The sequence below is a fragment of the Mixophyes fleayi genome, chromosome 8 (genome assembly GCF_038048845.1).
Source record: "Mixophyes fleayi isolate aMixFle1 chromosome 8, aMixFle1.hap1, whole genome shotgun sequence".
Classification (NCBI taxonomy): Eukaryota; Metazoa; Chordata; class Amphibia; order Anura; family Limnodynastidae; genus Mixophyes; species Mixophyes fleayi.
In genome coordinates, this window is record NC_134409.1 from 83,225,754 (window position 1) to 83,297,842 (window position 72,089).

At 37.0% G+C, this 72,089-nt stretch overlaps 1 long non-coding RNA gene and 2 pseudogenes across 1 annotated transcript; all 3 read right to left on the reverse strand.

Annotated features, from left to right (window-relative positions):
* Positions 1–17,031: 17,031 nt before the first annotated feature.
* LOC142100385 (5S ribosomal RNA) lies at positions 17,032–17,150 on the reverse strand (annotated as a pseudogene).
* Positions 17,151–22,330: 5,180 nt separating this feature from the next.
* Positions 22,331–22,449, reverse strand: LOC142100442 (5S ribosomal RNA; annotated as a pseudogene).
* Positions 22,450–26,826: 4,377 nt separating this feature from the next.
* LOC142100120 (uncharacterized) lies at positions 26,827–36,330 on the reverse strand. Its single transcript, XR_012678715.1, has 2 exons — positions 36,092–36,330; positions 26,827–27,100 (listed from the first exon to the last, which is right to left on the reverse strand). It is a non-coding gene; the product is annotated as an uncharacterized LOC142100120 (long non-coding RNA).
* Between the last annotated feature and the right edge of the window lie 35,759 nt (positions 36,331–72,089).

A 72,089-nucleotide genomic window follows, 5' to 3' on the forward strand; every position in this document is an offset into this window, starting at 1 on the left:
TTGTCCAATTTTTGACTGACTCTACTTTGACTAGCTGGGGTTTTACATGCCCTCGACTAACAATGTACCCCAAATATTTGGCTTCTAAGACCGCCTCAACTTTGGCTAAATGTGATCCCCAGTCTGGGGTATAAATCACTATATCGTCCAAGTAAGCAGCTTCATAAGCTGTGTGAGGTCGTAGCAATTTATTCAAAGCCCTTTGGAAGGTGGCAGGTGCCCCATGCAACCGAAAGGGTAGGACTTTATATTGATAGAGACCATCAGGGGTGGAAAATGCAGTCTTTGGCTTGGCCGTGGAAGTCAGGGGATCTTGCCAATAACCCTTTGTTAGATCAAGGGTTGTTAAATAATTGCTACCAGCAAGATTTTCCACGAGTTCATCCACACGTGGCATCGGATAGGCATCAAACTGCGACATACTGTTTAGGCGCCTCAAGTCATTGCAGAACCTAATTGTCCCATTGGGTTTCGGGACAAGCACAATGGGACTATTCCATTCACTAGTGGACTCTTCAATTACATCTAACTGGAGCATCTTCTCGACCTCCTTTCTCACGTCCACCCGTCTGGCTTCTGGAATACGATATGGCTTCTGCTTGACAATGACTCCTGGCGCAGTGACAATGTCGTGTTCGATTAAGGTAATGCGCCCAGGAATGGAAGAGAAGACATCCCTGTTCCGGCGAATCATTTCTTGAGTCTGTTGTCTCTGCTGAATGGACAAGGCTGGCTCTATGGGCACTTCAGACTTTTCAATGGCAGTACTCACTACCTGAGGAGAGGTTTCCTCATCATGCCAGAGTTTAAGGAGGTTCACATGATATATTTGCTCCTCCCTTCTCCTACCTAACTGGTGGACTCTGTTATTGACAGGACCAACAGCCTCTAGAACTTCATATGGACCCTGCCAATGGGCGAAAAGTTTGCTTTCCTGGGTAGGAACCAGGACTAGGACCTTGTCCCCAGGCTTGAAAGATCGAACAACAGCAATTTTGTCATAACTTTTCTTCTGTCGTTCCTGAGCCTCTTTTACATGTTGCTGCACAATGGGCCCTATCTTTCCTAGCCCCTCATACATTTGGGACACAAATTGTACCAGATTTGGCTCCCTGGGACCTTGCTGCTCCCACCCTTCTTTTAACATATCCAAGATACCTCTGGGCTGTCTCCCAAACAATAACTCAAAGGGACTAAACCCTGTTGAAGCTTGAGGTACCTCACGGATGGCAAACATCAAATAGGGAATAAGAGTGTCCCAATCTTTTTTCTCTTGAGCCACTGCTTTCCTGAGCATATGCTTTAATGTGCGGTTAAAGCGTTCCACCAAGCCATCTGTTTGTGGATGGTATACAGAGGTGTAAAGCGCCATAACCCCTAGCAACTGGCACATGTCCTTCATCAGTTTAGACATGAAAGGAGTACCCTGGTCTGTGAGAATTTCTTTGGGTATTCCCAAGCATGTAAACATCAATACAAGTTCTTTAGCTATGGTGCTGGACTTTATGTTTCATAGGGGAATTGCCTCTGGATACCTGGTTGCATAGTCAAGCACCACTAGTATATATTGGTGCCCACGTGCGGATTTTTCCAGGGGCCCCACAAGGTCCATAGCTATCCGTTCAAAGGGAACTTGTACTATTGGTATTGGAATGAGAGGTGCCCTGTACATGGGTTTGGGACAGGTTCTCTGACAAATGGGACAGGACCGGCAATACTTTTTTACTGCCATGTGTACAGCGGGCCAGTAAAACCTATGCAGAACTCGTTCCCGTGTTTTATCCTCCCCTAAGTGTCCCCCACAGACATGTGTATGTGCTGCTTTTAACACTAGGGTTACATGGACCTGAGGAACCATTAATTGTTCTACTTTTTCCCCCTGTACATTAGCAACTCTATACAGGAAATTATTTTTAACAATAAAATATGGTATACCTTCTGCAGGCTGGGAGGCTTTCACTACCCCATTTACCTCAGTCACACTTTTAAAGGCATGTTCCAAAGTGGCATCATTAAGTTGGTCTCGAGCAAAGTCCTGCAGCGGAAACAAAATTGGTATTGCGGACCAGTCCGTATCCTCACTGACAGGCGGGGTGGGCTCATCTGCGACATCACCGACCAATGCTAGTTTGGACTGCCAATGTTTCCCCACAGTTGGATGCTTTTGTGGAACTCCTGCTGTGACTCCCAGGATGGCATTCCGGTTTGGCGGTTCCCAAAGATCGATGTCCAGATGTTGTGTATTCTTAGGCGGTTCCTTTAAAACCGGGCTTCCGACCGTTGCATCAGTTGCCAGCATGTCCGGCCGGATCCGCTCACTGAGGACATCATTAAACAGGGGGAAGTCTCGCCCCAAAATGAGTGGATATGGGAGTTTAGGTGCTATGGCAGCTACCACCATAACAGTTTTGTCTTTGAGTGTGACTGGTAGTATTGTTCTTTCATACTCCTCTGTTGTGCCATGTACGCAAAGAACTTTCACTTTGGGCAACCGAGAAGTTATGGTTTCGGGTAAAGCAGAGCTGGAAACCAATGAGAGTTCACTCCCCGAGTCAACCAAGGCCAGAACAAGGTTTTGGTTGATTAGCACAGTCACCCGGAACAAACAAGGACTTCCTGATGTGGGACTCATGGTAAAACAGCTTGGAAATGCAGGTCCAATATGTGCTACAGAACAGTCCATGGGTTCCTGTAGTTTAGGACACTCTGCCTTAAAGTGGCCTGGCTCACCACATTCAAAACACTTTAGATTAGACAGCTTTGCACCTGGCCCTCTGTCCGTAGCAGTTTTGCCATTGGGCCCTGTGGCAAGGATTGTCAAACCTGGCTTTTGGCGTGGCAGCGGCTTTGGCACAAATGCAGGTTCTTTAGTGATTTGCTGTAGCGCACAAAACCTTTCTACCACGGTGGCAAGCTCTTCATAAGTTTGTGGGTCTGATTGCAGAACCCACCTTTGCAAATCGCGGTTCAGCCCCCGGATTCAGTGATCTATCGCCAGAACTTCAATAATCCGAGAAGGCGAATTCTCCTTAGGCTGCAGCCATTTCTTTAAAATTTTAGAAAGCTCAGCCACTTACGCTCTGACCGGTTTTTCTTTATCATAGCGCCATTGGTGATAGCGCTGGGCTCGGCCTGGCCCGGAAACTCCAATGCGAGCCAATATCTCAGACTTTAGGCACAAATAATCAGAGGCCCGTTCCTCATCTAGTTCCATATACGCTCGCTGAGCTTCACCAGTCAGATATGGCGACAGCCTCTCAGCCCAATCTTTAAGAGGCCATTTTGCCCTTTTTGCAAGTCATCATATATAACATATATACATACACACACACACAACATTTAATAATTGAAAGTTATTAATAACTTATGTTAAGAGATATAAGGAAGAGTGACTATAAATAAGTTAATAAATGGGGGAGGTAAGGGGGAATAATGAAGGGGGGTGGGGGGGGGGGGTGAGACCTAATCTGGGAATCCCAGCAGACTGATATTTTGGAATATGATTCTGTGTTCTTTCGTGTTCAATATTATTTATTGGAAAAGGGAGGATATTTTTTGAATTTGGTTAGGCAATGGTTCTGGACCAGAGGAATTAGTATGAATGAACCCATCACTCCAAATATGGGAGAATTTATGAGTTTTTTTATTTAAATATGCTGAAATGTTTTTCATATATGCCAAATACCAAATTTTATATAGGAGTTGTTGTCTAGAAGGGGGATCTGGGTTTTACCAATATTTTGCAACAAGGCATCTGGCTGCATTAAGAATCTGAACAGATATTTTGTTTAAGGATTTATTTAGGATATTGATAGGAGATCAAAGGAGAAAGGACCATGGGCATTTAGATATATGGACATTAGTAATGTCACTAATCAAGGAAGCAACATCATCCCAGAAAGAACCTATTTTTGGCAAGACCACCAGATATGAATGAAGAATCCCTGTTCTCCACATCCTCTCCAACATAGATCAGAAGTAGATCCATATATTTTTTTCAGTCTGGAAGGAACTAAATACCCATGTTAATTTATTTATATATATATTTATATATATTTGCTTTTGACATTATTACATGAGTGCATTAATCCATCTTTCCAACATCTTAATTGCCCACTCACCTTATTTGTTTAAACTTTTACATATATGTGTCTTTTTATTATTTAATTCTGTTTCTGTTGAACATTACTACATACAACATGCACTACATTTCCTATATGCAACCTCTTATCATTATCTCGGCCTAGGCAGTAGTAATGATCCCATTTGCATTGTGCAGCAGCAAAAGAACACATACATACATTTTTTTAGTTAAATTCAATGATTAATGTTCATGACCACCATATGTAAGAGTAGGTCTGTGCCACTAATGAACAGCCTTCAACAAAACAGCATTGACTGCCTAAAAATTGGATACTAATATTCACAACAGTGTTTAAAAATACCACTTGTGTAAAGATGGCCACATAGAGATAATGTCAGACAATCTGGTTTACCTCAAATTAGGCTGGTATTTTATATGATTTTTAAGTCTGTCATATATCTGATCCAAATGATTTGGAGTGATTCAGATATGATGGGGACTTCGATGACACTGGCAATCTGGAAAAAGTTCCACGTGACTAGGTCAGATCTAACCATTCAGCCCAATTGCAGGAAACCATATCATATCAGTTATATACATTTGTATGGTAACTAGGTCAAAAGACCAGATCTTACAGTATATGGGCTCCTTAAATCACTATATTGTCTATATCTTAAAATCATCATTATTTTATTTGCAATTTAAAGCTTTTATAGGAAATTCACAAGGAGCAGATAAAATTTTGCCAGTGATAAAGCAACGTTGCCTTGTTCCCTGTGTGTAGGTGAATCCCTCAAAAGTGGCCCTATAGATCAAACTATATTGTGTACAGTAGAGTTGTACAGCAAATATTCTTTTGCCATCCAATTCAAAATTGTCAAAATGTGCCCCCAGCAGTGCAGTAATTTCCCTTAACCACCCTACTGCCCTCCCACCTATTTACTCTTCTAACACTATACCTGTGACTGGATCACATATAAATAACTTATGGCGGAGGTTCCCAAACTGTGCGCCGCGGCACCCAGGGGTGCCGCGGCGCTGTCACTGGGGTGCCGCGGGCCAGACCTATAAAGAAGAAAGAAACCAGGAACTTACCAATCTGCCGGGCGCCGGGACCCAGCAGCCTCCTCTCTCCCGCAGCTGTCACTGAATATCAACGTCAGTGACAGCTGCGGGAGAGAGGAGGCTGCTGGGTCCCGGCGGATTGGTAAGTTCCTGTTTTCTTTCTTCTTTCTGTGGCTGGTGCCTGGCGCGGGGAGGAGTGTGAGAGGGATCGTAGCAGAGGAGGGGGGCAGTATGATGGCAGAGGAGGAGGGGGACAGAATGATGGCAGAGGAGGAGGGGGACAGAATGATGGCAAAGGAGTAGGGGGACAGAATGATGTCAAAGGAGGAGGGGGACAGAATGATGGCAGCGGAGGAGGGGGACAGAATGATGGCAGAGGAGGAGGGGGACAGAATGATGGCAGAGGAGGAGGGGGACAGAATGATGGCAAAGGAGGGGGACAGATGGCAGAGGAGGGGGTCAGATGGCAGAGGAGGGGGACAGAATGACGGCAGAGGAGGGGGACAGAATGATGGCAGAGGATGGGGAACAGAATGATGGCAGAGGAGGGGGACAGAATGATGGCAGAGGAGGGGGACAGAATGACGGCAGAGGAGGGGGACAGAATGACGGCAGAGGAGGGGGGCAGAATGACGGCAGAGGAGGGGGACAGAATGATGGCAGAGGAGGGGGGACAGAATGATGGCAGAGGAGGGGGAACAGAATGATGGCAGAGGAGGGGGACAGAATGATGGCAGAGGAGGGGGACAGAGGGCAGAGGAGGAGGACAGAGGAGGGGGACAGAGGGCAGAGGAGGGGGACAGCGTGAGAGAGGGCATAGGAGGGGGACAGCGTGAGAGAGGGCAGAGGGGGCAATGTGAGAGAGGGCAGTGTGCCTGGATGCAGAGGGGCATTTTTGCATACAACTAAATAAGTATTTCTGTCGTGACCTAAATACTTATTACAATTTTTTGACCCAACTACTTCTAAAACAGTACTGCTCAGTAATTATTTTGGAGGGGTGCCTTGAAAAAATTTGGAGACTCTAAGGGTGCCGCGAACTGAAAAAGTTTGGAAACCACTGACTTATGGTATGAATTTATTTAAAGGAAATAGCGTGGGGCGCTTATTTATATAAATTGGCAATGCACTTATTTTTAATATTTTGTATATTGTGAGATAGGAAATCGTTATTTCTGAGACCAGGGTAGAAAATGTGTTTTTTCTGTTTAGCCTCTCTAGAGGAAATGCATTATGTCTGAAGTATATATCTGATGCAATGAGCCTTTGTTTACAAAGCCTTTGGTGTATTGTGATGTAGGGAAGTGGCTTGTTTTTGGCTTTGTTGTTTTGTGGGAATGTGTATTCGGTGACTGTCTGAAGAAGGTATTCATATCGGATAGACCTTTTGACTTGCCAGTATATATCCTACCTCTGAAATAAGACACAGGATATCACAGCAAGGATTTTAAGTATTTCATAGCGAAGTGTAAATATTATTGGCTTTGCTTTGTAAACAGGTTATATCCTGATGCTAAAAATAGCCTGTGTCTGAACTGTATAAAAGGCACCAGCTTGTATTGGAAACTTGTTCTTCTGATTTCAACATCTGCCCTGATCACTGGTACCTCCAACCAGTGTGATAGCAAATAAACATCTTGCTTCAAAGACCTGCTCGGAAACATCTTCAATATTGCTGTATTCCTGTGGCCTGCAGAGTAGACCTTAAATCTAATCCGTTCTCCATCTGTCTCTGAGGTTTGGACCCAAGTTTTCCAGTACCAACGCTCTGTCTGCTACTCATGCAGCCCTGGCTAGTGTGATAGGCCAGGCGGGATCCATCCACAGCTTCCCTGATCCATAGTAAGAGGCCAGGAGTACCAGCCCAGGTACACCAGCAACGGGATACGCTAGCAGCGTCAGTTACCCAGAAGAAACCTGGTTCTGGATGCCGGTATAGGAGTCCAGTGATGGCAGCCTTTGTAAGCCCCTCCTACTGCAGCAAGAGGGCGCATTTGGGATAACAAAAGGGAACGGTGGCAAAGTAAGCCCAGCCGGTTCCCAGCAACAACAGACAGGGTAGCATAGGCGGTCCATCCTGTCACAATACCCTATTATGACCATACATTAAGCTCAAAAACAATAAGATTCTATTTAACAGCTAGTATACAATACAGAGCCCATTCCTGGGTCTAGTGTGGTACACAGCAGTGTTTCTTAAACCTGGTCCTCAAGACCCCTAACAGTGCTTGTTTTCCATATCTCCTTGCATTAGCACAGGTGTATTCAATACTGACTCCAACATTGTAACAGATCCACAGGTGGTATAATTATTTCCCTTGTCACCTGGAAAACATGCATTATTAGGGTTCCTGAGGATTGGGTTTGAGAAACACTGTTATACAGCACCCACTGGCTAGTGAACCATGCACTCAGTTATAATACAATGTTTTTTCAAGCTTTACTTTGCTATTATTGACTTAGCATCTTTGCTTCCTGTTCTCAATTGAACTCTGCCTTGGTCTGGTGTGACATAAAGATGTGTTATGCCTCAGTTAATGATAAATTATATAACAAATCTCAATCATTTACACCAATTAAAGCAATTAAAAAATATTAAAGAGGAGCCAAATAGGTCACCAAATTAGAAAGTAAATCTGGGACATAAATTAGTATTTTAAACACAACCCCTTTTAATCCACCTAGCCACTATGAGGGCCATAGAAAATATGCATTTTTTTTTAACCTAAAAGTTAAATATTTTACCCCACCTCCCTGTCATGAACTTACCTGTTCCCCGCTCCGCTGCTCCGTCGGCGATGTCTGCAGCCGTCTTCTCCGGTGGGTCTGCACTTCTTCTGTTCGCGTCCCCACACTTCCGGGTCCTCTCAGGGGCAGGTCAGGTGACTCCTGGGCGGGGAATTCAACCTATATCTTCCATGCTCTGACACACTATCTGTGTCAGAGCAATGTGTTTCCTGTTTCTGGCTCCCTCTCCCTGTGTACCTGATTCCTGTGTTCCTGCTTCCTGTGTGTTCCTGCATTCACCCAGACTCCTGTGTACCGACCTGGCTGCATCCTGACTATCCTTTGGCTTATCCCTGTCACCGTGTATTGGACTGATTCCTGTGTACCGACTCAGCAGTGTTTCTGGCTATTCTCTGGACTCCTCCCTGGCACCGCATATTGGATCATCTCCTGTGTACCGACCCGGCTGTGTACCTGACTACCCTTGGACTCATCTCCAAATGCTACGCATACGACAGATACCGTGCACCGAACCAGCTTCCGTTCCAGACCACCAGACCCTGGATTTCACGGTTAGTGTGCTTAATTACTAGCACCACCCTGTCATATTTTCTGCTGTCTATCCATCACTTAGTACCTTTTCCTTACATCAGTAGGTTAACCTGGGGGCCGCGACCTGCGGTTCTTCGGCAGCAAAACCCATCCTACCTTGTGGTGGTTCTTGGTGAAGACCGGGAGGCCGTTAGACTCCGCGCCCTAGGTAAGCCTGCGAAAATACTGACTAAGGTACCTGAACCGTAACACTCCCATTTGCTGGAATCTAGTCAATCTGTTGACAATGAACATGTTGACATTCACACTGTGTTAAAATGTCGACATTGGAGCTATCAATGGGTTGTAAAGTCAACAGTCAGATAAAACGGCAATGCCACCTGCTGGCACAATACACCCACCAAACTCTTCGGCAATATATTACATAATACAGTAAAAAACAAAAAACAGAACACAATGTAAAAAAAAAAATAACGTTCCACCCCCTTATTCCACCCTCCCAAAAAGCATGGGGGATCCACAATTTTATAAGTACCAGCACTCGGCTTTGCCAGCCTGGGACAACCGACTCAACGCAAAATAATAATAATACAAAAAGAGCACACCTTCCCAGGAGTAGTCAGCCCTGTGTTGAAAGCACCAGGGTTCTTCCCACACCCCTGGGCAGTGGGGCAATAAAAAATATTTTATAGTAAAAAAAAAGCCTAGGCTGCCATTACCAATTTGAGCATGTTGGTGTTTGTAGTACTACAAACACCAGCATACTTATGGCTGCCAGTGTAATGTGCCGGCAAACCCAGCAGGTGTTTTGCTGGCGAGTGACAATAGCAGGGATGTGAAATAAAGGTAATATATGTATTCCTATTTGGTAGATGGAATGCCCATGGTTAATCACAAATGTATAATGTCTCATGAGGATCCTGCAGTTTTGGATAGACGTGAATAATCGCGTTCTAATGGTGAAGTGGTATAACGATAACGGGATGTGAAATAAAGGTAATATACCTAATGGAGAAGTTGTACTTAGTCCATAAGTATCCCACACATTGGTGGGACTAATACTTGCGATTTATGTGAAGCTTGAATAATGGTGTCAGTCACTCGTACGGGTCCCGCTGAGGGACTGCGGCGTACAGAATGGAGTGTCCAGATGATACAAACAGCAGCGGGTGATCAATCCCGCTACTGTAAGGATAGATTAGCGGTCCACATGAGGCGTGCGACACGCTTCCGGTCCTGACTTCCGCGTCTGAGGTCACGTTCTGTAAATTGCTATTGGCCAATAGATGGATGGGGGCGGAGGGCCAACGCGTTTCGTCTTAGCAGACTTTCTCAAGGGAGATAGTTCCAATATTGGTGGGTGTTCATTTATAGAGCTCCCAGTTGTATAATTGTCTCTGATTGGGTGATCGCGCTGTTAGCCTATCTTTGGTCCGTGGTGTGCCTTAATCGTTCAAGTGTTTATACACTCAAACTTTATGAGCCCTGGGAGCCATGATGCAGAATTAGAGCTGTAATATAATGGTATTAAACTGGAATACATGTCAAAACCTTCTGGTTACATACATATAGCATATATCTCGGGATAACTCATATGATAGCCCAATTATATGCATAAAGCAAATATGTGTATGTTTGGCAAATAAATATACGGTATAAATATGAAGGTTCCTATATACATATATATGCACAATATACAATCACGCAAAACGTATATAATGTAATATACTTGTCTTAAATTGACACCTTGGCATGCCTAATGTCACTCACCAGACTGTGAGTGCTTTTTCCCGTGTGTTTAGGAACCGTGGCCGTCCACCATCCTGAGGGTCTGCGCATGCGCAGCCCTTTCAAACCTTCAGTACCTGTTCCTTTTAGTTAATTGGCTGATCAGGCAACACTCCCTATTTAAAGCACCTGCTGTCTATACCTTGTTGCCTGATCTTGGAGTCTCATTCCCCATGAGCCTCTGAAGGTGTTCCTGTGTTTCCTCGTGTATTCAGCTCAGCTGATTCCTGTGGTTTCCAGACCACTTCAACTCTCCTGTGGTTTCCAGACTACTTCAACTCTCCTGTGGTTTCCAGACTACTTCAACTCTCCTGTGTTTCATCGTTACTGTATTAGCTGATTCCTATCCGCTGCCTCCCTGCACTACAGTTATTAACTCACTTCAAACTCTCCTGTGTTTCATCGTGACTGTATTAGCTGATTCCTATCCGCTGCCTCCGTGCACTACAGTTATCCGCTCACTTCAACTCTCCTGTGTTTCATCGTGACTACATTAGCTGATTCCTATCCGCTGCCTCCGTGCACTCCAGTTATCAGCTCACTTCAACTCTCCTGTGTTTCATCGAGACTGCACCAGCTGATTCCTATCCGCTGCCGCCATGCTCAACAGTTCCAGCTCATCTCAACTCTCCCATGTTTCCTCGTGACTGCACCTGCTGATTCCTATCCGCTACCTCCGTGTACCTGCGGTGTCCTGCTTGCCGATACCCTTCAGTTCTACTCGTGTCTGCAGCCAGCTGATCCGCTCTCCGTGCTTCTACAGTGTTCCTGCCTGTGTCAACTCGCCTGTCTGCATTGGATCAACGCTCCACTGCTGTCCTCTACTTGGATACCGCTTCTACTCTTCAGTGATCTCTCGGTGACCAGTCCTATATACTACGGCTTCCTGAGTATTGTTCCATCGTTGCTGGTCTACCTACCTGTGCGCTGCACCTACTTGGATACCGCTTCCATTTTCCTGGGACTTCGCATCCTGCCGGCCTCCTGCCACTCAGGTATCTCTGCACTCCCTTCTGACAGCCTGCTCTTCTGAACCACGGTATGCATACTTATCATTGACTGTGCTCGTGTATTGCATACCTTGCTGGACTGAGTTGTTCTTCTCTGAAGTTGCCTATCCACTGAGACTATTGCCATTATTTGACTGTGTTACCTTTTAGTCTGGATAGTTCCTGAGACTTTGTATATTTGTGCAGTGCTGCTCTGTTATTGCTACATTGTGCATATCATTGTGGGATCAAGTTCAGTGTGCCCGTGTATACTCTGCATTACATTTATCTCCCCATGCTCCTCCTCACATATATATTTCAGTGGTACAACTTGCTAGAGCCAGACCACTGATTCCTGTTTCAGTATCCTTCCATATAGCAGTGGTACAACTTGCTAACGCAGACCACTGACTTCCCGGATACCTTCACCTGGATTCCATTCCCTCACCTAGACAGCGGTACAACTTGCTAAACGCAGACCGCTGACTTCCATCACCTCCTCGTTGCTTCTGGACATTCCTCCTCACTATAGCAGTGGTACAACTTGCTACCGCAGACCACTGACTACCCTCACGTTTCCTTTGTCCATTCAGTTCCTCGTGTACTACTACCTATATATTACCAGTGCTGCTAGTCATAGACTTTCCACGAGCATTCTCTACCATCTGCTGTCTCCTGTTCCGTGATCACCCCGCTACCAGAGTACCATATTACCATCTATACTGCTCTGGTAAGTCCATCACCTGGTGATCCCTGGGTAAAGACTCCTAGTGCCCGTGACAGTAAGATCAGGCCATGACAGACCCAGATTCGGAACCTACAGCTAAAGAGATGCTGCAGCATCTGGTTACCCGTGTGGAGCAACAGGATGCTCGCCAACAGCTGTTACTACAATGTTACCAGGCGTTAGCCTCCCAAGGAACATCTGGACAGAATGTTACAGCTAATGTTGAAGCTCCTGTGCTTTCCTCCGTTTCCCCAGTGCCATCCCAGGTGTCTACGGCTTCCACGCCTTACCTGCCTACTCCGTCAAAGTATGATGGAGACCCCAAAACTTGTAGGGGTTTTCTCAACCAATGCTCAGTTCATTTTGAGCTCCAACCTCAAAATTTTTCTACCCATCGTTCCAGAGTGGCCTATCTTATTTCATTGTTTTCTGGACAAGCTCTGGCTTGGGCTTCCCCTCTGTGGGAGAGGAACGATCCCGTATTACAAGATAGTGCCAAATTTATTTCTATGTTCCGAAGTGTATTCGATGAACCAGGTCGTGTAATCTCCTCTGCTTTCAGCATTCTCCGTTTACGTCAGGGTTCTCGTACAGTAGGCCAGTACGTCATTCAATTTAGGATATTAGCCTCTGAACTTCAGTGGAACACTGAAGCATTAATTGCCGCCTTCTGGCAGGGGCTCTCCGATAAAATTAAAGATGCACTGACTACCCAAGAGCTACCTACGTCATTAGAAGATTTGATTTCCCTCTGCTATCGTGTAGACATGAGGTTTCGTGAAAGGGAATCTGAAAAAACAACTTCAGTTAAAGCATCTCTTCGCTCAACCCCTCAACTTCGTCCAGCTTCATCTCCTGTGATCCCCATGGAGATAGGACGTTCCAAATTAACTTCTGAGGAGAGGAACCGAAGAGTAAAGAATAGACTTTGTATCTATTGTGCTGATTCCACACATATGCTCAATTCTTGCCCTAAGAAATCGGGAAATGCCAGGCCCTAACTAGTTCTGGAGAGATGAAGTTAGGGTCCCTGGAGTCCTCTCCATGTTCTACGAAATTAAAAGTCTGCGCTTTTGATGTTACGATTTCCTTTGCTACCAAATCCTTTGAGTCCCAAGCTCTGATTGATTCTGGAGCAGCAGGAAATTTCATTTCTAAATCCCTAGTGAATCAATGGTCCCTACCAGTGATTACTTTGAAAACACCGATTACTGTGACTGCTATAGATGGATCACATCTCATCAATGGTCTCATCACCCAGAGTACGTCCCCAGTAACGCTTCAGATTGGTGTGCTACACCATGAAAAGATTTTGTTTTTAATTCTTCCTGTTACTACAAGTCCGATTGTTTTAGGCCTTCCATGGCTTCAATGTCATTCTCCCCAGATTGACTGGCGCACTCCTCAAGTTACGTCTTGGGGAGCTGAATGTCATCATCGTTGTCTTTCCCAAGTCACTCCTCTTAAAATACAGCAATCTTCCATCTCATCTTCCTCACCGGGACTTCCTCCTCAGTATGCTTCATTTGCCGATGTTTTTGATAAAGCTCAGTCTGAACGTCTTCCTCCTCATCGTTCATGGGATTGTCCGATCGATCTTCTACCTGGCAAGACTCCTCCTAGGGGTCGGGTGTATCCACTTTCGTTACCTGAAACTAAAGCTACATCTGAATACATCCAAGAGAACCTCCAGCGAGGGTTTATTCGACCTTCCACCTCTCCCGCTGGAGCCGGGTTCTTCTTCGTAAAAAAGAAGGATGGATCACAAAGCCCTGCATAAATTTTCGTGGACTTAACGCCATTACTATTAAAAATCGGTATCCCATTCCTCTGATTACTGAGTTATTTGATGGCATTAAGGGAGCTCGGATCTTTACCAAGTTGGATCTTCGTGGTGCCTATAATTTAATTAGAATCCGGTCCGGTGACGAATGGAAGACAGCTTTCAACAGCAGAGATGGCATTATGAATATTTAGTAATGCCTTTCGGGTTATGTAATGCCCCCGCTGTTTTCCAGGGCTTCATTAATGAGATCTTTCGGGACTTGTTATATGTATGTGTCGTTGTCTACCTGGACGACATATTGATCTTTTCACAGGACCTGCCTTCTCATCACCAACATGTGGCAGAGGTTCTTTCCAGACTCCGGAAAAATTCATTATTCTGCAAACTAGAAAAATGTTCATTCGAGTTACCCCAGATTCCATTTTTGGGTTTTATTGTCTCCGGAGTTGGTCTACAAATGGATCCAGAAAAGGTGAATGCTGTGTTACATTGGCCTCAGCCAACTACTCTTCGTGCCATTCAGCGTTTTTTAGGTTTTGCCAATTACTATAGACGCTTCATTCAAGACTTCTCGTCCATTGCATCTCCTATTGTGGCCCTGACTCGTAAAGAGGCCAATACTAAGCAATGGTCATCTGAGGCTCTCCAAGCCTTTCAATTTCTTAAAGAGTCCTTCTCCTCTGCTCCCATTCTTCGACAGCCTGATGTGACACTTCCCTTCTTCCTAGAGGTAGATGCCTCTAATGTTGGCTTAGGAGCCATTCTCTCCCAACGATCGGAGCAACAAAAATTCCATCCTTGTGCCTTTTACTCTCGGGGTCTCCTGCCTGCGGAGAAGAATTACACTATCGGGGACAAGGAGTTGCTGGCTATCAAAGTAGCATTAAAAGAGGGGAGATACTTGTTGGAGGGAGCTCGTCACCCTGTGACGATTTTCATCAACCGTTTCTCGGCCCCTCCTTCAGCACCTCAGCCAGTTCAAGTTCATCAGGAGGAAGATTTCGAGATTACTCATATATAGGACGCAAAAATTTCGCGAGGAGTTCTTCCTTTCCTTGTTCATTGAAAGGGCTTTGGTCCTGAGGAGCGTTCATGGATCAAAGCTGAAGATCTCAATGCTCCAGCTCTTCTTAAGAAGTTTCATTCCAAATATCCGGACAAGCCCGGTTCCAGGTGTTCTGTGCCCACCTTTAAAAGGGGGGGTACTGTCACTCACCAGTCTGTGAGTGCTTCTTCCCGTGTGTTTAGGAACCGTGGCCGTCCACCATCCTGAGGGTCTGCGCATGCGCAGCCCTTTCAAACCTTCAGTACCTGTTCCTTTTAGTTAATTGGCTGATCAGGCAACACTCCCTATTTAAAGCACCTGCTGTCTATACCTCGTTGCCTGATCTTGGAGTCTCATTCCCCATGAGCCTCTGAAGGTGTTCCTGTGTTTCCTCATGTATTCAGCTCAGCTGATTCCTGTGGTTTCCAGACCACTTCAACTCTCCTGTGGTTTCCAGACTACTTCAACTCTCCTGTGGTTTCCAGACTACTTCAACTCTCCTGTGTTTCATCGTGACTGTATTAGCTGATTCCTATCCGCTGCCTCCGTGCACTAGTTATCAACTCACTTCAAACTCTCCTGTGTTTCATCGTGACTGTATTAGCTGATTCCTATCCGCTGCCTCCGTGCACTCCAGTTATCAGCTCACTTCAACTCTCCTGTGTTTCATCGAGACTGCACCTGCTGATTCCTATGCGCTACCTCCGTGTACCTGCGGTGTCCTGCTTGCCGCTACCCTTCAGTTCTACTCGTGTCTGCAGCCAGCTGATCCGCTCTCCGTGCTTCTACAGTGTTCCTGCCTGTGTCAACTCGCCTGTCTGCATTGGATCAACGCTCCGCTGCTGTCCTCTACTTGGATACCGCTTCTACTCTTCAGTGATCTCCCGGTGACCAGTCCTATATACTACGACTTCCTGAGTATTGTTCCATCGTTGCTGGTCTACCTACCTGTGCGCTGCACCTACTTGGATACCGCTTCCATTTTCCTGGGACTTCGCATCCTGCCGACCTCCTGCCGCTCAGGTATCTCTGCACTCCCTTCTGACAGCCTGCTCTTCTGAACCACGGTATGCATACTTATCATTGACTGTGCTCGTGTATTGCATAGCTTGCTGGACTGAGTTGTTCTTCTCTGAAGTTGCCTATCCACTGAGACTATTGCCATCATTTGACTGTGTTACCTTTTAGTCTGGATAGTTCCTGAGACTTTGTATATTTGTGCAGTGCTGCTCTGTTATTGCTACATTGTGCATATCATCGTGGGATCAAGTTCAGTGTGCCCGTGTATACTCTGCATTACATTTATCTCCCCATGCTCCTCCTCACATATATATTTCAGTGGTACAACTTGCTAGAGGCAGACCACTGATTCCTGTTTCAGTATCCTTCCATATAGCAGTGGTACAACTTGCTAACGCAGACCACTGACTTCCCGGATACCTTCACCTGGATTCCATTCCCTCACCTAGACAGCGGTACAACTTGCTAAACGCAGACCGCTGACTTCCATCACCTCCTCGTTGCTTCTGGACATTCCTCCTCACTAATAGTGGTACAACTTGCTACCGCAGACCACTGACTACCCTCACGTTTCCTTTGTCCATTCAGTTCCTCGTGTACTACTACCTATATATTACCAGTGCTGCTAGTCATAGACTTTCCACGAGCATTCTCTACCATCTGCTGTCTCCTGTTTCGTGATCACCCCACTACCAGAGTACCATATTACCATCTATACTGCTCTGGTAAGTCCATCACCTGGTGATCCCTGGGTAAAGACTCCTAGTGCCCATGACACCTAAGCAGTTTTGTTTATAGGGATATTTATAAGAATGGTCTTCGTGTTTTACATATAGATTTATACATATACTGACTGGTTCATGTACTGGATTAAATGCACAAAGATGTGTACAAATAATTATAAATTTGTGCGTGGTTAGGAGCATAATAATAATAATCAAATACATTCCCTACATATAGCGACACCTGATGAACTGAATGTTTGTAGTATACCCTCATTCAGTCATATATGTGATGTGACTGATGTCACTGATGTGAATGAGTTCTCTGTACAGCGCTGTGGAATTAGTGGCGCTATATAAATAAATGATGATGATGATGATGATATATGTATATTGTCACGATATATTCGATGTATAGTGTTATGATGACAACATAAACAATTATAATGTTGGTACCAGTAGGCTTCCTTGCACAGCCACCTGCCCATATATACCAGTGTTGACACGGTCTAAATGGAGAGGCGAGTTCCTACTGCACTAGGTGTTCTCGAGTAGTCTCCTATCCCATTACTTACCTAGCTCCGCCTTGCTTGGCTTCCAAGTTCGGGTGGGTTTGGGCATGGCCAAGGTGGTATGGCTGTAGGACTCGCGCCTCTCCCATGGACAAATGGAACAATGCCTGGTTTGGCAAGGTGTTGTGCAGATGGCACTACCGTGAAAAGGAAAACTCTATACATCAATGCAAGGTGAGGTCTAATTCTATGTTCAGTCCATTTGGAGTAAGGGTTTTGACAAAATAAATGGCTTTGGATTCCTCCCTATTCAGTTTGGGTATTATGTTGCCCCCTCTCCAATTCTGAGTCACTTGTTTGATACCAAAAAAGGTTGTGCCTTGATGGCTGCAGTTGTGGGTGTCCTTATAGTGTCTGGATAGGTGGTGGTTTTCAAAACCTATCCTAATATTTCTTAGATGTTCCCTGATCCTGGTTTTGAGGGTCCTAATAGTTCTACCGATGTACTGTTTGCCGCATTGGCATTGTAGTAAATAAACCACATTTGTACTATTACAAGTGATGAACTCTTGAATTTTGAAGGTTTTCCCATTGGAGGTCGATATGTATTCTATAACAGGTTTGGTACTCCTGCATTGTAACGTTTTACAGTTGGAGCATGTCCCACAATAGAAAAAACCTTTTGTGGGTATCTGTTGACTAAGCCAGTTTGAATCTGTGCGTTGAATATTGGCAGGAATGTAACTGGATGTGATCGATTTTTTGATATCAGGGGCCTTTTTGAAAACCAATTGCGGATACTCGGGAAGTGTCGAGCCTAATACTGAATCTTGTTTAAGGATGTTCCAATGCTTGTTCAGAATTATCTTAATGTGGATTGCATCTCCTGAATAGTTGGATACAAAGTAAATAGGTTCTGATGAGTTTGTTTTGGGAGGTCTAGTGCCATCTACCTCTGGTGTGTTTTTATATTTCAAAAGGTTGTTTCTACTTGTATCCTTCACTTTCTGATAAGCCTCATCTACAAGTTTGTCGTTGTACTGTTTTCCTAAAAACTGTTGTCTCATGATATCGCTCTGTGCAATGTAATCATTCATATTTGTGCAGTTGCGGCGTATCCGTGTGAACTGGCTAAAGGGAATACTCCTTAGCCAATTAGGATGGTGGTTGCTGTTGGATAGGATAAAACTGTTCACATCTACTTGCTTTCTAAATGTACGAGTGGCTAGTTGGTCATTCTGAATGAATATCTCGAGATCTAAAAATTCAATCGATAGACGACTGTAATTGGCTGTAAATTGGAGACCATATTGGTTGTCATTTATCTGTCTTAAAAACTGGGATAAGTCATTCTCGGATCCATTCCAAATAATCAGCACATCATCAATATATCTTTTCCAGAGCACCAGTTTTGCTGCCCAGCCATTGTTGGCCCAGATGTAGCGATCTTCCCAGTAGCTCATATATAGATTAGCATAGCTGGGCGCAAACCTGGTGCCCATGGCTGTCCCTTCTATCTGAAGATAAAACTGATCATGGTACCAAAAATAGTTATGGGTTAAAATGAAATTAATATTGGTGAGGAGAAATTCGATTTGATTGCTATCTAGAGAGGGGTCACTTTCTAGAAAGTGTCTAACACTTTGTAGTCCTAGCTCATGTTTAATTACTGTATACAATGATGACACATCGCACGTCACTAGCCAATACTCTGGTGTCCAAGTGATTTCTTCTAAGAGCTGCAATACATGGGTGGTGTCTTTCAGATATGTTTTCTGTTCTGTGACATAGGGTTGGAGAAATGTATCAATATAATGTGATAAATTGGCTGTAATTGACCCTATACCCAAAATGATCGGTCTGCCAGGTGGGTTAGTGAGATGTTTATGGATTTTGGGGAGGTAGTATACTACTGGAATTACTGGGTGTGGATTGTGTATATATTGATATTCGCGTAAATTTATGATGCCTAGTTCTTGTCCATGTTTAAGGATGGAAACAAGTTCTTTTGAGAACGAATCTGTTGGAATATGGTCCAGTTTCTGGTAGGTGTTACAATCGGAAAGAAGTCGGTTAGTTTCATTGACATAATCCTCTTTGTTTAGAAGAACGATGCCCCCCCTTTGTCAGCTGGTTTATTTATGATCTGTTCTAATTTTTGTAGCTGACTGAGAGCTGACATTTCTTTTTTATTTAGATTAACCTGTAAACGATGTTTTCGTGTATCTAGTTTCTCCAGATCTGCTAACACCATTGTTTCGTATGTGATGTTTTCATTACTTTTAGTCTGCTTAGGATAGAATAAAGAAGATGGTTTGAGATTTGTATGCTTATACACTCCCGGAGTGAAAGCATGCTGTGCTAATTTTTCTAGAGGGGTCTTCTGAAAAAACCTTTTAAGTGTCAGTTTTCTGATGAAGTTATGGACATCAATATAAGTCTCAAATTTATTCAATCTGTTGGTGGGAGCAAACTTAAGCCCTTTATTTGAAACACTAATCTCATCTGTAGACAATGTGTGGTTACTGAGGTTAAAAATTCCTATTGGTTCAATTGTGTTCTTAATGACCGAGGATGGGTGGAGGATGCGCCCTCCCCTGCATCCTCTTCGAGTTCTTTTACCTTTCTTTTGAGGGGATGAGGTTTTGTTTGTAGATATTTCTCTGTGAATCTCGGTCCCAGGCCTAAAAAATTACTCAGTTGTGAAATTGGGTTTTGTGGTTCTACGTCAATGGTAGAGGAATCATGTGGAGTGGTATGAAACAATGTAGGTTTACTCAGTGGGGTAGAGTATAATGTCATACTCGTATTTGTTGTGGGAGAGTGGGATTGAGGATCTGCGTACATACATTTAGGTGTCATTAGTGAATCTTGTATAGTTGTAGGGGATTCTAAATGTATGGTAAGATTATGTTGCCAACCACTTCCAAATGATTTGATAGCGAGTCTTTGATATTCCAAACTCGGTTCACTGCATGATGAATGTGAGGTATCTTCTGTGGTGTCAATAGTATTATTTCGTTGGTCAGCATTGGTCTGTATAATTGGTTTTTGGTGAATCAATTTCATGTACTGCTGGTACGTTAGTCCTAATTTATGATATATTTTCCGATTGTTGGATTGGAGTTTCTTGGGTGATTCATGTATTGTTTTACCAATACATTGGGAGTAATGATCTATAGCTGATGGACCATCTATTTTAAAAGAGGGTTTCTTATTCACTGCTTGAGATTTTTTTGTGGATTTATGTTTGAATCCAAATTTGTCTCGAGTGTACTTAGATTTCTTAGTGTGTATGATCTCTTTTTCTTTATGTTCTAATCTACTTTTCATCAGTTTCAGGAGATCATCAAATACTGGTTCTTCCTTGAGAGGGCTTAATTCTAGATCTATAGAGTTAATTCTATTTTCTAATACACTTAAATGTTGTTTGTGTTGAGAGATGAGTAAAGAAATGAGACGGGAAGAGCAATCATTGAGAATGGCCTGCCACTCACTCAAAAAAGTGGAATTGTCATTATAACAGGAGGGAATTTTCTTAAGTTTCAGACCTCTAGGTATAATGTTTTCAGATGAGTATTTTTCTAAACTGTGAATATCCCACCAGGTGCGTATCTCCTTATATATTAGTTTCTCAAATTCAAGTAGCTGGAGACAGTAATTCTTCCCTTGGATGTCAGGCACATTGGGTTGAAGTGTAGTGGGAAAAATGACACTAGATGTGAACTTGCGTGTGGTTCTCAGGCCTAATGGATCTCTATACTGATTAGACATCCTATTATAATATGATTAATATCTTGCAGTTCAGGGGAGAGCAGCAAATCTAATGGATATATATACACAATTGGCAAAAAGAGGTGCAGATTATGCGCTCACCTCCTGGTGGTTGCAGGAGCTGCAAGCAGGACCAGGGATCCCTCCCTAGTAATACACTAGCAAGCAAAAATTATCCTGTGCGCTCACTGGCTAAATGATTGTAATAATAATATGTATTGTATGGTGTACCAGATGTATGGTAGTGGGTTACCTCTACTAATTGGACAATACTCTATGGCATAAAAGATCTTATTTATTAATCCCTATACATTGTAAGTTGAAATAAGATAAAAGACAATTGAATAAAATTCTAAAACATATGAATACATGTACTTATGCTGCGCTGGATAGTCCAATGTCAGAGTAAAACAAGACAATAAAATAGTTCTAAAGCTTATGAATACATATACTTGGATGAGCTGAAAAAGTCCAATGCCAAGATTAATGTTTTATGGTGCAACCGAAATGGATACAATTTTCGTAATTATAGATGCAGACTATAATTCCAATGGGTGGATCTTCGGATGTTAAAATGTATTCCTATTTGGTAGATGGAATGCCCATGGTTAAATCACAAATGTATAATGTCTCATGAGGATCCTGCAGTTTTGGATAGACGTGAATAATCGCGTTCTAATGGTGAAGTAGTATAACGATAACGGGATGTGAAATAAAGGTAATATACCTAATGGAGAAGTTGTACTTAGCCCATAAGTATCCCACACATTGGTGGGACTAATACTTGCGATTTATGTGAAGCTTGAATAATGGTGTCAGTCACTCGTAGGGGTCCCGCTGAGGGACTGCGGCGTACAGAATGGAGTGTCCAGATGATACAAACAGCAGCGGGTGATCAATCCCGCTACTGTAAGGATAGATTAGTGGTCCACATGAGGCGTGCGACACGCTTCCGGTCCTGACTTCCACGTTACATACATATAGCATATATCTCGGGATAACTCATATGATAGCCCAATTATATGCATAAAGCAAATATGTGTATGTTTGGCAAATAAATATACGGTATAAATATGAAGGTTCCTATATACATATATATGCACAATATACAATCACGCAAAATGTATATAATGTAATATACTTGTCTTAAATTGACACCTTGGCATGCCTAAGCAGTTTTGTTTATAGGGATATTTATAAGAATGGTCTTCGTGTTTTACATATAGATTTATACATATACTGACTGGTTCATGTACTGGATTAAATGCACAAAGATGTGTAAAAATAATTATAAATTTGTGCGTGGTTAGGAGCATAATAATAATAATCAAATACATTCCCTACATATAGCGACACCTGATTAACTGAATGTTTGTAGTATACCCTCATTCAGTCATATATGTATATTGTCACAATATATTCGATGTATAGTGTTATTATGACAACGTAAACAATTATAATGTTGGTACCAGTAGGTTTCCTTGCACAGCCACCTGCCCATATATACCAGTGTTGACACGGTCTAAATGGAGAGGCGAGTTCCTACTGCACTAGGTGTTCTCGAATAGTCACCTATCCCGTTACTTACCTAGCTCCGCCTTGCTTGGCTTCCAAGTTCGGGTGGGTTTGGGCATGGCCAAGGTGGTATGGCCATAGGACTCGCGCCTCTCCCATGGACTTATCCCAGTTTTTAAGACCGACAAATGACAACCAATATGGTCTCCAATTTACAGCCAATTACAGTCGTCTATCGATTGAATTTTTAGATCTCGAGATATTCATTCAGAATGACCAACTAGCCACTCGTACATTTAGAAAGCAAGTAGATGTGAACAGTTTCATCCTATCCAACAGCAACCACCATCCTAATTGGCTAAGGAGTATTCCCTTTAGCCAGTTCACACGGATACGCCGCAACTACACAAATATGAATGATTACATTGCACAGAGCGATATCATGAGACAACAGTTTTTAGGAAAACAGTACAACGACAAACTTGTAGATGAGGCTTATCAGAAAGTGAAGGATACAAGTAGGAACAACCTTTTGAAATATAAAAACACACCAGAGGTAGATGGCACTAGACCTCCCAAAACAAACTCATCAGAACCTATTTACTTTGTATCCAACTATTCAGGAGATGCAATCCACATTAAGAGAATTCTGAACAAGCATTGGAACATCCTTAAACAAGATTCAGTATTAGGCTCGACACTTCCCGAGTATCCGCAATTGGTTTTCAAAAAGGCCCCTGATATCAAAAAATCGATCACATCCAGTTACATTCCTGCCAATATTCAACGCACAGATTCAAACTGGCTTAGTCAACAGATACCCACAAAAGGTTTTTTCTATTGTGGGACATGCTCCAACTGTAAAACGTTACAATGCAGGAGTACCAAACCTGTTATAGAATACATATTGACCTCCAATGGGAAAACCTTCAAAATTCAAGAGTTCATCACTTGTAATAGTACAAATGTAGTTTATTTACTACAATGCCAATGCGGCAAACAGTACATCGGTAGAACGATTAGGACCCTCAAAACCAGGATCAGGGAACATCTAAGAAATATTAGGATAGGTTTTGAAAACCACCACCTATCCAGACACTATAAGGACACCCACAACTGCAGCCATCAAGGCACAACCTTTTTTGGTATCAAACAAGTGACTCAGAATTGGAGAAGGGGCAACATAATACCCAAACTGAATAGGGAGGAATCCAAAGCCATTTATTTTGTCAAAACCCTTACTCCAAATGGACTGAACATAGAATTAGACCTCACCTTGCATTGATGTATAGAGTTATCCTTTTCACGGTAGTGCCATCTGCACAACACCTTGCCAAACCAGGCGTTGTTCCATTTGTCCATGGGAGAGGCGCGAGTCCTATGGCCATACCACCTTGGCCATGCCCAAACCCACCCAAACTTGGAAGCCAAGCAGGGCAGAGCTAGGTAAGTAATGGGATAGGAGACTACTCGAGAACACCTTGTACAGTAGGAACTCGACTCTCCATTTAGACTGTGTCAACACTGGTATATATGGGCAGGTGGCTGTGCAAGGAAGCCTACTGGTACCAACATTATAATTGTTTACGTTGTCATCATAACACTATACATCGAATATATTGTGACAATATACATATATGACTGAATGAGGGTATACTACAAACATTCAGTTCATCAGGTGTCGCTATATGTAGGGAATGTATTTGATTATTATTATTATGCTCCTAACCACGCACAAATTTATAATTATTTGTACACATCTTTGTGCATTTAATCCAGTACATGAACCAGTCAGTATATGTATAAATCTATATGTAAAACACGAAGACCATTCTTATAAATATCCCTATAAACAAAACTGCTTAGGCATGCCAAGGTGTCAATTTAAGACAAGTATATTACATTATATACGTTTTGCGTGATTGTATATTGTGCATATATATGTATATAGGAACCTTCATATTTATACCGTATATTTATTTGCCAAACATACACATATTTGCTTTATGCATATAATTGGGCTATCATATGAGTTATCCCGAGATATATGCTATATGTATGTAACCAGAAGGTTTTGACATGTATTCCAGTTTAATACCATTATATTACAGCTCTAATTCTGCATCATGGCTCCCAGGGCTCATAAAGTTTGAGTGTATAAACACTTGAACGATTAAGGCACACCACGGACCAAAGATAGGCTAACAGCGCGATCACCCAATCAGAGACAATTATACAACTGGGAGCTCTATAAATGAACACCCACCAATATTGGAACTATCTCCCTTGAGAAAGTCTGCTAAGAGGAAACGCGTTGGGACTCCGCCCCCAACCATCTATTGGCCAATAGCAACTTACCGGAAGTGACCTCAGACGCGGAAGTCAGGACCGGAAGCGTGTCGCACGCCTCATGTGGACCGCTAATCTATCCTTACAGTAGCGGGATTGATCACCCGCTGCTGTTTGTATCATCTGGACACTCCATTCTGTACGCCGCAGTCCCTCAGCGGGACCCCTACGAGTGACTGACACCATTATTCAAGCTTCACATAAATCGCAAGTATTAGTCCCACCAATGTGTGGGATACTTATGGACTAAGTACAACTTCTCCATTAGGTATATTACCTTTATTTCACATCCCGTTATCGTTATACTACTTCACCATTAGAACGCGATTATTCACGTCTATCCAAAACTGCAGGATCCTCATGAGACATTATACATTTGTGATTTAACCATGGGCATTCCATCTACCAAATAGGAATACATTTTAACATCCGAAGATCCACCCATTGGAATTATAGACTGCGTCTATAATTACGAAAATTGTATCCATTTTGGTTGCACCATAAAACATTAATCTTGGCATTGGACTTTTTCAGCTCATCCAAGTATATGTATTCATAAGCTGTAGAACTATTTTATTGTCTTGTTTTACTCTGACATTGGACTATCCAGCGCAGCATAAGTACATATATTCATATGTTTTAGAATTTTATTCAATTGTCTTTTATCTTATTTCATCTTACAATGTATAGGGATTAATAAATAAGATATTATATGCCATAGAGTATTGTCCAATTAGTAGAGGTAACCCACTACCATACATCTGGTACACCATACAATACATATTATTATTACAATCATTTAGCCAGTGAGCGCACAGGATAATTTTTGCTTGCCAGTGTATTACTAGGGAGGAATCCCTGGTCCTGCTTGCAGCTCCTGCAACCACCAGGAGGTGAGCTCATAATCTTCACCCCTTTTTGCCTATTATCTTTTATGTATCTTTATTTTTTGGGCACAGCGTAGTTCTTGTTTTTGGGGACTCACCTTTCCACAGAGGATAGCATGGCATCCATGAAAATCCTGCATTGTCTTCCCATTCTACTTTTGAATATGTAATCAGGTTCAGACTTGTGTAAAAATTAAAATAGACCCAGGCCTAAAGCTAAATACTGAAGCTGGGTACAAACCTATGCAATTATCGTGCAGATCACACATTCACAACCATTTGGTCAGATATTGATAGAATGTGTATGCTCCCAGCATTATGTTTTATTGTTCCAAAACATATTGCATCTGTTGATTTGGTTTTCCAAACGAACTAAAAAACACGATCAACGATGAAATGATGTTCATTCATTATCTATTCAGCAGATGGTTATAAAAGAGAAAGATCACAGATCTGAAGGTAAATTGTGTAGGTGTGTACACACGAATCAGCATGCTCATCAGGACTTTCAATTGTTAGCGAAATCGTTAGAGACAGTACATCCAAAGTATGATTGCATAAGCGTGTATCCAGCTTAACAGGAGTGGCACTCTGCTCACTTTGTATACAATTGTTTTTAGTTTTGTTTTAATTTTGAATATTTTATTATTTGCAAATTATAAACATTTAAATATTGCCTCAATGAAGGCTAAATTAATTTATGTTTTTATTACCCCTGATTTGTTTATGTATGTTCCTAGGATGGACACAAATAAAATAGTGGGTTAGGCAAGTGGTACAACCAAATCACGTTTGTAAGTATTAGCAGTATGCCCTTTTTCTGCTGCCTACTAGTAACCTAGGGCCTGATTCATTAAGGATCTTAACTTGAGAAACTTCTTATTTCAGTCTCCTGGACAAAACCATGATACAATGCAAGGGGTGCAAATTAGTATTCTGTTTTGCACATAGGTTAAATACTGTCTGTTTTTTCATGTAGCACACAAATATCAACTTTGAATTTCAGTGTACAAATAAGTTATCAAGTATTTGTGTGCTATATGAAAAAACAGACAGTATTTAACTTGTGTGCAAAACAGAATACTAATTTGCACCCCTTGCATTGTATCATGGTTTTGTCCAGGAGACTGAAGTAAGAAGTTTCTCAAGTTAAGATCCTTAATGAATCAGGCCCCTAGTCTCTATTATACATTTCTTAGTGTGCAACTATCTATCAGGGTAGAGCTGACTGCAAATTATTTTCCCTCTGTAAGCTGAATAGGCACAAACTTCAAAGCAATTCGGTAAACTTGCACAATTATGTAATTTGTTCTGTGCTCAGTAATTTACCATCATATATATCTCCTTACAGCCTCACAAACAATTACATATTTTTTTCTATTTCCCAAGTTTTCTTTGTTTAATAGAGATGGCTGAGTTCTTTCGCTTGTTCCTGATTGTTTTGCTAGATTCCCATCCAGGGCAAGTAGAAAAGGGGGCATTTCTGAGCTTCTGATTCTTCATGATTTTGGGACCTGCACAAGTAGCTCCTACCTTTATATTTAGACTTTTGATCCATCTGTAAAATAATTTGAAACCAATTACAATTCCAGAAGTACATAATCAACTACTAAATTATTATTATCATGATACAAATAAAAAACATACAATGACATGAAACAGAAGGTAATGGCCCTGAAAAAAATTAGTTTATAATTTAAGAGGTAGCTTAAGATAGGAGAATAACAATTGTAGCTGGTGGTGGAGAAAGTATCTCTGGCTACTGCAAGAGGGACTATACAAACTAGAAAGAAAAGAGTGGCCTTGTAAAAAGACAGGAAGCTGGCAGGCATAAATTGGTAGAAAGACATAAACACCACCACTGCTGGTCAGGGCAACATTTCAGATATACAGAGTGGGTAACATATGCCCCAAAACAGTACAATCCCCCATTAGTTAAGAAAATCCCATACAAGATGGGACCCCATCCTATTTACGAACCCCTCAATCCACCAAGAACTGTTCACAGAAAAAATCTATTACAACACTAAAGGGACTTTGCAGACATATCAAAGAATAGCTTAAGAAAAGGGTCAACTGTAGCAGAATGTTATGTAAAAAATGGGGGGGGGGGGGAAATCACATTCCTTGATAAACTTTCTATTGAATGTCATACAAATTCCCACCAAGGGTTTGAGAGACGCATTCATGACCCATTTTTTAGAATTAGTCAGACAGGAACAGCAACCGCAAGAATTCATAACACCACTAGAAGGAAAGTTTCAGATGAGCCCAGTAAGTCTAAAAAGGTCAATGCCAGAAAAAGAAGGGAAAAAGAGGAGACACAAACTCACCAAACTAAGCAAAGGTTTAAAACTCACCACAGCTATCCATTAGACATATTCAATATATTTACTAATATACAAATATTAGGAAACTCACTCAAAAAAAATTCTTGCATGAGAGGGGGACTACTATAATCACCTTCCCAAAGATAGATGATTTTATAAACACTGATCTTAAAACTAGGTTTAGTTACCAGTCATTTAAAGGGGCCCTATATAGAACTTGAGAATGGTTGAGGAACAGTTGGATAAATTGAACCAACATAAAAAAAACATTATCCATCTAACTTAAATCAGGTTGAGAAGCAGGCTCTGTGTTAGCTAATTCAACACAAGAGTGAAGCAGGAGATAAGTTCAAACTGTGAAATTATTTGAATATGTTGAAAAACATGCAGAGTAACCGATGATCAGATACTGATAAAACACAGCTTGCAACTGATTAATGCGCCCCGAACAAAGTCTTTAGTAATAGTAGTCTCAGACAGCTGTATTAATTAAAGTTCTGCAGCGACACTGGCATTCTGTAGTACTTCAAACAGTAGAATAAAAGTTATAGTAGACAATAGTACTCACAAATGCAATCTTGATAATGGAGGATATCAAATATTCCTGATTACCTGAAGGTAGAAAAAGCTCAAGTACAACTGAGACAAGCCCAGAGCTCCTCAGTGCCGTGTCAGCAGGCAGAGTGATGTAGTAAGAGTTCTTTGCTAGCCTGCAGAGTATTGACTTATATAGAGATGTTTACTGACCCCTGTGTTCTGGTTTTGGTTTTGGATCTGGATTAACTTTGTGTTTTGGTTTTGGCAAAACCGCCCTTGCTTGCTTTGGTTTTGGATCCCTATTTTTTTCTAAAATACCAATTTTTGTTGTTGCTAAAATCACATAATTTTGCTTCCCCCCTACATTATTATTAACCTCATAAATACTAATTTCAAGTCATTTGCAGTCAATTTTGATCAACTCACAGGTCACAATATTATTTTCATACACTTTCAAACAAAGACTGCAGCGACCTGGCTGGATGCTAAATGACAGAGCAATGACTCAAACACACGGCAGTTCATAGCACATCTAGGAAACATTTCCACACAGCAGTGACAGAAAAGAAAAGTGGTGCAAAATGGAATTATCCAGTTATGATTCATATGATCGCTCCACCCGTTCCTTGGTTAACTGTGGTAATTCTACAGCTAATACATGACGATGAGTGCTGACCGCCCCCCCCCCCTCCTCCACTCCCCGGGATGCGTGGTTTTATTGAACCCAGAGCAATCCAGGGTGCCAGACAATGCACTAAAAAGAGCCATTGTAATTCACAGAAAAAAGCAAGTTCATCACTGAGCTTCGCATCAGCCCCAATTTCCCAAAATTTATAATATCGTTAGGTACCTTTGACGTATAGTGCAAATTACAAACACTCTGTGCAATACTGATGAAACAGCAGCAAAGTGGAAGGTAATACATATACACGTCTATTTAGACATCCATGTTTACATTACTTCTGCCAGCAATGTTGTTCTTTGTTAATAAAACTGTTCTCTTTATACCATTCAAAAAAATTAAAAATAATCCTCCACCATTCTTTGGATCTTGATAGTTGATAGTAGGATCAGGTGGAGTTACAGCAGAGGTGTCACAATTCTGGTCAATTCTTTTACAGTAGACAAGACCAGATATCAAAACGTTGTCCTGAGTAATCTGCATCATCAATGTGTGTCTAAGATTTTTGCAAAGCACACAACAGTATATAGCACATGTAGGTAACATTGGCACACAGCGGTAGCTGAAAGGAAAAGTGGTGCAAGATGGAATTGTCCTTGGGCCCTCTCACCCACCCTTATGTTGGATCTTAAAAAGGACATGCACACTTTAACAAACCAAGTAGTTCAGCGACAAGGAGTGCCACTTTTGAGGCTGATGTGCTTGGTTTGTTTGGGCCCACACAAAACAAGCTAACAATGGGCTTAAGGCACCTAAAGTAACAGTGCTATTAATGAACTATTATTTCTATTTCAGCAATGACAATTAGCATTGGAGCAATGGAGCAATGGAGCTCTCCGGAATGTTACTGGAGACTTTGCAGAACACTGCTACCCCTCCTCTTTCTTTTCTACCTATGACGTTGCCCAACTGCACTAGAGACTGCCAAGAACTGTGTCTCTCTGTGAAATGGAGCTGGATCGCCGTGGAGGGTGGTACTTTTAGAACCTAAAACTCTTTTTTAATTCCGAGGGCGCGCAAAAGTACAGAGCCGGCTCAGCTCGGCTTGGTACATGGATCTGCTAAGTTCTGATCTCGGGGAACCGAGCCTAAGCATTTCTAGATTTATATAAGCAGTTCTATGTTCGAGTTTCAGTACTCACAGAATTAGCAGACATAGTGATGTACAAATATTTCTTTCCTAGCCAGCAGACAATTGTTTTATATAAGCAGTTATATGTTCATGGTGCAGAAGAATTCAAAGTTAGCTGGATGCCAAAAAACTGAGTTGGAATATTAAAGCTGTTTGCCAAGGCACAGAGTCAGAATTGAAGCACAAATCAGTAACTCATCATCATCATCATCATTAGCTATTTATATAGCACCACTAATTCCGCAGAACTCACTCACATTAGTCCCTGCCCCATTGGAACTCACAGTCTAAATTCCCTAACCTTACACACATACACAGCCAGAGAGATTAGGGTCAATTTGATAGCAGTCTTTAACCTACCAGTATGTTTTTGGAGTGTGGGAGGAAACTGGAGCACCTGGAGGAAACCCACGCAAACACAGGGAGAACATACAAATTCAACACAGATAAGGCCATGGTCGGGAATTGAACTCATGACCCCAGTGCTAACCATTATGCCACTGTGCTGCCCAGTAACTGAAGAATCTCAGAGAGCAGGTTGTTCAGGAGTCCAGAGTAACTTCTTTCACTGATAAAGATTGCATAGAACAGGAGGGGGCTTTGATCTTCAAAGGTCCAATCAGGTCAGGAGAAAAACACACCCTAAATTAAAGAGATGGGTGTGCAATGATTCATGCTTACCAGTTCAATATCCTAACACTCTGTAACAACTGAAGGAAAATTACATAATTGTTATACAACCCTCACATAAGGCACAGTCATCATGGGCAAGACAGACTATTCTGAAGAGACTTTCAGACTTTTGGGAGACCATGACACATACCTACTACTGAAAGAAGACCTCACTACTTTCTTTAATAAGGAAATTGGAGCCCTAGATTTGGGCATCCTTAGTAAAAAAAAGACTATTTCCATCATAAGAACTTTAGCATGCCTGTTTTCTACTTTCTACTCAGGATCCATAAAGGACTATACAACCCCCCAGGGAAACCCATTGTGTCTGGCATAGAGTCTCATTTAAAATCTCTCTGAATACATTGATGTGTTCCTACAGCCACCAGTGGAGAAACAAAGAAATATCTCAAAGACACTACGTAAGTCCTTAATCGGTCATGCAAAAAATATGTGAACAAAAGTTTAAAAAACAAACAAAATAAATTTAAAAAAGGAAACAATGTTTTATTGTAATAATAAAGCATCTTCTCTTGTCCCCAGCATCTATCGCCATGCTGAAATGAAAACGGAGGATAGCCGTGGTACTTGTACTACTGCTGTACTTGTTAAAAAGTGTTCCCCATGCTTTACATGGGAAATATGGAGATGCCTTAAATCCTGCGAAAAATCCATTTTCTGACAGATTTAGGACTTTTCACCCATTTATAAGTAGACCTAACAAAATGGAACAAAGGATATCCCTTGATGACCTGTGATATCACATCATTGTACACGGTGATTGACTATAAATGTTGTGAGTTTATAGAAAAAGTATTGAGGACAGAATCCATTCTCTCTCCACCCCCATTTGCCTTTATCACAGAGGTCATTATATTCATCCTGCAACATAATTACTTCTGGTCTGAGGGTAAGTGCTACAAACAGCTGCGATGGACACCAAATTTACGTTGAGTTACGCAGACCTGTTTGTGGCATAGCGGGAAAACCTTAAAATTTGGAACAACAATCCCACCTCAGACCACATTTTAAAATGGCATGGGTATTGATGATGTCATCTGTGTATGGACAGATAGCAAGGAAGATAGTAACATAGTAACATAGTTGATGAGGTTGAAAAAAGACACCAGTCCATCAAGTTTAACCTATTGTGGATCTCTTGCGATCCTGCACTTATATTTGAAATTGATCCAGAGTAAGCAACCGCCAATCTGTTTCAATTGTGAAAATCCCCCCAGACTAAATATTGCAGTCCTATTTTTACCCTATATCCACTACTATCCTTCATTTTAATTAACAGTCGTATCCCTGGATACACTTTTCGCTAAATGTCTAACCCTTTCTTAAATATATCTATTGAATCTGCCATCACAACCTTCCCTGGCAATGAATTCCAAGATCTAGATGATTTTATTATATACATCAATAATAATGACCTAAACCTAATATTCAGCACCAAAACCAGTACAGAGACAGTAGAATTACTGGATTTAGAGTTCTACATCGATTAAAAACCAAAACCTTCTCGAAGGACATAGATTTCAACAACTACACAACCACAAACAGTGGCTATGTAATATTCCAAGTGGGCAATTTAAGAGTCTTAGGAGAAATTGCTCTAAGGTGCAGGATTTTAAGAACCAAACCAACACCCTCAAGATGAGGTTTACAGAAAGAGAATATGACAGTGATTTGATTAATAGGCATTTTGAGGAAATGAAAAACCTCATTATGCCTGTAGACCATGAGTTGCCTAAAAGTCAGATTGGGAGAACACAGAAACAATAGGAAAAAGATAGAAACTCATAGCCTTTCTGACCACTATGCTAAGTTCCACAACAGTGATCCCTCCTACCTCAGATTCATGGGCATTTGGAAGGTTAGCAACAACATATAGACCATAACTAAAGAGGAGACAAGGAGATTCTTCAACTTAGGTACACTTTTGTGAGGCTTCACGACACTAGCTCCGGATGACAACTGCCAGAGAACAATTACTGTGAAAAGTATGCCTTTCAAATTTGAAACTGCATACACTATGCACATTCTATGTTACATAGTTGTTATCACAACTCCTTGCAGTTAAATAATTTGGCAATCCAACTTTGAGGTTCTTTTTGTGACATAATTCAACATATATATATATGTATCCAGTCGTGTAACCTGTTTGACCAACTGTGGATATCTACATAAACAAGCTGAAAAGTGCTGTTATCTGGGTGCCTATGTACTAGATACAGCTGCCTACAAGGAAACATCTTCTAGCTATTATGCTCATATTTATGGTACGCATATGATTTATTGCTCACACATAAAAGTGGTGTGTGGTTTTTCTGGGCTAGGTTTATATATATACCCTGGTGAATTTTGAACTCTACACCCTTTGAATATCCTATGGTGTTTCACGTGGTGCATTATCCTTTGCATTACCATATTATGCTATGTTTGCCTTTTTCCACATTCCTCGATTGTTCCCGAGTTGAGATCCAGTGTTACAGTTCTCAAAGAGGATCCACTCGAGTCTAGATCATACATCTTTACCTGACGGTACGCATATATATACATATTCTGTCCTTTGTTGTCCTGGTATTACACTATGAGGCGCCCTGCCTGTGCTTTGTTCTAGTGACTATTTTCTTCTGGATTGACCATCTGGATACAGGCTTATACGTGGCTGCCACTCACACATGAGTGAATTGTTTGTGGACTATCGAATACTATATCTGATACTATACAGTGTTGTGAATCTTTATATATAATTTTTTTTAATACTTACCGATGTGGTAGATAGCGCCAGAGTATATCAATTGTTGTGGTTATATATATATATATATATATATATATATATATATATATATATATAGTACTTGTTTTGCTTTACGAGATTTTTACCTTGGTTTGAGTATTCTTGGGGACACCAGTCTGTCCCATTCTTTTCATGTTTACCTCTTCCATTGAGGAATTCAATTGGAAAATGCGCTTACATGAACTACCTTTCCCTTTCTTTGACTATGCATGAAGTGGGAGGTATTTAAAGTAAGTCCACTTATCATCACAGTATGTACTCTATCCCCAATGACACCTGATTATTTGGGTGATACGCATAGAAAAGTTGAAAGACTATTAGGTACAAGAACCCTGATTGTATTTATCTGTTTGGATCTGTGCTTACATGGACTGACAAATAAAGGTTCTTCTGTGCATCTGTACTGCGGGATCTGTATGATTGACACATTCCCCAAAAGGAGAAGAGAATATGTTTGGACTTATCTCAAATTTATACTATATAATGACAAACTGAGCCTTTTATGATAAGACTGCAACAATATTGCTTCTATGTCAGCTTTATGAGTATCACTGAAATCCGCTTCTGACTATCATTGTTGATGGTTGTTGACTTGTATACTACTAAGCCTGAGTGATGAGTATAAGGATCCCCAGAGGTAGAAAACTGAGTGAATGAATCTACACCATCATTTAATTATGTTTTTCTTCTAATAACCATGATTAAAATAATATACTAATAACTGCTTCTACCAATACTTACAGCTAAGGCACTTATACCATTCAATTCCAGCACTTAAAACCATTCATCATCGGACACCCTTAGAATCCTTCTGTAGAAGCAAATCCCTCCCTACTGGCTTAATCTCGACATTTTACAGCATCCTGGTGACATTTCGTCAACCCGACAAAGATTGGTATGAACTTAAGTGGGAGGAAGACTTGGGAGAGGTAATAGAGGTGGAGGAATGGGCTAGGATCAGAGCACGTGTCGCCAAGAGCTCTATATGTGTGAAGACCAAGGAGAATGCCTATAAGTTGCTGTATAGGTGGTATTTGGTCCCCACGTGCCTAAAAGCCATTTATCCCGACTCCTCTAACTTATGTTGGAGGAACTGCGGGCAAGAGGGCTCGTTCCATCACATATGGTGGTCATGCCCTAAGATGATGGGATTCTGGCAAAAAGTTCATAATCTAATTCACAGAGTCACCACGCTGCAATTACCCCCCTGTCCTTCTTACACACTCCTACACAGAACTGTCCCAGACACTGGTAAGCAGACAGCAGCACTTGTGGGCCATATCCTTAACGCAGCTAAAACTGCAGTGGCAGCAAACTGGAAAAAAGCAGAACCTCCCACTTTAACTGAAATCATAAATAGAATATGGCAGACTTATCATTGTGAGCATATAACTAGTATAATAAATGATAAACCCATTCAATTTCAAAATACCTGGCAGGCTATCTATGGAACGGATCAAACAGGGACCGTCCAAACTCAAAATCTAAGTTAAATGAAAAGAAAGATACCATGACCTCGATTGCAAAAGGACGTATTGAGCGCTTAGCTGACTACAAGATGCCGGGCTGAGTCTCCCTCCCCCTTTCCCCCTCTCCCCCCCCCCCCCCCGTCTTTTCATTCTCTTTTTGTCTTCTTTTTTTCTTTTCCATCTTCAATTCATTTGATATTTCACATTATAACAATGTTCTTGTTAGTTTACTTTTATTAACAAACTGTTTGTTTTACAGTCTAACCTGTATGCTGTTGAAACTGTAAAATTGTCAATAAAATATACTTTAAAAAAAAAATATATATATATAAGGTGACAAAAAAAAAGTAAAAAAAATAATATACTAATGAAAATCATAACCCTGTTCATGGCCAATCTATGGATATGACTGACGGGCTTGGGCCACTAGCAATTGCCCCACATCCCAAGAGTTGTCACGCCTCCCCTAGCCAGCTCCTAATGATTTAGCCAAGCCAGATTATTGTTAAAACACTTTGAATTCAGAATTAGAAAAGTGGTGCGTAATTAAAATTAAAATGTTCTTCTTTGCTTATGTTCATCATCATCATCATCATCATCATCATTTATATAGCGACAACATATTCCGTAGCGCTTTACGTTTTAGTGAAAATATGGGAATATTATTCCACAGTACATAGACAGGCTTGGCAGCAAGGATAGGTAGACAGATGAAATATTCAGAAACATAAAATCCTAATTTTGATTGATTAATTGATGGATATTTACCATGCAATCATAGTGCATCTATGTAAAATATGTAAATAAGCCCTCTGCATTAGAACTACCATGAAGTTGAAGAATGAAAATGCTAGAGGAATATGATTTAATGCTTAACAAGGTTTGGTGGTGGTTTTGATGCTATCTGGCAGAGGAACATACCTGTGTAGATGGAGCAGATAACAGTCACAATGGAAGGGATTGTTAGCCAAGTTTATTACTTCCAGTCCAATGAAGTTCTTCATGTTGGGAAGGCTCTGCAACCTGTTGCTCTCCAGATAAAGGTTTTTAATACTCTGTCCAAGGCCAACAAATGTTCCACTGGAAATCTAACATGAGCAGAAAAAAATACAAGGCATAAATCCTATCTTCTATAATTACATTATTAATAATAATTGTTTGTTATAGTGATTGTAAATAATGTAGAGTTGTAGAAGTAATAATTGGATATTGGTTAAATGCCACAAATCAAATATACTAAAACTTACAGTATTTCCCACATACAATCTAAAAAGAAGTAAATATATGCCCTATAGTTAAATATAGCTGATTACTGCATGGAGGAGTTATGGTCATTAGGCAGTTTGTGTATATGTATTAACTGTAACACTGTGTTTTTTCCCTGTTTCTGTGTTATGCTCTGTGTTGTTCCTCTTTGTGAATCTGTTTTAGACAAGTAGTGCTGTTATGTTTAACATGTATATTTAATTCATCTGAGTTATTGTTAGCCAAGTGTGTCCATACTTATTTACAAAGTACCAAATTTATAGTAGGGATGTGCACCGGCGACTTTTGGTGTCTCGTGTTTTGGATTCGGATTTTCTTGAGGTTTTGGGTTCGGATTTGTTTTGCAAAACACCTGCCGAAAGGTTTTGGTTCGGATTTAATGTTTTGGATTCGGATTTTTTTTGAAAAAAGCATAAAAAGTTCAAAAATCAAGTTTTTGGGCTTATTTTCACTCCTACGCTATTATTAACCTCAATAACATTCAATAACAATCATTTCCACTAATTTACAGTGTATTCTGAACACCTCACAATATTGTTATTAGTCCAAAACGTTGCAACGAGGTATCTTTCTGGATTGCGTAGTGGAGTGGTCCCCACAATATAATAAGAAAACCATCAACTGGTCTTAATTACACCAAAAATTGTACCTGGACTGCGTAGAGGAGTGGTCACCACAATATAATAAGAAAACCATCAACCGGTCTGAATCGCACCAAAAAATGTACCTGGACTGCTTAGAGGAGTGGTCACCACAATATAATAAGAAAACCATCAACTGGTCCTAATTACACCAAAAATTATACCTGGACTGCATAGAGGAGTGGTCACCACAATATAATTTAACAACCCTCAACTGGTCTGAATCGCACCAAAAAATGTACCTGGACTGCGTAGAGGAGTGGTCACCACAATATAATTTAAAAACCCTGAACTGGTCTGAATCGCACCAAAAAATGTACCTGGACTGCGTAGAGGAGTGGTCACCACAATATAATTTAAAAACCCTGAACTGGTCTGAATCGCACCAAAAAATGTACCTGGACTGCGTAGAGGAGTGGTCACCACAATATAATTTAAAAACCCTGAACTGGTCTGAATCGCACCAAAAAATGTATCTGGACTGCGTAAAGGAGTGGTCACCACAATATAATAAGAAAACCATGAACTGGTCTTAATTACACCAAAAAATGTACCTGGACTGCGTAGAGGAGTGGTCACCACAATATAATAAGAAAACCATCAACTGGTCTTAATTACACCAAAAAATGTACCTGGACTGCGTAGAGAAGTGGTCACCACAATATAATTTAAAAACCCTGAACTGGTCTGAATCGCACCAAAAAATGTACCTGGACTGCGTAGAGGAGTGGTCACCACAATATAATAAGAAAACCATCAACTGGTCTTAATTACACCAAAAAATGTACCTGGACTGCGTAGAGGAGTGGTCACCACAATATAATTAAGAAAACCATCAACTGGTCTGAATCGCACCAAAAAATGTACCTGGACTGCGTAGAGGAGTGGTCACCACAATATAATAAGAAAACCCTGAACTGGTCTGAATCGCACCAAAAAATGTACCTGGACTGCGTAGAGGAGTGGTCACCACAATATAATTTAAAAACCCTGAACTGGTCTGAATCACACCAAAAAATGTACCTGGACTGCGTAGAGGAGTGGTCACCACAATATAATAAGAAAACCCTGAACTGGTCTGAATCACACCAAAAAATGTACCTGGACTGCGTAGAGGAGTGGTCACCACAATATAATAAGAAAACCATGAACTGGTCTTAATTACACCAAAAAATGTACCTGGACTGCGTAGAGGAGTGGTCACCACAATATAATAAGAAAAACATCAACTGGTCTTAATTACACCAAAAATTATACCTGGACTGCGTAGAGGAGTGGTCACCACAATATAATTTAACAACCCTCAACTGGTCTGAATCGCACCAAAAAATGTACCTGGACTGCGTAGAGGAGTGGTCACCACAATATAATTTAAAAACCCTGAACTGGTCTGAATTGCACCAAAAAATGTACCTGGACTGCGTAGAGGAGTGGTCACCACAATATAATTTAAAAACCCTGAACTGGTCTGAATCGCACCAAAAAATGTACTTGGACTGCGTAGAGGAGTGGTCACCACAATATAATTTAAAAACCCTGAACTGGTCTGAATCGCACCAAAAAATGTATCTGGACTGCGTAAAGGAGTGGTCACCACAATATAATAAGAAAACCATGAACTGGTCTTAATTACACCAAAAAATGTACCTGGACTGCGTAGAGGAGTGGTCACCACAATATAATAAGAAAACCATCAACTGGTCTTAATTACACCAAAAAATGTACCTGGACTGCGTAGAGGAGTGGTCACCACAATATAATTTAAAAACCCTGAACTGGTCTGAATCGCACCAAAAAATGTACCTGGACTGCGTAGAGGAGTGGTCACCACAATATAATAAGAAAACCATCAACTGGTCTTAATTACACCAAAAAATGTACCTGGACTGCGTAGAGGAGTGGTCACCACAATATAATTAAGAAAACCATCAACTGGTCTGAATCGCACCAAAAAATGTACCTGGACTGCGTAGAGGAGTGGTCACCACAATATAATAAGAAAACCCTGAACTGGTCTGAATCGCACCAAAAAATGTACCTGGACTGCGTAGAGGAGTGGTCACCACAATATAATTTAAAAACCCTGAACTGGTCTGAATCACACCAAAAAATGTACCTGGACTGCGTAGAGGAGTGGTCACCACAATATAATAAGAAAACCCTGAACTGGTCTGAATCACACCAAAAAATGTACCTGGACTGCGTAGAGGAGTGGTCACCACAATATAATTTAAAAACCCTGAACTGGTCTGAATCGCACCAAAAAATGTACCTGGACTGCGTAGAGGAGTGGTCACCACAATATAATAAGAAAACCATCAACTGGTCTGAATCGCACCAAAACATGTACCTGGACTGCGTAGAGGAGTGGTCACCACAATATAATAAAAAAACCATCAACTGGTCTTAATTACACCAAAAATTGTACCTGGACTGCGTAGAGGAGTGGTCACCACAATATAATTTAACAACCCTCAACTGGTCTGAATCGCACCAAAAAATGTACCTGGACTGCGTAGAGGAGTGGTCACCACAATATAATTTAAAAACCCTGAACTGGTCTGAATCGCACCAAAAAATGTACCTGGACTGCGTAGAGGAGTGGTCACCACAATATAATTTAAAAACCCTGAACTGGTCTGAATCGCACCAAAAAATGTACCTGGACTGCGTAGAGGAGTGGTCACCACAATATAATAAGAAAACCATCAACTGGTCTTAATTACACCAAAAAATGTACCTGGACTGTCATTCTTGTTTCCAAGAGAAAGTAAGAAAAACGCATTGCTTTCTATGGGAATTGAAAAATTACTGTTTTTGATTTTTCTCCTTTTGATAAAATGGTAGAAAGCTGAAAATTCTGGACAATGTTGGTAATGTCATCCTAGGCAAGAATTATGTGAAATGATTCATGTAAGTCATTGCTTCCAAGAGAGAGTAAGAAGTTAAATTTGAGGAGTGGAAAAATGGATTGCTTTCTAAGTGAATAGAAAAATGACTATTTTTCGTGTTTTCTCATACTGAGAAAGAGGTAGAAAGCTGAAAATTGTGGACAATGTTGGTAATGTCATCCTAGACAACAATTATGTAAAATGATTTATATAAGTCATTGCTTCAAAGAGAAAGTAAGAAAAATGCATTGTTTTCTATTGGAATTGAAAAATGACTGGTTTTCGCAATTTCTCTTTTTTAGAAAGAGGTAGAAAGCTAAAAATTGTGGACAATGTTGGTAATGTCTTCCTAGACAAGAATCATGTAAAATGATTTCTGTAAGTCATTGCTTCCAAGAGAGAGTAAGAAATTTAAGATCAGGTTTGGAGAAATGCATTGCTTTCTAAGGGAATTGAAAAATGACTGTTTTTCGCGTCTTCTGTTGAGAAAGAGGCAGAAAGCTAAAAATTGTGGACAATGTTGGTAATGTCATCCTAGACAAGAATTACGTAAAATGATGCATGTAAGTCATTGCTACCAAAAGAAAGTAAGAAAAATGCATTGTTTTCTATAGGAATTGAAAAATGACTATTTTTCGTGTTTTCTCATACTGAGAAAAAGGTAGAAAGCTGAAAATTGTGGACAATGTTGGTAATGTCATTCTAGACAAGAATTATGTAAAATTATTTATGTAAGTCATTGCTTCCAAGAGAAATTAAGAAAAAATGCATTGTTTTCTATTGGAATTAAAAAATGACTGGTTTTCGCAATTTCTCCTTTTTAGAAAGAGGTAGAAAGCTGAAAATTGTGGACAATTTTGGTAATGTCATTCTAGACAAGAATTATGTAAAATTATTCAGGTAAGTCATTGCTTCTAAGAGAAAGTAAGAAAAATGCATTGTTTTCTACTGGAATTGAAAAATGACTGGTTTTTGCAATTTCTCCTTTTTAAAAAGAGGTAGAAAGCTGAAAATTGTGGACAATGTTGGTAATGTCATCCTAGACAACAATTATGTAAAATGATTCTTGTAAGTCATTGCTACCAAGAGAAAGAAATAAAAATGCATTGTTTTCTATTAGAAGTGAAAAATGACTGTTTTTCACATTTTCTCCTGTTGAGAAAGAGGTAGAAAGCTGAAAATTCTGGACAATGTTGGTAATGTCATCCTAGACAAGAATTATGTAAAATGATTCATGTAAGTCATTGCTTCCAAGAGAGAGTAAGAAGTTAAATTTGAGGAATGGAAAAATGGATTGCTTTCTAAGTGAATAGAAAAATGACTATTTTTCGTGTTTTCTCATACTGAGAAAGAGGTAGAAAGCTGAAAATTGTGGACAATGTTGGTAATGTCATCCTAGACAAAAATTATGTAAAATGATTTATATAAGTCATTGCTTCCAAGAGAAATTAAGAAAAAATGCATTGTTTTCTATTGGAATTGAAGAATGACTGGTTTTCGCAATTTCTCCTTTTTACAAAGAGGTAGAAAGCTGAAAATTGTGGACAATTTTGGTAATGTCATTCTAGACAAGAATTATGTAAAATTATTCATGTAAGTCATTGCTTCTAAGAGAAAGTAAGAAAAATGCATTGTTTTCTACTGGAATTGAAAAATGACTGGTTTTTGCAATTTCTCCTTTTTAAAAAGAGGTAGAAAGCTGAAAATTGTGAACAATGTTGGTAATGTCATCCTAGACAAGAATCATGTAAAATGATTCCTGTAAGCCATTGCTTTCAAGAGAAAGTAAGAAAAATGCAGTTTTCTATTGGAATTGTAAAATGACTATTTTTCGTGTTTTCTCATACTGAGAAAGAGGTAGAGAACCAAAAATTGTGGAAAATGTTGGTAATGTCATTCTAGACAACAATTATGTAAAATGATTCATGTAAGTCATTGCTTCCTAAAGAAGTTTAAGTTCAGGTGTGGAGAAATGCATTGCTTTCTAAGGGAATTGAAAAATGACTGTTTTTCGCGTCTTCTCCTGTTGAGAAAGAGGCAGAAAGCTAAAAATTGTGGACAATGTTGGTAATGTCATCCTAGACAAGAATTACGTAAAATGATTCATGTAAGTCATTGGTTCCAAGAGAAAGTAAGAAAAACGCATTGCTTTCTATGGGAATTGAAAAATGAGTGTTTTTCGCCTGTTCTCCTGTTTAGAAAGAGGCAGAAAGCTAAAAATTGTGGACAATGTTGGTAATGTCATTCTAGACAAGAATTATGTAAAATTATTTATGTAAGTCATTGCTTCCAAGAGAAATTAAGAAAAAATGCATTGTTTTCTATTGGAATAAAAAAACGACTGGTTTTCGCAATTTCTCCTTTTTAGAAAGAGGTAGAAAGCTGAAAATTGTGGACAATGTTGGTAATGTCATTCTAGACAAGAATTATGTAAAATTATTCATGTAAGTCATTGCTTCCAAGAGAAAGTAAGAAAAATGCATTGTTTTCTATTGGAATTGAAAAATGACTGGTTTTCGCAATTTCTCCTTTTTAGAAAGAGGTAGAAAGCTAAAAAAATAGTGGACAATGTTGGTAATGTCATCCTAGACAACAATTATGTAAAATGATTCTTGTAAGTCATTGCTACCAAGAGAAAGAAATAAAAATGCATTATTTTCTATTAGAAGTGAAAAATGACTGTTTTTCACATTTTCTCCTGTTGAGAAAGATGCAGAAAGCTGAAAATTGTGGACATTCTTGGCAATGTCATGCTAGACAAGAATTATGTAAAATGATTCATGTAAGTCATTGCTTCCAAGAGATAGTTAAAAGTTTAATTTCAGGAGTGGAAAAATGGATTGCTTTCTAAGTGAATAGAAAAATGACTGTTTTTTAGCGTGTTCTCCTGTTTAGAAAGAGGTAGAAAGCTGAAAATTGTGGACAATGTTGGTAATGTCATTCTAGACAAGAATTATATAAAATTATTTATGTTAGTCATTGCTTCCAAGAGAAATTAAGAAAAAATGCATTGTTTTCTATTGGAATTGAAAAATGACTGGTTTTCGCAATTTCTCCTTTCTAGAAAGAGGTAGAAAGCTGAAAATTGTGGACAAATTTGGTAATGTCATTCTAGACAAGAATTATGTAAAATGATTCATGTAAGTCATTGGTTCCAAGAGAAAGTAAGAAAAACACATTGCTTTCTATGGGAATTTAAAAATGAGTGTTTTTCGCGTGTTCTCCTGTTGAGAAAGATGCAGAAAGCTGAAAACTGTGGACATTCTTGGTAATGTCATGCTAGACAAGAATTATGTAAAATGATTCATGTAAGTTATTACTTCCAAGAGAGGGTAAGAAGTTTAAGTTCAGGAGTGGAGAAATGCATTGTTTTCTATAGGAATTGAAAAATTACTATTTTTCGTGTTTTCTCATACTGAGAAAGAGGTAGAAAGCTGAAAATTGTGGACAATGTTGGTAATGTCATTCTAGACAAGAATTATATAAAATTATTTATGTTAGTCATTGCTACCAAGAGAAAGAAATAAAAATGCATTGTTTTCTATTAGAAGTGAAAAATGACTGTTTTTCACATTTTCTCCTGTTGAGAAAGAGGTAGAAAGCTGAAAATTCTGGACAATGATGGTAATGTCATCCTAGACAAGAATTATGTAAAATGATTCATGTAAGTCATTGCTTCCAAGACAGAGTAAGAAGTTTAATTTCAGGAGTGGAAAAATGGATTGCTTTCTAAGTGAATAGAAAAATGACTGTTTTTTAGCGTGTTCTCCTGTTTAGAAAGATGCCGAAAGCTGAAAATTGTGGACATTGCTGGTAATGTTATCCTAGACAAGAATTATGTAAAATGATTTCTGTAAGTCATTGCCTCCAAGAGAGAATAAGACGTTTAAGTTCAAGAGTGGAGAAATGCATTGTTTTCTATAGGAATTGAAAAATGACTATTTTTCGTGTTTTCTCATACTGAGAAAAAGGTAGAAAGCTGAAAATTGTGGACAATGTTGGTAATGTCCTTCTAGACAAGAATTATGTAAAATTATTCATGTAAGTCATTGCTTCCAAGAGAAAGTAAGAAAAATGCATTGTTTTCTATTGGAATTGAAAAATGACTGGTTTTCGCAATTTCTCCTTTTTAGAAAGAGGTAGAAAGCTAAAAAATAGTGGACAATGTTGGTAATGTCATCCTAGACAACAATTATGTAAAATGATTCTTGTAAGTCATTGCTACAAAGAGAAAGAAATAAAAATGCATTGTTTTCTATTAGAAGTGAAAAATGACTGTTTTTCACATTTTCTCCTGTTGAGAAAGATGCAGAAAGCTGAAAATTGTGGACATTCCTGGCAATGTCATGCTAGACAAGAATTATGTAAAATGATTCATGTAAGTCATTGCTTCCAAGAGATAGTAAGAAGTTTAAGTTCAGGTGTGGAGAAATGCATTGCTTTCTAAGGGAATTGAAAAATGACTGTTTTTCGCGTCTTCTCCTGTTGAGAAAGAGGCAGAAAGCTAAAAATTGTGGACAATGTTGGTAATGTCATCCTAGACAAGAATTACGTAAAATGATTCATGTAAGTCATTGGTTCCAAGAGAAAGTAAGAAAAACGCATTGCTTTCTATGGGAATTGAAAAATGAGTGTTTTATGCCTGTTCTCCTGTTTAGAAAGAGGCAGAAAGCTAAAAATTGTGGACAATGTTGGTAATGTCATCCTAGACAAGAATTATGTAAAATGATGCATGTAAGTCATTGCTACCAAAAGAAAGTAAGAAAAATGCATTGCTTTCTATAGGAATTGAAAATGACTATTTTTCGTGTTCTCTCATACTGAGAAAAAGGTAGAAAGCTGAAAATTGTGGACAATGTTGGTAATGTCATCCTAGACAACAATTATGTAAAATGATTAATGTAAGTCATTGCTTCCAAGAGAAAGTAAGAAAAACGCATTGCTTTCTATGGGAATTTAAAAATGAGTGTTTTTCGCGTGTTCTCCTATTCAGAAAGATGCAGAAAGCTGCAAATTGTGGACATTGTTGGTAATGTCATGCTAGACAAGAATTATGTAAAATGATTCATGTACGTTATTGCTTCCAAGAGAAAGAAATAAAAATGCATTGTTTTCTAAGGGAATTAAAAAAAATGACTGTTTTTCGCGTCTTCTCCTGTTGAGAAAGAGGCAGAAAGCTAAAAATTGTGAACAATGTTAGTAATGTCATCCTAGAAAAGAATTATGTAAAATGATGCATGTAAGTCATTGCTACCAAAAGAAAGTAAGAAAAATGCATTGTTTTCTATAGGAATTGAAAAATGACTATTTTTCGTGTTTTCTCATACTGAGAAAAAGGTAGAAAGCTGAAAATTGTGGACAATGTTGGTAATGTCATTCTAGACAAGAATTATGTAAAATTATTTATGTAAGTCATTGCTTCCAAGAGAAATTAAGAAAAAATGCATTGTTTTCTATTGGAATTAAAAAATGACTGGTTTTCGCAATTTCTCCTTTTTAGAAAGAGGTAGAAAGCTGAAAATTGTGGACAATGTTGGTAATGTCATTCTAGACAAGAATTATGTAAAATTATTAATGTAAGTCATTGCTTCCAAGAGAAAGTAAGAAAAATGCATTGTTTTCTATTGGAATTGAAAAATGACTGGTTTTCGCAATTTCTCCTTTTTAGAAAGAGGTAGAAAGCTAAAAATTGTGGACAATGTTGGTAATGTCATCCTAGACAACAATTATGTAAAATGATTCTTGTAAGTCATTGCTACCAAGAGAAAGAAATAAAAATGCATTGTTTTCTATTAGAAGTGAAAAATGACTGTTTTTCACATTTTCTCCTGTTAAGAAAGAGGTAGAAAGCTGAAAATTCTGGACAATGTTGGTAATGTCATCCTAGACAAGAATTATGTAAAATGATTCATGTAAGTCATTGCTTCCAAGAGAGAGTAAGAAGTTAAATTTGAGGAGTGGAAAAATGGATTGCTTTCTAAGTAAATAGAAAAATGACTATTTTTCGTGTTTTCTCATACTGAGAAAGAGGTAGAAAGCTGAAAATTGTGGACAATTTTGGTAATGTCATTCTAGACAAGAATTATGTAAAATTATTCATGTAATTCATTGCTTCTAAGAGAAAGTAAGAAAAATGCATTGTTTTCTACTGGAATTGAAAAATGACTGGTTTTCGCAATTTCTCCTTTTTAAAAAGAGGTAGAAAGCTGAAAATTGTGGACAATGTTGGTAATGTCATCCTAGACAAGAATCATGTAAAATGATTCCTGTAAGCCATTGCTTTCAAGAGAAAGTAAGAAAAATGCAGTTTTCTATTGGAATTGTAAAATGACTATTTTTCGTGTTTTCTCATACTGAGAAAGAGGTAGAAAACCAAAAATTGTGGAAAATGTTGGTAATGTCATTCTAGACAACAATTATGTAAAATGATTCATGTAAGTCATTGCTTCCTGAAGAAGTTTAAGTTCAGGTGTGGAGAAATGCATTGCTTTCTAAGGGAATTGAAAAATGACTGTTTTTCGCGTCTTCTCCTGTTGAGAAAGAGGCAGAAAGCTAAAAATTGTGGACAATGTTGGTAATGTCATCCTAGACAAGAATTACGTAAAATGATTCATGTAAGTCATTGGTTCCAAGAGAAAGTAAGAAAAACGCATTGCTTTCTATGGGAATTGAAAAATGAGTGTTTTTCGCCTGTTCTCCTGTTTAGAAAGATGCAGAAAGCTGAAAATTGTGGACATTGCTGGTAATGTCATCCTAGACAAGAATTATGTAAAATGATTTCTGTAAGTCATTGCCTCCAAGAGAGAATAAGAAGTTTAAGTTCAGGAGTGGAGAAATGCATTGTTTTCTATAGGAATTGAAAAATGACTATTTTTCGTGTTTTCTCATACTGGGAAAAAGGTAGAAAGCTGAAAATTGTGGACAATGTTGGTAATGTCATTCTAGACAAGAATTATGTAAAATTATTCATGTAAGTCATTGCTTCCAAGAGAAAGTAAGAAAAATGCATTGTTTTCTATTGGAATTGAAAAATGACTGGTTTTCGCAATTTCTCCTTTTTAGAAAGAGGTAGAAAGCTAAAAAATAGTGGACAATGTTGGTAATGTCATCCTAGACAACAATTATGTAAAATGATTCTTGTAAGTCATTGCTACCAAGAGAAAGAAATAAAAATGCATTGTTTTCTATTAGAAGTGAAAAATGACTGTTTTTCACATTTTCTCCTGTTGAGAAAGATGCAGAAAGCTGAAAATTGTGGACATTCTTGGCAATGTCATGCTAGACAAGAATTATGTAAAATGATTCATGTAAGTCATTGCCTCCAAGAGAGAATAAGAAGTTTAAGTTCAGGAGTGGAAAAATGGATTGCTTTCTAAGTGAATAGAAAAATGACTGTTTTTTTAGTGTGTTCTCCTGTTGAGAAAGATGCAGAAAGCTGAAAATTGTGGACATTCTTGGCAATGTCATGCTAGACAAGAATTATGTAAAATGATTCATGTAAGTCATTGCTTCCAAGAGATAGTAAGAAGTTTAATTTCAGGAGTGGAAAAATGGATTGCTTTCTAAGTGAATAGAAAAAGGACTGTTTTTTAGCGTGTTCTCCTGTTTAGAAAGATGCAGAAAGCTGAAAATTGTGGACATTGCTGATATTGTCATCCTAGACAAGAATTATGTAAAATGATTTCTGTAAGTCATTGCTTCCAAGAGAAATTAAGAAAAAATGCATTGTTTTCTATTGGAATTAAAAAATGACTGGTTTTCGCAATTTCTCCTTTTTAGAAAGAGGTAGAAAGCTGAAAATTGTGGACAATGTTGGTAATGTCATTCTAGACAAGAATTATGTAAAATTATTAATGTAAGTCATTGCTTCCAAGAGAAAGTAAGAAAAATGCATTGTTTTCTATTGGAATTGAAAAATGACTGGTTTTCGCAATTTCTCCTTTTTAGAAAGAGGTAGAAAGCTAAAAATTGTGGACAATGTTGGTAATGTCATCCTAGACAACAATTATGTAAAATGATTCTTGTAAGTCATTGCTACCAAGAGAAAGAAATAAAAATGCATTGTTTTCTATTAGAAGTGAAAAATGACTGTTTTTCACATTTTCTCCTGTTGAGAAAGAGGTAGAAAGCTGAAAATTCTGGACAATGTTGGTAATGTCATCCTAGACAAGAATTATGTAAAATGATTCATGTAAGTCATTGCTTCCAAGAGAGAGTAAGAAGTTAAATTTGAGGAGTGGAAAAATGGATTGCTTTCTAAGTAAATAGAAAAATGACTATTTTTCGTGTTTTCTCATACTGAGAAAGAGGTAGAAAGCTGAAAATTGTGGACAATTTTGGTAATGTCATTCTAGACAAGAATTATGTAAAATTATTCATGTAATTCATTGCTTCTAAGAGAAAGTAAGAAAAATGCATTGTTTTCTACTGGAATTGAAAAATGACTGGTTTTCGCAATTTCTCCTTTTTAAAAAGAGGTAGAAAGCTGAAAATTGTGGACAATGTTGGTAATGTCATCCTAGACAAGAATCATGTAAAATGATTCCTGTAAGCCATTGCTTTCAAGAGAAAGTAAGAAAAATGCAGTTTTCTATTGGAATTGTAAAATGACTATTTTTCGTGTTTTCTCATACTGAGAAAGAGGTAGAAAACCAAAAATTGTGGAAAATGTTGGTAATGTCATTCTAGACAACAATTATGTAAAATGATTCATGTAAGTCATTGCTTCCTGAAGAAGTTTAAGTTCAGGTGTGGAGAAATGCATTGCTTTCTAAGGGAATTGAAAAATGACTGTTTTTCGCGTCTTCTCCTGTTGAGAAAGAGGCAGAAAGCTAAAAATTGTGGACAATGTTGGTAATGTCATCCTAGACAAGAATTACGTAAAATGATTCATGTAAGTCATTGGTTCCAAGAGAAAGTAAGAAAAACGCATTGCTTTCTATGGGAATTGAAAAATGAGTGTTTTTCGCCTGTTCTCCTGTTTAGAAAGATGCAGAAAGCTGAAAATTGTGGACATTGCTGGTAATGTCATCCTAGACAAGAATTATGTAAAATGATTTCTGTAAGTCATTGCCTCCAAGAGAGAATAAGAAGTTTAAGTTCAGGAGTGGAGAAATGCATTGTTTTCTATAGGAATTGAAAAATGACTATTTTTCGTGTTTTCTCATACTGAGAAAAAGGTAGAAAGCTGAAAATTGTGGACAATGTTGGTAATGTCATTCTAGACAAGAATTATGTAAAATTATTCATGTAAGTCATTGCTTCCAAGAGAAAGTAAGAAAAATGCATTGTTTTCTATTGGAATTGAAAAATGACTGGTTTTCGCAATTTCTCCTTTTTAGAAAGAGGTAGAAAGCTAAAAAATAGTGGACAATGTTGGTAATGTCATCCTAGACAACAATTATGTAAAATGATTCTTGTAAGTCATTGCTACCAAGAGAAAGAAATAAAAATGCATTGTTTTCTATTAGAAGTGAAAAATGACTGTTTTTCACATTTTCTCCTGTTGAGAAAGATGCAGAAAGCTGAAAATTGTGGACATTCTTGGCAATGTCATGCTAGACAAGAATTATGTAAAATGATTCATGTAAGTCATTGCCTCCAAGAGAGAATAAGAAGTTTAAGTTCAGGAGTGGAAAAATGGATTGCTTTCTAAGTGAATAGAAAAATGACTGTTTTTTTAGTGTGTTCTCCTGTTTAGAAAGATGCAGAAAGCTGAAAATTGTGGACATTGCTGGTAATGTCATCCTAGACAAGAATTATGTAAAATGATTTCTGTAAGTCATTGCCTCCAAGAGAGAATAAGAAGTTTAAGTTCAGGAGTGGAGAAATGCATTGTTTTCTATAGGAATTGAAAAATGACTGGTTTTCGCAATTTCTCCTTTTTAGAAAGAGGTAGAAAGCTGAAAATTGTGGACAATGTTGGTAATGTCATTCTAGACAAGAATTATGTAATATTATTTATGTAAGTCATTGCTTCCAAGAGAAATTAAGAAAAAATGCATTGTTTTCTATTGGAATTAAAAAATGACTGGTTTTCGCAATTTCTCCTTTTTAGAAAGAGGTAGAAAGCTGAAAATTGTGGACAATGTTGGTAATGTCATTCTAGACAAGAATTATGTAAAAATTTTCATGTAAGTCATTGCTACCAAAAGAAAGTAAGAAAAATGCATTGCTTTCTATAGGAATTGAAAAATGACTGGTTTTCGCAATTTCTCCTTTTTAGAAAGAGGTAGAAAGCTAAAAAATAGTGGACAATGTTGGTAATGTCATCCTAGACAACAATTATGTAAAATGATTCTTGTAAGTCATTGCTACCAAGAGAAAGAAATAAAAATGCATTATTTTCTATTAGAAGTGAAAAATGACTGTTTTTCACATTTTCTCCTGTTGAGAAAGATGCAGAAAGCTGAAAATTGTGGACATTCTTGGCAATGTCATGCTAGACAAGAATTATGTAAAATGATTCATGTAAGTCATTGCTTCCAAGAGATAGTAAGAAGTTTAATTTCAGGAGTGGAAAAATGGATTGCTTTCTAAGTGAATAGAAAAAGGACTGTTTTTTAGCGTGTTCTCCTGTTTAGAAAGATGCAGAAAGCTGAAAATTGTGGACATTGCTGATATTGTCATCCTAGACAAGAATTATGTAAAATGATTTCTGTAAGTCATTGCTTCCAAGAGAAATTAAGAAAAAATGCATTGTTTTCTATTGGAATTAAAAAATTACTGGTTTTCACAATTTCTCCTTTTTAGAAAGAGGTAGAAAGCTGAAAATTGTGGACAATGTTGGTAATGTCATCCTAGACAAGAATTACGTAAAATGATTCATGTAAGTCATTGGTTCCAAGAGAAAGTAAGAAAAACGCATTGCTTTCTATGGGAATTGAAAAATGAGTGTTTTTCGCCTGTTCTCCTGTTTAGAAAGATGCAGAAAGCTGAAAATTGTGGACATTGCTGGTAATGTCATGCTAGACAAGAATCATGTAAAATGATTTCTGTAAGTCATTGCTTCCAAGAGAGAGTAAGAAATTTAAGTTCAGGTTTGGAGAAATGCATTGCTTTCTAAGGGAATTGAAAAATGACTGTTTTTCGCGTCTTCTCCTGTTGAGAAAAAGGCAGAAAGCTAAAAATTGTGGACAATGTTGGTAATGTCATCCTAGACAAAAATTATATAAAATGATGCATGTAAGTCATTGCTACCAAAAGAAAGTAAGAAAAATGCATTGCTTTCAATAGGAATTGAAAATGACAATTTTTCGTGTTTTCTCATACTAAGAAAGAGGTAGCAAGCTGAAAATTGTGGACAATGTTGGTAATGTCATCCTAGACAACAATTATGTAAAATGATTTTTGTAAGTCATTGCTACAAAGAGAAATAAATAAAAATGCATTGTTTTCTATTAGAAGTGAAAAATGACTGTTTTTCACATTTTCTCCTGTTGAGAAAGAGGTAGAAAGCTGAAAATTCTGGACAATGTTGGTAATGTCATTCTAGAGAAGAATTATTTAACATTATTTATATAAGTCATTGCTTCCAAGAGAAATTAAGAAAAAATGCATTGTTTTCTATTGGAATTAAAAAATGACTGGTTTTCGCAATTTCTCCTTTTTAGAAAGAGGTAGAAAGCTGAAAATTGTGGACAATGTTGGTAATGTCATCCTAGACAAGAATCATGTAAAATGATTTCTGTAAGTCATTGCTTCCAAGAGAGAGTAACAAAATTTAAGTTCAGGTTTGGAGAAATTCATTGCTTTCTAAGGGAAGTGAAAAATGACTGTTTTTCGCGTCTTCTCCTGTTGAGAAAGAGGCAGAAAGCTAAAAATTGTGGACAATGTTGGTAATGTCATCCTAGACAAGAAATATGTAAAATGATGCATGTAAGTCATTGCTACCAAAAGAAAGTAAGAAAAATGCATTGCTTTCTATAGGAATTGAAAATGACTATTTTTCGTGTTTTCTCATACTGAGAAAGAGGTAGAAAGCTGAAAATTGTGGACAATGTTGGTAATGTCATCCTAGACAACAATTATGTAAAATGATTCATGTAAGTCATTGGTTCCAAGAGAAAGTAAGAAAAACGCATTGCTTTCTATGAGAATTGAAAAATGAGTGTTTTTCGCGTGTTCTCCTGTTGAGAAAGATGCAGAAAGCTGAAAATTGTGGACATTGTTGGTAATGTCATGCTAGACAAGAATTATGTAAAATGATTCATGTACGTTATTGCTTCCAAGAGAGGGTAAGAAGTTTAAGTTCAGGTGTGGAGAAATGTATTGCTTTCTATGGGAATTGAAAAATGACTATTTTTTGTGTTTTCTCATACTGAGAAAGAGGTAGAAAGCTGAAAATTGTGGACAATGTTGGTAATGTCATCCTAGACAAGAATTATGTAAAATGATTTATATAAGTCATCGCTTCCAAGAGAAATTAAGAAAAAATGCATTGTTTTCTATTGGAATTGAAAAATGACTGGTTTTCACAATTTCTCCTTTTTAGAAAGAGGTAGAAAGCTAAAAATTGTGGACATTGCTGGTAATGTCACACTAGACAAGAATCATGTAAAATGATTTCTGTAAGTCATTGCTTCCAAGAGAGAGTAAGAAATTTAAGTTCAGGTGTAGAGAAATGTATTGCTTTCTATGGGAATTAATAAATGACTGTTTTTCGCGTCTTCTCCTGTTGAGAAAGAGGCAGGAAGCTAAAAATTGTGGACAATGTTGGTAATGTCATCCTTGACAAGAATTATGTAAAATGATGCATGTAAGTCATTGCTACCAAAAGAAAGTAAGAAAAATGCATTGTTTTCTATAGGAATTGAAAAGTGACTATTTTTCGTGTTTTCTCATACTGAGAAAACGGTAGAAAGCTGAAAATTGTGGACAATGTTGGTAATGTCATTCTAGACAAGAATTATGTAAAATTATTTATGTAAGTCATTGCTTCCAAGAGAAATTAAGAAAAAATGCATTGTTTTCTATTGGAATTAAAAAATGACTGGTTTTCGCAATTTTTCCTTTTTAGAAAGAGGTAGAAAGCTGAAAATTGTGGACAATGTTGGTAATGTCATTCTAGACAAGAATTATGTACAATTATTAATGTAAGTCATTGCTTCCAAGAGAAAGTAAGAAAAATGCATTGTTTTCTATTGGAATTGAAAAATGACTGGTTTTCGCAATTTCTCCTTTTTAGAAAGAGGTAGAAAGCTGAAAATTGTGGACAATGTTGGTAATGTCATCCTAGACAAGAATCATGTAAAATGATTTCTGTAAGTCATTGCTTCCAAGAGAGAGTAACAAAATTTAAGTTCAGGTTTGGAGAAATTCATTGCTTTCTAAGGGAAGTGAAAAATGACTGTTTTTCGCGTCTTCTCCTGTTGAGAAAGAGGCAGAAAGCTAAAAATTGTGGACAATGTTGGTAATGTCATCCTAGACAAGAAATATGTAAAATGATGCATGTAAGTCATTGCTACCAAAAGAAAGTAAGAAAAATGCATTGCTTTCTATAGGAATTGAAAATGACTATTTTTCGTGTTTTCTCATACTGAGAAAGAGGTAGAAAGCTGAAAATTGTGGACAATGTTGGTAATGTCATCCTAGACAACAATTATGTAAAATGATTCATGTAAGTCATTGGTTCCAAGAGAAAGTAAGAAAAACGCATTGCTTTCTATGAGAATTGAAAAATGAGTGTTTTTCGCGTGTTCTCCTGTTGAGAAAGATGCAGAAAGCTGAAAATTGTGGACATTGTTGGTAATGTCATGCTAGACAAGAATTATGTAAAATGATTCATGTACGTTATTGCTTCCAAGAGAGGGTAAGAAGTTTAAGTTCAGGTGTGGAGAAATGTATTGCTTTCTATGGGAATTGAAAAATGACTATTTTTTGTGTTTTCTCATACTGAGAAAGAGGTAGAAAGCTGAAAATTGTGGACAATGTTGGTAATGTCATCCTAGACAAGAATTATGTAAAATGATTTATATAAGTCATCGCTTCCAAGAGAAATTAAGAAAAAATGCATTGTTTTCTATTGGAATTGAAAAATGACTGGTTTTCACAATTTCTCCTTTTTAGAAAGAGGTAGAAAGCTAAAAATTGTGGACATTGCTGGTAATGTCACACTAGACAAGAATCATGTAAAATGATTTCTGTAAGTCATTGCTTCCAAGAGAGAGTAAGAAATTTAAGTTCAGGTGTAGAGAAATGTATTGCTTTCTATGGGAATTAATAAATGACTGTTTTTCGCGTCTTCTCCTGTTGAGAAAGAGGCAGAAAGCTAAAAATTGTGGACAATGTTGGTAATGTCATCCTTGACAAGAATTATGTAAAATGATGCATGTAAGTCATTGCTACCAAAAGAAAGTAAGAAAAATGCATTGTTTTCTATAGGAATTGAAAAGTGACTATTTTTCGTGTTTTCTCATACTGAGAAAACGGTAGAAAGCTGAAAATTGTGGACAATGTTGGTAATGTCATTCTAGACAAGAATTATGTAAAATTATTTATGTAAGTCATTGCTTCCAAGAGAAATTAAGAAAAAATGCATTGTTTTCTATTGGAATTAAAAAATGACTGGTTTTCGCAATTTTTCCTTTTTAGAAAGAGGTAGAAAGCTGAAAATTGTGGACAATGTTGGTAATGTCATTCTAGACAAGAATTATGTACAATTATTAATGTAAGTCATTGCTTCCAAGAGAAAGTAAGAAAAATGCATTGTTTTCTATTGGAATTGAAAAATGACTGGTTTTCGCAATTTCTCCTTTTTAGAAAGAGGTAGAAAGCTAAAAATTGTGGACAATGTTGGTAATGTCATCCTAGACAACAATTATGTAAAATGATTCTTGTAAGTCATTGCTACCAAGAGAAAGAAATAAAAATGCATTGTTTTCTATTAGAAGTGAAAAATGACTGTTTTTCACATTTTCTCCTGTTGAGAAAGAGGTAGAAAGCTGAAAATTCTGGACAATGTTGGTAATGTCATCCTAGACAAGAATTATGTAAAATGATTCATGTAAGTCATTGCTTCCAAGAGAGAGTAAGAAGTTAAATTTGAGGAGTGGAAAAATGGATTGCTTTCGAAGTAAATAGAAAAATGACTATTTTTCGTGTTTTCTCATACTGAGAAAGAGGTAGAAAGCTGAAAATTGTGGACAATGTTGGTAATGTCATCCTAGACAACAATTATGTAAAAAGATTTATATAAGTCATTGCTTCCAAGAGAAATTAAGAAAAAAATGCATTGTTTTCTATTGGAATTGAAGAATGACTGGTTTTCGCAATTTCTCCTTTTTAGAAATAGGTAGAAAGCTGAAAATTGTTTACAATTTTGGTAATGTCATTCTAGACAAGAATTATGTAAAATTATTCATGTAAGTCATTGCTTCTAAGAGAAAGTAAGAAAAATGCATTGTTTTCTACTGGAATTGAAAAATGACTGGTTTTCGCAATTTCTCCTTTTTAAAAAGAGATAGAAAGCTGAAAATTGTGGACAATGTTGGTAATGTCATTCTAGACAAGAATTATGTAATATTATTTATGTAAGTCATTGCTTCCAAGAGAAATTAAGAAAAAATGCATTGTTTTCTATTGGAATTAAAAAATGACTGGTTTTCGCAATTTTTCCTTTTTAGAAAGAGGTAGAAAGCTGAAAATTGTGGACAATGTTGGTAATGTCATTCTAGACAAGAATTATGTAAAATTATTAATGTAAGTCATTGCTTCCAAGAGAGAGTAAGAAGTTAAATTTCAGGAGTGGAAAAATGGATTGCTTTCTAAGTAAATAGAAAAATGACTATTTTTCGCAATTTCTCCTTTTTAAAAAGAGGTAGAAAGCTAAAAATTGTGGACATTGCTGGTAATGTCATCCTAGACAAGAATTATGTAAAATGATTCATGTACTTTATTGCTTCCAAGAGAGGGTAAGAAATTTAAGTTCAAGTGTGGAGAAATGTATTGCTTTCTATGGCAATTGAAAAATGACTATTTTTTGTGTTTTCTCATACTGAGAAAGAGGTAGAAAGCTGAAAATTGTGGACAATGTTGGTAATGTCATCCTAGACAAGAATTATGTAAAATGATTTATATAAGTCATCGCTTCCAAGAGAAATTAAGAAAAAATGCATTGTTTTCTATTGGAATTGAAAAATGACTGGTTTTCGCAATTTCTCCCCTTTAGAAAGAGGTAGAAAGCTAAAAATTGTGGACATTGCTGGTAATGTCACCCTAGACAAGAATCATGTAAAATGATTTCTGTAAGTCATTGCTTCCAAGAGAGAGTAAGAAATTTAAGTTCAGGTGTAGAGAAATGTATTGCTTTCTATGGGAATTAATAAATGACTGTTTTTCGCGTCTTCTCCTGTTGAGAAAGAGGCAGAAAGCTAAAAATTGTAGACAATGTTGGTAATGTCATCCTTGACAAGAATTATGTAAAATGATGCATGTAAGTCATTGCTACCAAAAGAAAGTAAGAAAAATGCATTGTTTTCTATGGAATTGAAAAATGACTATTTTTCGTGTTTTCTCATACTGAGAAAAAGGTAGAAAGCTGAAAATTGTGGACAATGTTGGTAATGTCATTCTAGACAAGAATTATGTAAAATTATTTATGTAAGTCATTGCTTCCAAGAGAAATTAAGAAAAAATGCATTGTTTTCTATTGGAATTAAAAAATGACTGGTTTTCGCAATTTTTCCTTTTTAGAAAGAGGTAGAAAGCTGAAAATTGTGGACAATGTTGGTAATGTCATTCTAGACAAGAATTATGTAAAATTATTAATGTAAGTCATTGCTTCCAAGAGAGAGTAAGAAGTTAAATTTGAGGAGTGGAAAAATGGATTGCTTTCTAAGTAAATAGAAAAATGACTATTTTTCGTGTTTTCTCATACTGAGAAAGAGGTAGAAAGCTGAAAATTGTGGACAATGTTGGTAATGTCATCCTAGACAACAATTATGTAAAAAGATTTATATAAGTCATTGCTTCCAAGAGAAATTAAGAAAAAATGCATTGTTTTCTATTGGAATTGAAAAATGACTGGTATTCGCAATTTCTCCTTTTTAGAAAGAGGTAGAAAGCTGAAAATTGTGGACAATTTTGGTAATGTCATTCTAGACAAGAATTATGTAAAATTATTCATGTAAGTCATTGCTTCTAAGAGAAAGTAAGAAAAATGCATTGTTTTCTACTGGAATTGAAAAATGACTGGTTTTCGCAATTTCTCCTTTTTAAAAAGAGGTAGAAAGCTGAAAATTGTGGACAATGTTGGTAATGTCATCCTAGACAAGAATCATGTAAAATGATTCCTGTAAGCCATTGCTTTCAAGAGAAAGTAAGAAAAATGCAGTTTTCTATTGGAATTGTAAAATGACTATTTTTCGTGTTTTCTCATACTGAGAAAGAGGTAGAAAACCAAAAATTGTGGAAAATATTGGTAATGTCATTCTAGACAACAATTATGTAAAATGATTCATGTAAGTCATTGCTTCCTGAAGAAGTTTAAGTTCAGGTGTGGAGAAATGCATTGCTTTCTAAGGGAATTGAAAAATGACTGTTTTTCGCGTCTTCTCCTGTTGAGAAGGAGGCAGAAAGCTAAAAATTGTGGACAATGTTGGTAATGTCATCCTAGACAAGAATTACGTAAAATGATTCATGTAAGTCATTGGTTCCAAGAGAAAGTAAGAAAAACGCACTGCTTTCTATGGGAATTGAAAAATGAGTGTTTTTCGCCTGTTCTCCTGTTTAGAAAGATGCAGAAAGCTGAAAATTGTGGACATTGCTGGTAATGTCATCCTAGACAAGAATTATGTAAAATGATTTCTGTAAGTCATTGCCTCCAAGAGAGAATAAGAAGTTTAAGTTCAGGAGTGGAGAAATGCATTGTTTTCTATGGGAATTGAAAAATGACTATTTTTTGTGTTTTCTCATACTGAGAAAGAGGTAGAAAGCTGAAAATTGTGGACAGTGTTGGTAATGTCATCCTAGACAAGAACTATGTAAAATGATTCCTGTAAGTCATTGGTTCCAAGAGAAAGTAAGAAAAACGCATTGCTTTCTATGGGAATTGAACAATGACTGTTTTTGCGTTTTCTCCTTTTGATAAAGAGGTAGAAAGCTAAAAATTATGGACAATGTTGGTAATGTCATCCTAGACAAGAATTATGTAAAATGATTCATGTAAGTCATTGCTTCCAAGAGAGAGTAAGAAGTTTAATTTCAGGAGTGGAAAAATGGATTGCTTTCTAAGTGAATAGAAAAATGACTGTTTTTTAGCGTGTTCTCCTGTTTAGAAAGATGCAGAAAGCTGAAAATTGTGGACATTGCTGGTAATGTCATCCTAGACAAGAATTATGTAAAATGATTTCTGTAAGTCATTGCCTCCAAGAGAGAATAAGAAGTTTAAGTTCAGGAGTGGAGAAATGCATTGTTTTCTATAGGAATTGAAAAATGACTATTTTTCGTGTTTTCTCATACTGAGAAAAAGGTAGAAAGCTGAAAATTGTGGGCAATGTTGGTAATGTCATTCTAGAGAAGAATTATGTAAAATTATTGATGTAAGTCATTGCTTCCAAGAGAAATTAAGAAAAAATGCATTGTTTTCTATTGGAATTAAAAAATGACTGGTTTTCGTAATTTCTCCTTTTTAGAAAGAGGTAGAAAGCTAAAAATTGTGGACAATGTTGGTAATGTCATCCTAGAGAACAATTATGTAAAATGATTCATGTAAGTCATTGCTTCCTGAAGAAGTTTAAGTTCAGGTGTGGAGAAATGCATTGCTTTCTAAGGGAATTGAAAAATGACTGTTTTTCGCGTCTTCTCCTGTTGAGAAAGAGGCAGAAAGCTAAAAATTGTGGACAATGTTGGTAATGTCATCCTAGACAACAATTACGTAAAATGATTCATGTAAGTCATTGGTTCCAAGAGAAAGTAAGAAAAACGCATTGCTTTCTATGGGAATTGAAAAATGAGTGTTTTTCGCCTGTTCTCCTGTTTAGAAAGATGCAGAAAGCTGAAAATTGTGGACATTGCTGGTAATGTCATCCTAGACAAGAATTATGTAAAATGATTTCTGTAAGTCATTGCCTCCAAGAGAGAATAAGAAGTTTAAGTTCAGGAGTGGAGAAATGCATTGTTTTCTATAGGAATTGAAAAATGACTATTTTTCGTGTTTTCTCATACTGAGAAAAAGGTAGAAAGCTGAAAATTGTGGACAATGTTGGTAATGTCATTCTAGACAAGAATTATGTAAAATTATTTATGTAAGTCATTGCTTCCAAGAGAAATTAAGAAAAAATGCATTGTTTTCTATTGGAATTAAAAAATGACTGGTTTTCGCAATTTCTCCTTTTTAGAAAGAGGTAGAAAGCTGAAAATTGTGGACAATGTTGGTAATGTCATTCTAGACAAGAATTATGTAAAATTATTCATGTAAGTCATTGCTTCCAAGAGAAAGTAAGAAAAATGCATTGTTTTCTATTGGAATTGAAAAATGACTGGTTTTCGCAATTTCTCCTTTTTAGAAAGAGGTAGAAAGCTAAAAAATAGTGGACAATGTTGGTAATGTCATCCTAGACAACAATTATGTAAAATGATTCTTGTAAGTCATTGCTACCAAGAGAAAGAAATAAAAATGCATTGTTTTCTATTAGAAGTGAAAAATGACTGTTTTTCACATTTTCTCCTGTTGAGAAAGATGCAGAAAGCTGAAAATTGTGGACATTCTTGGCAATGTCATGCTAGACAAGAATTATGTAAAATGATTCATGTAAGTTATTGCTTCCAAGAGAGGGTAAGAAGTTTAAGTTCAGGAGTGGAGAAATGCATTGTTTTCTATAGGAATTGAAAAATGACTATTTTTCGTGTTTTCTCATACTGAGAAAAAGGTAGAAAGCTGAAAATTGTGGACAATGTTGGTAATGTCATTCTAGACAAGAATTATGTAAAATTTTTCATGTAAGTCATTGCTACCAAAAGAAAGTAAGAAAAATGCATTGCTTTCTATAGGAATTGAAAAATGACTGTTTTTCACATTTTCTCCTGTTGAGAAAGAGGTAGAAAGCTGAAAATTCTGGACAATGTTGGTAATGTCATTCTAGAGAAGAATTATGTAAAATGATTTATGTAAGTCATTGCTACCAAGAGAAAGAAATAAAAATGCATTGTTTTCTATTAGAAGTGAAAAATGACTGTTTTTCACATTTTTTCCTGTTGAGAAAGAGGTAGAAAGCTGAAAATTCTGGACAATGTTGGTAATGTCATTCTAGAGAAGAATTATGTAAAATTATTTATGTAAGTCATTGCTTCCAAGAGAAATTAAGAAAAAATGCATTGTTTTCTATTGGAATTGAAAAATGACTGGTTTTCGCAATTTCTCCTTTTTAGAAAGAGGTAGAAAGCTGAAAATTGTGGACAATGTTGGTAATGTCATCCTAGACAAGAATCATGTAAAATGACTTCTGTAAGTCATTGCTTCCAAGAGAGAGTAAGAAATTTAAGTTCAGGTTTGGAGAAATTCATTGCTTTCTAAGGGAAGTGAAAAATGACTGTTTTTCGCGTCTTCTCCTGTTGAGAAAGAGGCAGAAAGCTAAAAATTGTGGACAATGTTGGTAATGTCATCCTAGACAAGAATTATGTAAAATGATGAATGTAAGTCATTGCTACCAAAAGAAAGTAAGAAAAATGCATTGCTTTCTATAGGAATTGAAAATGACTATTTTTCGTGTTTTCTCATACTGAGAAAGAGGTAGAAAGCTGAAAATTGTGGACAATGTTAGTAATGTCATCCTAGACAACAATTATGTAAAATGATTCATGTAAGTCATTGGTTCCAAGAGAAAGTAAGAAAAACGCATTGCGTTCTATGAGAATTGAAAAATAAGTGTTTTTCGCGTGTTCTCCTGTTGAGAAAGATGCAGAAAGCTGAAAATTGTGGACATTGTTGGTAATGTCATGCTAGACAAGAATTATGTAAAATGATTCATGTACGTTATTGCTTCCAAGAGAGGGTAAGAAGTTTAAGTTCAGGTGTGGAGAAATGTATTGCTTTCTATGGGAATTGAAAAATGACTATTTTTTGTGTTTTCTCATACTGAGAAAGAGGTAGAAAGCTGAAAATTGTGGACAATGTTGGTAATGTCATCCTAGACAAGAATTATGTAAAATTATTTATGTAAGTCATTGCTTCCAAGAGAAATTAAGAAAAAATGCATTGTTTTCTCTTGGAATTAAAAAATGACTGGTTTTCGCAATTTCTCCTTTTTAGAAAGAGGTAGAAAGCTGAAAATTGTGGACAATGTTGGTAATGTCATTCTAGACAAGAATTATGTAAAATTATTCATGTAAGTCATTGCTTCCAAGAGAAAGTAAGAAAAATGCATTGTTTTCTATTGGAATTGAAAAATGACTGGTTTTCGCAATTTCTCCTTTTTAGAAAGAGGTAGAAAGCTAAAAAATAGTGGACAATGTTGGTAATGGCATCCTAGACAACAATTATGTAAAATGATTCTTGTAAGTCATTGCTACCAAGAGAAAGAAATAAAAATGCATTGTTTTCTATTAGAAGTGAAAAATGACTGTTTTTCACATTTTCTCCTGTTGAGAAAGATGCAGAAAGCTGAAAATTGTGGACATTCTTGGCAATGTCATGCTAGACAAGAATTATGTAAAATGATTCATGTAAGTCATTGCTTCCAAGAGATAGTAAGAAGTTTATTTTCAGGAGTGGAAAAATGGATTGCTTTCTAAGTGAATAGAAAAATGACTGTTTTTTAGCGTGTTCTCCTGTTTAGAAAGATGCAGAAAGCTGAAAATTGTGGACATTGCTGGTAATGTCATCCTAGACAAGAATTATGTAAAATGATTCATGTAAGTTATTGCTTCCAAGAGAGGGTAAGAAGTTTAAGTTCAGGAGTGGAGAAATGCATTGTTTTCTATAGGAATTGAAAAATGACTATTTTTCGTGTTTTCTCATACTGAGAAAAAGGTAGAAAGCTGAAAATTGTGGACAATGTTGGTAATGTCATTCTAGACAAGAATTATGTAAAATTTTTCATGTAAGTCATTGCTACCAAAAGAAAGTAAGAAAAATGCATTGCTTTCTATAGGAATTGAAAAATGACTGTTTTTCACATTTTCTCCTGTTGAGAAAGAGGTAGAAAGCTGAAAATTCTGGACAATGTTGGTAATGTCATTCTAGAGAAGAATTATGTAAAATGATTTATGTAAGTCATTGCTACCAAGAGAAAGAAATAAAAATGCATTGTTTTCTATTAGAAGTGAAAAATGACTGTTTTTCACATTTTTTCCTGTTGAGAAAGAGGTAGAAAGCTGAAAATTCTGGACAATGTTGGTAATGTCATTCTAGAGAAGAATTATGTAAAATTATTTATGTAAGTCATTGCTTCCAAGAGAAATTAAGAAAAAATGCATTGTTTTCTATTGGAATTGAAAAATGACTGGTTTTCGCAATTTCTCCTTTTTAGAAAGAGGTAGAAAGCTGAAAATTGTGGACAATGTTGGTAATGTCATCCTAGACAAGAATCATGTAAAATGATTTCTGTAAGTCATTGCTTCCAATAGAGAGTAAGAAATTTAAGTTCAGGTTTGGAGAAATTCATTGCTTTCTAAGGGAAGTGAAAAATGACTGTTTTTCGCGTCTTCTCCTGTTGAGAAAGAGGCAGAAAGCTAAAAATTGTGGACAATGTTGGTAATGTCATCCTAGACAAGAATTATGTAAAATGATGAATGTAAGTCATTGCTACCAAAAGAAAGTAAGAAAAATGCATTGCTTTCTATAGGAATTGAAAATGACTATTTTTCGTGTTTTCTCATACTGAGAAAGAGGTAGAAAGCTGAAAATTGTGGACAATGTTAGTAATGTCATCCTAGACAACAATTATGTAAAATGATTCATGTAAGTCATTGGTTCCAAGAGAAAGTAAGAAAAACGCATTGCGTTCTATGAGAATTGAAAAATGAGTGTTTTTCGCGTGTTCTCCTGTTGAGAAAGATGCAGAAAGCTGAAAATTGTGGACATTGTTGGTAATGTCATGCTAGACAAGAATTATGTAAAATGATTCATGTACGTTATTGCTTCCAAGAGAGGGTAAGAAGTTTAAGTTCAGGTGTGGAGAAATGTATTGCTTTCTATGGGAATTGAAAAATGACTATTTTTTGTGTTTTCTCATACTGAGAAAGAGGTAGAAAGCTGAAAAATTGTGGACAATGTTGGTAATGTCATCCTAGACAAGAATTATGTAAAATCATTTATATAAGTCATCGCTTCCAAGAGAAATTAAGAAAAAATGCATTGTTTTCTATTGGAATTGAAAAATGACTGGTTTTCGCAATTTCTCCTGTTGAGAAAGAGGTAGAAAGCTGAAAATTCTGGACAATGTTGGTAATGTCATTCTAGAGAAGAATTATGTAAAATGATTTATGTAAGTCATTGCTACCAAGAGAAAGAAATAAAAATGCATTGTTTTCTATTAGAAGTGAAAAATGACTGTTTTTCACATTTTTTCCTGTTGAGAAAGAGGTAGAAAGCTGAAAATTCTGGACAATGTTGGTAATGTCATTCTAGAGAAGAATTATGTAAAATTATTTATGTAAGTCATTGCTTCCAAGAGAAATTAAGAAAAAATGCATTGTTTTCTATTGGAATTGAAAAATGACTGGTTTTCACAATTTCTCCTTTTTAGAAAGAGGTAGAAAGCTGAAAATTGTGGAAAATGTTGGTAATGTCATCCTAGACAAGAATCATGTAAAATGATTTCTGTAAGTCATTGCTTCCAAGAGAGAGTAAGAAATTTAAGTTCAAGTGTATAGAAATGTATTGCTTTCTATGGGAATTAATAAATGACTGTTTTTCGCAATTTCTCCTGCTGAGAAAGAAGTAGAAAGCTGAAAATTGTGGACAGTGTTGGTAATGTCATCCTAGACAAGAACTATGTAAAATGATTCCTGTAAGTCATTGGTTCCAAGAGAAAGTAAGAAAAACGCATTGCTTTTTATGGGAATTGAAAAATGACTGTTTTTGCGTTTTCTCCTTTTGATAAAGAGGTAGAAAGCTAAAAATTGTGGACAATGTTGGTAATGTCATCCTAGACAAGAATTATGTAAAATGATTCATGTAAGTCATTGCTTCCAAGAGAGAGTAAGAAGTTTAATTTCAGGAGTGGAAAAATGGATTGCTTTCTAAGTGAATAGAAAAATGACTGTTTTTTAGCGTGTTCTCCTGTTTAGAAAGATGCAGAAAGCTGAAAATTGTGGACATTGCTTATAATGTCATCCTAGACAAGAATTATGTAAAATGATTTCTGTAAGTCATTGCCTCCAAGAGAGAATAAGAAGTTTAAGTTCAGGAGTGGAGAAATGCATTGTTTTCTATAGGAATTGAAAAATGACTATTTTTCGTGTTTTCTCATACTGAGAAAAAGGTAGAAAGCTGAAAATTGTGGACACTGTTGGTAATGTCATTCTAGAGAAGAATTATGTAAAATTATTTATGTAAGTCATTGCTTCCAAGAGAAATTAAAAAAAAATGCATTGTTTTCTATTGGAATTAAAAAATGACTGGTTTTCGCAATTTCTCCTTTTTAGAAAGAGGTAGAAAGCTAAAAATTGTGGACAATGTTGGTAATGTCATCCTAGACAACAATTATGTAAAATGATTCTTGTAAGTCATTGCTACCACGAGAAAGAAATAAAAATGCATTGTTTTCTATTAGAAGTGAAAAATGACTGGTTTTCGCAATTTCTCCTTTTTAGAAAGAGGTAGAAAGCTGAAAATTGTGGACATTGCTGGTAATGTCATCCTAGACAAGAATTATGTAAAATGATTTCTGTAAGTCATTGCCTCCAAGAGAGAATAAGAAGTTTAAGTTCAGGAGTGGAGAAATGCATTGTTTTCTATAGGAATTGAAAAATGACTATTTTTCGTGTTTTCTCCTGTTGAGAAAAAGGTAGAAAGCTGAAAATTGTGGGCAATGTTGGTAATGTCATTCTAGAGAAGAATTATGTAAAATTATTTATGTAAGTCATTGCTACCAAGAGAAAGAAATAAAAATGCATTGTTTTCTATTAGAAGTGAAAAATGACTGTTTTTCACATTTTTTCCTGTTGAGAAAGAGGTAGAAAGCTGAAAATTCTGGACAATGTTGGTAATGTCATTCTAGAGAAGAATTATGTAAAATTATTTATGTAAGTCATTGCTCCCAAGAGAAATTAAGAAAAAATGCATTGTTTTCTATTGGAATTGAAAAATGACTGGTTTTCGCAATTTCTCCTTTTTAGAAAGAGGCAGAAAGCTGAAAATTGTGGACATTGCTGGTAATGTCATCCTAGACAAGAATTATGTAAAATGATTTCTGTAAGTCATTGCCTCCAAGAGAGAATAAGAAGTTTAAGTTCAGGAGTGGAGAAATGCATTGTTTTCTATAGGAATTGAAAAATGACTATTTTTCGTGTTTTCTCATACTGAGAAAAAGGTAGAAAGCTGAAAATTGTGGGCAATGTTGGTAATGTCATTCTAGAGAAGAATTATGTAAAATTATTTATGTAAGTCATTGCTTCCAAGAGAAATTAAAAAAAAAATGCATTGTTTTCTATTGGAATTAAAAAAATGACTGGTTTTCGCAATTTCTCCTTTTTAGAAAGAGGTAGAAAGCTAAAAATTGTGGACAATGTTGGTAATGTCATCCTAGACAACAATTATGTAAAATGATTCATGTAAGTCATTGCTTCCTGAAGAAGTTTAAGTTCAGGTGTGGAGAAATGCATTGCTTTCTAAGGAAATTGAAAAATGACTGCTTTTCGCGTCTTCTCCTGTTGAGAAAGAGGCAGAAAGCTAAAAATTGTGGACAATGTTGGTAATGTCATCCTAGACAACAATTACGTAAAATGATTCATGTAAGTCATTGGTTCCAAGAGAAAGTAAGAAAAACGCATTGCTTTCTATGGGAATTGAAAAATGAGTGTTTTTCGCCTGTTCTCCTGTTTAGAAAGATGCAGAAAGCTGAAAATTGTGGACATTGCTGGTAATGTCATCCTAGACAAGAATTATGTAAAATGATTTCAGTAAGTCATTGCCTCCAAGAGAGAATAAGAAGTTTAAGTTCAGGAGTGGAGAAATGCATTGTTTTCTATAGGAATTGAAAAATGACTATTTTTCGTGTTTTCTCATACTGAGAAAAAGGTAGAAAGCTGAAAATTGTGGGCAATGTTGGTAATGTCATTCTAGAGAAGAATTATGTAAAATTATTTATGTAAGTCATTGCTACCAAGAGAAAGAAATAAAAATGCATTGTTTTCTATTAGAAGTGAAAAATGACTGTTTTTCACATTTTTTCCTGTTGAGAAAGAGGTAGAAAGCTGAAAATTCTGGACAATGTTGGTAATGTCATTCTAGAGAAGAATTATGTAAAATTATTTATGTAAGTCATTGCTCCCAAGAGAAATTAAGAAAAAATGCATTGTTTTCTATTGGAATTAAAAAATGACTGGTTTTCGCAATTTCTCCTTTTTAGAAAGAGGTAGAAAGCTGAAAATTGTGGACAATGTTGGTAATGTCATTCTAGACAAGAATTATGTAAAATTATTCATGTAAGTCATTGGTTCCAAGAGAAAGTAAGAAAAATGCATTGTTTTCTATTGGAATTGAAAAATGACTGGTTTTCGCAATTTCTCCTTTTTAGAAAGAGGTAGAAAGCTAAAAAATAGTGGACAATGTTGGTAATGTCATCCTAGACAACAATTATGTAAAATGATTCTTGTAAGTCATTGCTACCAAGAGAAAGAAATAAAAATGCATTGTTTTCTATTAGAAGTGAAAAATGACTGTTTTTCACATTTTCTCCTGTTGAGAAAGATGCAGAAAGCTGAAAATTGTGGACATTCTTGGCAATGTCATGCTAGACAAGAATTATGTAAAATGATTCATGTAAGTCATTGCTTCCAAGAGATAGTAAGAAGTTTATTTTCAGGAGTGGAAAAATGGATTGCTTTCTAAGTGAATAGAAAAATGACTGTTTTTTAGCGTGTTCTCCTGTTTAGAAAGATGCAGAAAGCTGAAAATTGTGGACATTGCTGGTAATGTCATCCTAGACAAGAATTATGTAAAATGATTCATGTAAGTTATTGCTTCCAAGAGAGGGTAAGAAGTTTAAGTTCAGGAGTGGAGAAATGCATTGCTTTCTATAGGAATTGAAAAATGACTATTTTTCGTGTTTTCTCATACTGAGAAAAAGGTAGAAAGCTGAAAATTGTGGACAATGTTAGTAATGTCATCCAAGACAAGAATTATGTAAAATGATTTATATAAGTCATTGCTTCCAAGAGAAATTAAGAAAAAATGCATTGTTTTCTATTTGAATTAAAAAATGACTGGTTTTCGCAATTTCTCCTTTTTAGAAAGAGGTAGAAAGCTAAAAATTGTGGACATTGCTGGTAATGTCACACTAGACAAGAATCATGTAAAATGATTTCTGTAAGTCATTGCTTCCAAGAGAGAGTAAGAAATTTAAGTTCAGGTGTATAGAAATGTATTGCTTTCTATGGGAATTAATAAATGACTGTTTTTCGCAATTTCTCCTGCTGAGAAAGAAGTAGAAAGCTGAAAATTGTGGACAGTGTTGGTAATGTCATCCTAGACAAGAACTATGTAAAATGATTCCTGTAAGTCATTGGTTCCAAGAGAAAGTAAGAAAAACGCATTGCTTTTTATGGGAATTGAAAAATGACTGTTTTTGCGTTTTCTCCTTTTGATAAAGAGGTAGAAAGCTAAAAATTGTGGACAATGTTGGTAATGTCATCCTAGACAAGAATTATGTAAAATGATTCATGTAAGTCATTGCTTCCAAGAGAGAGTAAGAAGTTTAATTTCAGGAGTGGAAAAATGGATTGCTTTCTAAGTGAATAGAAAAATGACTGTTTTTTAGCGTGTTCTCCTGTTTAGAAAGATGCAGAAAGCTGAAAATTGTGGACATTGCTTATAATGTCATCCTAGACAAGAATTATGTAAAATGATTTCTGTAAGTCATTGCCTCCAAGAGAGAATAAGAAGTTTAAGTTCAGGAGTGGAGAAATGCATTGTTTTCTATAGGAATTGAAAAATGACTATTTTTCGTGTTTTCTCATACTGAGAAAAAGGTAGAAAGCTGAAAATTGTGGACACTGTTGGTAATGTCATTCTAGAGAAGAATTATGTAAAATTATTTATGTAAGTCATTGCTTCCAAGAGAAATTAAAAAAAAATGCATTGTTTTCTATTGGAATTAAAAAATGACTGGTTTTCGCAATTTCTCCTTTTTAGAAAGAGGTAGAAAGCTAAAAATTGTGGACAATGTTGGTAATGTCATCCTAGACAACAATTATGTAAAATGATTCTTGTAAGTCATTGCTACCACGAGAAAGAAATAAAAATGCATTGTTTTCTATTAGAAGTGAAAAATGACTGGTTTTCGCAATTTCTCCTTTTTAGAAAGAGGTAGAAAGCTGAAAATTGTGGACATTGCTGGTAATGTCATCCTAGACAAGAATTATGTAAAATGATTTCTGTAAGTCATTGCCTCCAAGAGAGAATAAGAAGTTTAAGTTCAGGAGTGGAGAAATGCATTGTTTTCTATAGGAATTGAAAAATGACTATTTTTCGTGTTTTCTCCTGTTGAGAAAAAGTTAGAAAGCTGAAAATTGTGGACATTGTTGGTAATGTCATGCTAGACAAGAATTATGTAAAATGATTTATGTAAGTTATTGCTTCCAAGAGAGGATAAGAAGTTTAAGTTCAGGTGTGGAGAAATGTATTGCTTTCTATGGAAATTGAAAAATTACTATTTTTCGTGTTTTCTCATACTGAGGAAGAGGTAGAAAGCTGAAAATTGTGGACAATGTTGGTAATGTCATTCTAGACAAGAATTATGTAAAATTATTTATGTAAGTCATTGCTTCCAAGAGAAATTAAGAAAAAATGTATTGTTTTCTATTGAAATTCAAAAATGACTGGTTTTCGCAATTTCTCCTTTTTAGAAAGAGGTAGAAAGCTGAAAATTGTGGACAATGTTGGTAATGTCATTCTAGACAAGAATTATGTAAAATTATTCATGTAAGTCATTGCTTCCAAGAGAAAGTAAGAAAAATGCATTGTTTTCTATTGGAATTGTAAAATGACTATTTTTCATATTTTCTCATACTGAGAAAGAGGTAGAAAACTAAAAATTGTGGATTTGTAATGTTGGTAATGTCATCCTAGACAACAATTATGTAAAATGATTCATGTAAGTCATTGCTTCCTGAAGAAGTTTAAGTTCAGGTGTGGAGAAATGCATTGCTTTCTAAGGGAATTGAAAAATGACTGTTTTTCGCGTCTTCTCCTGTTGAGAAAAAGGCAGAAAGCTAAAAATTGTGGACAATGTTGGTAATGTCATGCTAGACAAGAATTATTTAAAATGATTCATGTAAGTCATTGGTTCCAAGAGAAAGTAAGAAAAACGCATTGCTTTCTATGGGAATTGAAAAATGAGTGTTTTTCGCTTGTTCTCCTGTTGAGAAAGATGCAGAAAGCTGAAAATTGTGGACATTGTTGGTAATGTCATGCTAGACAAGAATTATGTAAAATGATTTATGTAAGTTATTGCTTCCAAGAGAGAGTAAGAAGTTTAAGTTCAGGTGTGAAGAAATGTATTGCTTTCTATGGGAATTGAAAAATGACTATTTTTTGTGTTTTCTCATACTGAGAAAGAGGTAGAAAGCTGAAAATTGTGGACAATGTTGGTAATGTCATCCTAGACAAGAATTATGTAAAATGATTTATATAAGTCATTGCTTCCAAGAGAGAGTAAGAAATTTAAGTTCAGGTTTGGAGAAATGCATTGCTTTCTAAGGGAATTGAAAAATGACTGCTATTCGCGTCTTCTCCTGTTGAGAAAGAGGCAGAAAGCTAAAAATTGTGGACAATGTTGGTAATGTCATCCTAGACAAGAATTATGTAAAATGATTCATGTAAGTCATTGGTTCCAAGAGAAAGTAAGAAAAACGCATTACTTTCTATGGAAATTGAAAAATGACTGTTTTTGCGTGTTCTCCTGTTGAGAAAGATGCAGAAAGCTGAAAATTGTGGATATTGTTGGTAATGTCATGCTAGACAAGAATTATGTAAAATGATTCATGTAAGTTATTGCTTCCAAGAGAGGGTAAGAAGTTTAAGTTCAGGTGTGGAAAAATGTATTGCTTTCTATGGGAATTGAAAAATGACTATTTTTTGTGTTTTCTCATACTGAGAAAGAGGTAGAAAGCTGAAAATTGTGGACAATGTTGGTAATGTCATTCTAGACAAGAATTATGTAAAATGATGCATGTAAGTCATTGCTACCAAAAGAAAGTAAGAAAAATGCATTGATTTCTATAGGAATTGAAAATTACTATTTTTCGTGTTTTCTCATACTGAGAAAGAGGTAGAAAGCTGAAAATTGTGGACAATGTTGGTAATGTCATCCTAGATAACAATTATGTAAAATGATTCTTGTAAGTCATTGCTACCAAGAGAAAGAAATTAAAATGCATTGTTTTCTATTAAAAGTGAAAAATGACTGTTTTTCACATTTTCTCCTGTTGAGAAAGAAGTAGAAAGCTGAAAATTCTGGACAATGCTGGTAATATCATCCTAGACAATAATTATGTAAAATGATTCATGTAATTCATTGGTTCCAAGAGAAAGTAAGAAAAACGCATTGCTTTCTATGGGAATTGAAAAATGACAATTTTTGATTTTTCTCCTTTTGATAAAATGGTAGAAAGCTGAAAATTGTGGACAATGTTGGTAATGTCATCCTAGACAAGAATTATGTAAAATGATTCATGTAAGTCATTGCTTCCAAGAGAGAGTAAGAAGTTTAATTTCAGGAGTGGAAAAATGGATTGCTTTCTAAGTGAATAGAAAAATGACTGTTTTTCGCGTGTTCTCCTGTTTAGAAAGATGCAGAAAGCTGAAAATTGTGAACATTGCTTATATTGTCATCCTAGACAAAACTTATGTAAAATGATTTCTGTAAGTCATTGCCTCCAAGAGAGAATAAGAAGTTTAAGTTCAGGAGTGGAGAAATGTATTGTTTTCTATAGGAATTAAAAAATGACTATTTTTCATGTTTTCTCATACTGAGAAAAAGGTAGAAAGCTGAAAATTGTGGACAATGTTGGTAATGTCATTCTAGACAAGAATTATGTAAAATTATTTATGTAAGTCATTGCTTCCAAGAGAAATTAAGAAAAAATGCATAGTTTTCTATTGGAATTGAAAAATGACTGGTTGTCGCAATTTCTCCTTTTTAGAAAGAGGTAGAAAGCTGAAAATTGTGGACAATGTTGGTAATGTCATTCTAGACAAGAATTATGTAAAATTATTCATGTAAGTCATTGCTCCCAAGAGAAAGTAAGAAAAATGCAGTTTTCTATTGGAATTGTAAAATGACTATTTTTCATGTTTTCTAATACTGAGAAAGAGGTAGAAAACTAAAAATTGTGGACAATGTTGGTAATGTCATCCTAGACAACAATTATGTAAAATGTTTCATGTAAGTCATTGCTTCCTGAAGAAGTTTAAGTTCAGGTGTGGAGAAATGCATTGCTTTCTAAGGGAATTGAAAAATGACTGTTTTTCGCATCTTCTCCTGTTGAGAAAGAGGCAGAAAGCTAAAAATTGTGGACAATGTTGGTAATATCATCCTAGACAAGAATTACGTAAAATGATTCATGTAAGTCATTGGTTCCAAGAGAAAGTAAGAAAAACGCATTGCTTTCTATGGGAATTCAAAAATGAGTGTTTTTCGCGTGTTCTCCTATTGAGAAAGATGCAGAAAGCTGAAAATTGTGGACATTCTTGGTAATGTCATGCTAGACAAGAATTATGTAAAATGATTCATGTAAGTTATTGCTTCCAAGAGAGGGTAAGAAGTTTAAGTTCAGGTGTGGAGAAATGTATTGCTTTCTATGGGAATTGAAAAATGACTATTTTTTGTGTTTTCTCATACTGAGAAAGAGGTAGAAAGCTGAAAATTGTGGACAATGCTGGTAATGTCATTCTAGACAAGAATTATGTAAAATTATTTATGTAAGTCATTGCTTCCAAGAGAAATTAAGAAAAAATGC